At 43.7% G+C, this 72,089-nt stretch overlaps 1 protein-coding gene and 1 pseudogene across 2 annotated transcripts; both read right to left on the bottom strand.

The window, feature by feature from the left end:
• Positions 1-14,730: 14,730 nt before the first annotated feature.
• On the bottom strand, positions 14,731-34,569 carry socs5b (suppressor of cytokine signaling 5b; the record flags this gene model as incomplete). Its single annotated transcript, XM_080546980.1, has 2 exons — positions 34,447-34,569; positions 14,731-16,471 (listed from the first exon to the last, which is right to left on the bottom strand). The coding sequence occupies exon 2, from the start codon at positions 16,456-16,458 to the stop codon at positions 14,731-14,733; it is 1,728 nt and encodes a 575-aa protein (XP_080403106.1). The 5' UTR covers positions 16,459-16,471; positions 34,447-34,569.
• A 7,318-nt stretch (positions 34,570-41,887) lies between these two features.
• LOC308162604 (ubiquitin domain-containing protein 1-like) lies at positions 41,888-44,847 on the bottom strand (annotated as a pseudogene). Its single transcript has 4 exons — positions 44,727-44,847; positions 43,292-43,519; positions 42,428-42,613; positions 41,888-42,148 (listed from the first exon to the last, which is right to left on the bottom strand). The product of its transcript is annotated as a ubiquitin domain-containing protein 1-like (transcript).
• Positions 44,848-72,089: the final 27,242 nt, after the last annotated feature.

Genomic DNA, 72,089 nt, shown 5'->3' with positions numbered 1-72,089 from the left:
ACAGACATCTGAGTACCGTAGTCTTTCATTTCGGAGTGAATAGGTAGGTTTTATCCTCCCGCCATTTACGTGGGAATTGATTACAGCATTCATTCGATGGATTAAACGGAGAGGTGTTAAACGTAATGTAGCAGGCACATGGCTGGAACAATATCATTGTGGGGACCCGATTCAGAGTGACACTGTGTGTGAGTCGTGTAGCTACTACAATGCAACACCATATGACTGAAGGTATGCTGAGATGAGTTTTGCTGAAATGCCTTAACCTTCTAGTCAGACCAGGGTCTGTGAACCAGGGTGCTGATGCCAATGCCATCGGGGACTCGATGTTTCACGTTGTTATGCCACAGTGAACTAAGCTGTTTTTTCCCCCAGGGTCCTTCAGAGAAATTGCAATGACACAAATCAGATATGATGATAAGGGACATTCAAGCAGCAGTTGGATGCACATGGCCCAGGAACAGGACCAGTCTGGAGTATTCCTCCCACATCCCCCTTTTTACTGGGGACCAACAGTAGAAGGAGGAAGGGAGAGAGAGAGAGAGAGAGACAAAGAGAGAGAGAGAGAGAGAGAGAGAGAGAGAGAGACAGAGACAGAGACAGAGAGAGAGACAGAGAGAGAGAGACAGCGAGAGAGAGAGAGACAGAGAGAGACAAAGAGAGAGAGAGAGAGAGCGATAGAGAGAGAGACAGAGAGACAGAGACAGAGAGAGAGACAGAGTGAGAGAGAGAGAGACAGAGAGAGAGAGAGAGAGAGAGAGAGAGACAGAGACAGAGAGAGAGAGAGAGAGAGAGAGAGACAGAGACAGAGAGAGAGAGAGAGCACTGCCTGCTGTTGCTAGAGAGGGGTATCAGGGTGCTCTCTGGGAGTGACTCCTGGTTGGGAGAAAGAGGACACCGCCAGGGGAGTCTGGGCAGGGGAGGCATCCAGACAACAGCTCTGCAAATCCTCCAGCCTCATCCTGCCAACAGCTGTGCCTCGAAAACAGAGCTGCAGGCAGGCAGGCAGACAGACAGACAGACAGACAGACAGGCAGGCAGACAGGCAAGCAGGCAGACAGACAGGCAGACAGACAGGCAAGCAGGCAGACAGGCAAGCAGGCAGACAGACAGGCAGACAGACAGGCAGGCAAGCAGGCAGACAGACAGACAGGCAGGCAGACAGACAGGCAAGCAGGCAGACAGGCAGGCAGGCAGGCAGACAGACAGACAGGCAGGCAGGCAGACAGACAGACAGGCAAGCAGGCAGACAGGCAGACAGACAGGCAGACAGGCAGGCAGGCAAGCAGGCAGACAGACAGGCAGGCAGACAGACAGACAGACAAGCAGGCAGACAGACAGGCAGGCAGGCAGGCAGACAGACAGACAGGCAGGCAGGCAGACAGACATGCAAGTAGACAGGCACGCAAGCAGGCAGGCAGGCAGACAGACAGACAGGAAAGCAGACAGGCAGGCAAGCAGGCAGGCAGACAGACAGACAGACAGACAGACAGGCAGGCAGGCAGACAGGCAGGCCGCCACACGCCACTCTCTTTCCCCTTATTTGTCTCTCTCCCTTTTTTCTACAGACTTTTTTCTTCAGACTTTTTTTCCCCTCATTTCCTCTTTGTCTCCTTTCCTCACTCTCCCTCTTCATCTCGTTCTCATTGTGTGAAAAGGGAAGTCTGGCTTTCGGGAGGGAACACACAGCAAAGTGCACAGTCACACAGTATTTCCGAACAGAGCGGAGCACCAGTGTCCAAAACACAAGCGCACACACACACACTCTGTGGGTGGGTCCTTCTGGTGTCAGTCTCTCCTCTCGTGACTTCATGTTCATGTTCAATTGATTAATGAGCAAAACTTCACTGACTGCAGATTTGTGGGCATATTATGGGTATTCAGCGGGGCGATGTTATAAAAAGCCTCGCTGTATATGAAGGAACAATGGTGCCATTTATAGAATGAATGCAATACTCTGTTACAGTACGAGGACCCTGGACATATTAGCCATGTGACCCACATGAGCTCAGAGACGGCTCCCATGTCTAGCAGGCCTGTCATACACAGATGACAGTACACAGACTGTGACTACACTTCAGTGCAGCAGCATGGTGTTTGTCCTGTTACATTCTCACAACAGAATGAAACAGAATAGAAATAGAATAATACTTTATTGTCCATGCCGATGTGGGAAAAGTGCCTTTGGCTTCACATGGCATAAAACATAGAAGACAGAACAGAACAACAAATAATAATAAACATTACAAATATTTAAAAAAAATATATATATATATGGCTTTGTTTGGTACCTGTACTGTAGCAATGACAAATAAAGTCTATCTATCTATATATACTAATCTATATATACTAATTTCAGATCACTGTAGTTCTCGACAGACTGTTTGGACTGTTCTCAGAGTAGAGCTGTCTCTTAGAGCTGGCTGGCTGGCTAGTGTGTGTGTGTGTGTGTGTGTGTGTGTGTGTGTGTGTGTGTGTGTGTGTGTGTGTGTGTGTGGTGTGTGTGGTGTGTGTAGAGCTCTATTCCTGCATTCTATTTCGCCCCCCTGACTCCCAGGTGACCCCCGACCTGCAGGCGTGTATCCAGGCCGCCTAGGGCCTTAGCTCCACAGAGGCCATGATGTCACCCCCCTGAACGGAGGAGAATAGGCAGCGCTGGAAAAGAAACCTGAAAAAAAAGCCTGAAAAAAAAGCAGTCCAGTGGAATAATTATATGAGTGAGGGAGTGAATCAGGAAATAGCTTTTGGTTTTGGAAACGCAACGAGAGAGGGACCTCTGCCATATGTTAAATGAAAACAGGATTTGAAAAAAAAGCAAAAAGCAGAGAAAAGGGCCTTGTGGGAAAGAGTTTTTTTTCTTCTTCTTCTAAGAGTAGTGGCAGGGTAACCAATGGTCACTGAGAGAGTTAGCCCTCTATTCCCATCCTGTCTTTATCTCTTCACCCTTCATCAACCACCCCTCAGCTCCTCTCTCTCCTTCACTCATTCTGTCAGCAGTCAGCTGGCATGCTTACAACTCTTTCCTCACACTTTTTAATGGGTATCTTCCCAATCAGGTTTTTTATTGCAGGAAATTTCAGCACACCACATTGCGTGAGCCGGAGGAGCACGCCATTCTTAGCTCTGCGCTGTCGAGTGCCAGGGTGCGTTCGCTTGCCAGGGGGGGGAAGAAAGTTGGAGGAGGAGTGAGGGATGGGGGGAGGGGGGAGGGGGGTGCCAACATTACAGTTCTAGAAGTGTTTTTTTCTTCTTCTTCTTAAGAAGAACAAGTAAGGGAAAAGTTCCATTAAACAATAGAGAAAAGCACAACAAATACACCAGTCCCAATACAACCAACACATCCAGCATTGTCTCCTTCACACAATATGAGTGATACGCCTAGACTGGATTTCACTATACTACTCCCCACTCCCCACTCCCCACGCCCGAGCTCCCAAGACATCCAGTTCCTGTACAAGACAGCTCTCTACCTCACCTTCCTCTGACTTTTCCTTTCATTTACCTCCAAGACTCCCTGAGTTTTCTCTGAAATCAGCCTGCGTGGTCGTCCTGTGGTTTAATTGAAATAATATTTGCTGTACTTCCCAGCCTCCCCGGTCCTATTCTCCCTCAACAACAGGCATTATTTTTAGCTTCTACGCCGACTTCTGTCATTTCCTGTCGGAGGCTCAGCGCTGCACGCCGGGTTCAGCCCATGAGCACACACACAGCTTCTGTGCCTTGCTTTGGCACCAACGCCATTGCTAACATCATTGCCCCCCCCCCTACCTTACCCCTTACTCAAAGAATGCCCTCCTACACCACTGAAACACCATTCTTCACCGGGAGAAACAAAACTCTGGGCTCCACATTTCCATTGCATTTGCCATTATCCATCGTCTGTAGTTTTGTGTAGCTGTGTCTAACCTGCAGAAGTCAAGTATCTCTTCTTTCCTACTTCCTGGAATGAAAGAAAGCTGTCAGGATGCATGGTAGGTCTGGAGGGGCTGAGAGAGTCTGAGGGGGATTCCTCAACCTCAACCTCTGGCTCTTCTCCATCTACTTCAGCACGGTTGCATGTTAGGCACAACTCCCTGTGTGATGATTTAGAAACACTTCATGGTCCCAAACGACACAACAACAGAAGCAACAGGCTTTTCACACTGTGCTTTGCCTTGTGAGCATTTACTGTTCAAGCAACTGTTCCATCTTGCACATTCTACAGTGGGCTAGCACCGACTTTATCTAAGGGTTAGCACTGACTCTGCTTTAGAGCAGGGCTAGCACTGACTTTACCAACACATTTGAGAGTCTAATACTCCCATGAAATGTGTTTACTGATCAGTTCCTTGGTGTGAGTGTCACACATTGGGGGGGAGAGTAGGGGAGTTCATGCCTCACTGCTCTGGGAGGGAGGGGGGAGGGTAAAGAGACTCGGGCCACTCCGGTCTCCCTCTCTTGAGTGATTCATCCTTCTGGGAACCAGCAGTTGGAAAGGAAAATGCAGAGAGCCTCTTGTCTCTGTAGTTCTAGTCTCTCTCTAAGATCGTACCTGGAATCACAACAGTGGAAGCAGAGACTGTGTCCTGGAGTTTCTGGTTTGAGTTTTCCACAAGCCATTCTCCCACTGGTCACGGCATTTCTACCACAGGCCGATATAAAGTCGTTTCACCACACAACAATACACTGAAGCTTTTACTCAGGGCCCTCACTGCTGCTCCACCACACAGCGCATGGAGCTCCATGCCCAGGCCCGCACTGCTGCACCACAGGAAGGAGTTGGTGGGAACTCATAAACACATATATAGATATAAACACAAATATAGATATGAACACATATATAGATATAAACACATATATAGATATAAACACATATATAAATATAAACACATATATAAACACATATATAGATATAAACACATATATAGATATGAACACATATATAGATATAAACACATATATAGATATAAACACATATATAGATATGAACACATACCGGTATATAGATATAAACACATATATAGATATGAACACATATATAGATATAAACACATATATAGATATAAACACATATATAGATATAAACACATACAGTATATAGAGTGAGATCTGCAAATCACTTTGCGGAGCTGGGGGGTGAGAGTTAGCAGAATTCCTCGGCCCAGAGTTTACAGGAAAGGCAGCCAAGCAACAATCACACAGTCTGACTGGAGAGAGAGAGAGGGGGAGAGAGAGAGAGAGAGAGAGAGAGAGAGAGAGAGAGAGAGAGAGAGAGAGAGAGAGAGAGAGAGAGGGAGAGAGAGAAGGGGGGAGGGTCACAGAATTAACAGAGGGACATGCCCACGGGTTACATTTTCCAGTCTCTCTGCCAGAGGAAAAAAAAAAAGGTCAGTCCAGATGCTCAGTGCTATCATATTGGTCTGGTTGCTCTGGAGAGGGACGTGTTGGAGAGGGACATGTGGGTGGGGGGGTGGGGGGTCGATGAGGAAGATAGAGATGTGGGGAAGAGGTAAAGGAAGGCGCTGAGTTGATGATGATCCTTTTATTTAGGCAGGGTGAGCAGAGGAGAGGCGGGAAGACAGGTCCCAGATGTCTGACAGGTGGAAACTGTTTCTTCTTGAGGCCTGTGTGTGTGTGTGTGTGTCTGGGAGGGGGGGGGGGGTTCACAAGGCTAAGCAATTACAGTAACAGTAGCTGTATTTACTGAAACATACTGAAAAGCAGAATGAGCTGCAGTTTGATATTCATAGATGAATAAAATATATAAAGATTGATAAAAGAAACAAACAAAAAACATATATATACAGTATATATAATGATAAAAAAAAGAGTGTTGAATGTCTTAAACGGCTATCACTTTAGTATTAGTATTTAGTAATATTAGTATCCCCAAAATGGGATGTGGGATATTATGTAGCCTCACCTACAGATGACGGTATGATCGGCACACTGGCTGTGCACCCCCTGCCCCAACCTCACCACTGGGAGGTGATCTCTGGAGCTGGTGTAAAATACTGTCTGGGGATATATTTCTGGTATGAAATATAGATGTGTGCGTGTGTGTGTGTGCATCTGTGTGAGGTGAACGAGAGGTCACAGCTCACTTTGCCGCCACAGACTTGGCGGAAGTCCAATGCTGGAGAAGCTCTCTACCGCTCTCTCTCTCTCTCTCCTTCCTAATGTAGTTGCGTGCAGTTGACATGCAGAGCCATGTGGTGTGTATCTGTGTTGAGCGCTGGACTTAGCAGCGCTGTGTGGGGGGAGAAATGTGGGCTATGGGCATGATAAGTGAGGGCAGTGATAAATGTCAGTGGACCAGGAGAGTTCAGGTGTCAGACAGCAACAAGAGAGGCAGACGAGGCTTGTGTTTGACCATCAGGTTTATTGTTTAAAGGTACAGTGACTGTTAAGAATGAACAATTATTAGTACTGTTGATACTGAAATGTATGTATTAATTAACTGGATTATATAATTGAAGTATTATTGTTCTCACTTGAGAGTGAGGGATAGGGGTAGGACAGGATAAGCTTAGGCTTCATCCTACTCCCTTTCCAACATTGATAGGTCTGTACTCATATATTAGTTATTTGTTCTTTTATAATTGTATAATCATGTTCGAAATAAAAAAAGTTATTAACTCGTTCATTTATATGATGTATTTATTTTACCCCACAACCTGATTTTTTCCATTAGGAAATGTAGCCCTGTTACTTCTGGCAGGGGGGCCACCAGCGGCAAATTAGCCTATGGCTATAATTGGGTACATTTACACTGATGATATGTGCGCATTCCATTTAAGTGTTCATTAGTGTACTGTGTCCCCCTTGAACAAATAAATAACAAATCTAATCAAATCAAATCAGTAATAATAGTGTGTGATCATGTCACTACAGAGATGATCTTTCAGAATCAGCCTCACTATCTCTCAACCAAGTTGATCGTAAATGTTTCTTAATGTCGTTTAAGACCCCAAAATGAACACTCAAGCTGAAAAGAAAAAGAAAAAAATAATTGGATCATGTGTTGAATATAGATACAGTACTCAGACAATACTGTACATGCAATACAGTCAGACAGGTGACAAACATAGCTTTCAAAATGGAGGTGAGTGCCAAAGTGTGTATGTGGTCTGCAAAGACATTCTAGGATGTATTCTGGTTGCCATGCAGTACGATATACAAAAGCGTTGCTAAGCACATCCTGACCGACAGCCGTTCAGATGACTCTCCTTTTGGTTTGAGCTTGAATAAGCAATTATGGTTGGCAGCGCCATGTGCTCATGAGATAGATAGAGGTGAGTGTTTTATGGAGGGGAACAAGCAGGGGAAGCCCAGATCTGGTGGCTGTGGTCCAGAAGCTTCATCTCCTCCTCTTCCTCCTCCTCCCAGTGGTGGCAGGGATCCCAGAACACTCGATCATATCATAATTATAATTCTACGGCTGAAGCTTTGAAGTCAAGTGATCTCCATGTTTGTATTGTAGGACAGTTTCAGTGTGTCGGAGAGGTATCGTACCAGAGCTTTGTGGTCAGATACGGTTCTGGACATTCTGCCTTTTACGACAGGTTCCTGTTGGTTTTGAGTCACACACCCTGGAAGCCGACATACATAATGCTTCCTGTCTTGTGTGCCGGCTCACCCCGCGTCACCATCTCTCTGGGTGAGTTTCAATTATTTATAAGCCTTGGGTAGCTAACTTGAAACCGATAACCTACATGCTATTTATATCTCATTTCAAAGGAACAAATACTAAACTGTCAGGTTCCAGGCAGCTTGGCCATGCCTGTGCTGCAGCCAGCCTGCTGCCCTGGTGGAGAAGGGCTTCTGGGAGGGGGGAGGTCTGGAACTCACTTACCCACACTTATCAATTCGGTTGTTAAGTCTGACGTCAAACGTGACGTTTAGCAATTTCCGGGTCCAAACCAGAAATCCCCTGCACCAGAGTACCAGTGTACTACAGCGGTAGAATGACAGTTCAATAGTGTTTTAGACTGGGATCTATTCATACAACTAGGGACACAGCACTTTCCCGTTTCCCCCATATTGTCAGCATCTTTGAGCCTCGGAAAAGCGCTATATAAATATAATGAATTATTATTATTACTGAGGCATTTCGAAGAGAGTGCCTCAGCCAATGTTGGACCCGGAAACACGTCACGACTTAACAACCGAATAAAGAGCTACATTTTCAGCATGTCCATATAGTGGGGACCCATGCAGAGGGAATGAACATGTAGTAGAAACTGTCCTTCTCTCCTTTGTCTGCACTGCTCTGACCACCTCTGACAGGGGAACATGGGTATGGTCAGTATGAACATGGGTATGGTCAGTATGTTGGATCTACAGTGCGTATCCCCTTCTGGTTATTTACTTTCACTCAGTCTAGTTCTTCTTTCACAGTAGATGATGGGAAAAGGAGATCTGGAAAGGAAGTGCGGCTCAACTATTGAAATGCACGATCCAGATTGAGGGAGAGGGCACCGAATATCCTCTCTGATTCCTAGAATTTAGAATGATCCATTTAGCAGACACTTTTAATCCAAAACGATTTACAATTACAGATTAGAGGGACATTCCCCCTGGAGTAACTGAGGGCTAAGTGCCTTACTCAAGGGCACACAACTGAGAGGTGGTGTTTCAGGTGGGATTTGAACTCATGACCTTCCGATCACCAATCCAACTCACTATCCACTAGACTATTAGACCTTCACTAGACCTTCAGACTCAAACCTCCTTGCCTCTACGGTCACGTCTCTTACTGAAGGTGAAAACAAGGTAGAATGCGGCACACTGAGACAAAAGGCTTGAATCAAACACGGCCCAGTGTGGATTACACTTAACAGTTTTTATTTTGAATATTAAGGCAATGAAGCATAAGCCAAGCACCAAGAGTGACAGCTACAAGTGTCGCATCATACGGCTCTCAAAATGAACAGGTTATACTGGAAAGAAAAACTGTTTGAATGGTGAAGCAGATACACAGAACAACAAAGACACTGAAATGTGAACATGATTACGTCGTTTACACTCCAAATCCTTCCTGATGGCAGTAAAAAAAAAAAGAAGAAAAAAAAAAGAAAGAAAGGGGAGAAAATAAGAATGGAACAGCGATATTCGTCTGACAAGAGTTTGGTTTTCGCCCGCGGCAGTGGCTGCAGTCCCGGGTCTGAAGTGTTCTTGTGATTGGTCAGAACGAATAAGGCAGTCTGGGAACACAGCAGTGCTGCAGAATGACAACCATTAGTCCCCATCATTGTCAAGTCCTGTTGCCACGGCACCCGCATCCACACAGCAACCAATGTGCACATACAGCATTAAAGTGACAAGAGGATTGCAACCATTGTTACAGTACACTCCATTGCATATTAGGGAGAAGAATAATGAAAAATTATAATTATTTTAGTCACAAATATTTTTTCTTTATGTCTGTTGCATATAGCATTACCCAGTTTTCCCCCCAAAATATAGGAAAGATAAGAATAAAATGTTTTATTTCCTCTTGGAGCTGAAACCTGGATCAGTACTCGGGACAGAAGGGGGGGGGGGGGGGGGGTCATGCTCTGGTCAAAAGGGAGGGCTGGTGATATGACCTGCCATTCAACACCCAGTGGTTTTTCTCCACAAATGAGGTTTATAGTGCAGCTATAAGTGTATTTTTTCCTACTACTGATACATTTCAAAAATAGTTAGTTTCACGGCATCTTTTTTGGGAACATAGAATACACATGTAAACACCTTTCTTTTGTTCCCTTCACAGGGCCCCAGAGAGGTGGTGCTGGCAAACATGATCCTGGTTTAGACATCCCTGGTGTTGGGCAGGTGTTTAAATATGGGTTTGTGTGGTTGAAAAAGAGTGATAGTGTGTGTGTTTGTGTGTGTGTGTTCCAGACAGTTTATGCACCACAGATAAAAAAGTATTTTTCAAGACTATAAATGCATCCATAATCATACAATGGGGTTCATTCTACAGGTCATATGGCAAACATGCACTACGGTAATGGTCACAAATATTTCCCATGGGGAAAACTGGGTAAAGAGCTTCCTGTAACTAGCCGTACGGTGGGCCTACCTGAGAATAGGGGGACAGGAGGCATTGTTCATAGGGGTCCGCCAGTGGACATCCCTCACAGCAAACTCCACATCCCCTCCACCAGACCCCTCTATGTGGCTCTGTCCACGCACACACGCACACGCACACACACGCACCTGCAGCTCGACATCTGCAACTCCTCCAAGATTTGTTAGAATGCCTGAAAATAAGTGAAACTTCTCCAGGACCATAACCACTGCCAAACACACATATCCCCACCCTAAACAAATAATCACAAACTTGCACGCACGCACACACACACACTTAAAGTGCCATTACATCAACAAGTTCCTGTTCCTAGCTCCTGTCTGCACCCCGTCCCCACAGCAGGAAGCCGGAGCACTCAGTAAGATGTTGTGGAACTGAGATGCTCTGTAATGCTAACTCTGTAATGCTAACGTTAGCCTAGCTTCCAAACCTCAGCTGGGCAGCATGTGGAGGAGAGGCCTTACGTCCACCCCACTCCACATATCCCAGCATCAGCAGGGTGATGTTGAGGATGTGGTCAGAAAAGAGAGAGGGGGGGGGGGGGGGAGAGAGAGAGAGAAAAAAAAACTCCCTCACCAAGTCACACAGCACCCATTAGGAAACACACAGTGGCCCTTTTAGCGGCCAGTAAATTTAGATCTCAGAGGTAAATTTAGCCCATGATTAGCACCCGCGGGTGGGGTGGGGCGATGCCAGGAGTAGTTTACTAGCCGTAGGCAGTAGCATTACAGACAGGTGCCACAGAGGAAGCGCATGTGCGCGTGCGTGTGTATACGTTCTAACAGTGACTCCATACAAGATGTCAGGGTGAGAGACGTGAGTGGACATGGGTCATAAGACATACAAGATGTCAGGGTGAGAGACGTGAGAGTGGACATAGGTCATAAGACATACAAGATGTCAGGGTGAGAGACGTGAGTGGACATAGGTCATAAGACATACAAGATGTCAGGGTGAGAGACGTGAGAGTGGACATAGGTCATAAGACATACAAGATGTCAGGGTGAGAGACGTGAGAGTGGACATAGGTCATAAGACATACAAGATGTCAGGGTGAGAGACGTGAGAGTGGACATAGGTCATAAGACATACAAGCGCACATATTGAAGTGACTTGGATGTGTTTTTAAACAGTCCTCCAACACTGGGCAATTCACATGCAATATTCAAGCTTTCTGAAAACAAAGTGCATGGGAAATGTTTCTGACTCGCGAGGCCCTGACTAGGACCTGTCTGGGGGCGTAAGATAAAAAGAGCATTTTGTTGATTTAGCCTAACTATTACAACATCGACCCTTATTTTTAAAATCATGAAAATGAATATCGTTCCTACCCGCCCGCCTCCAAAACAAAACAAGCTTTGCTCATCTTTTATTAGTACTGTACACTTATGGTAGAAAAAGGGGCTTGGCCGAGGGTTCTTTTTCTCTCTAAAATTCTGTGAAGAGATTGTGTGTGTGTGTGTGTGTGTGTGTGTGTGTGTGGGAGGCTGTCTCTGTGTCTACTTGGTAACACAGTCTGGAGTCTCTTTTTAGCCAATTGGCATTAATAGGTTATTGTTCTGAAGCTGTGATTGGCTACTACTGAAATGCTTGTACAATGTTTTAAATACATCACAGAATTTGAAATATTATACCAGAAAGAGCCCGAGAGACATGTAGTAGCAAGCAGCTCCACTACTAAACACAGCTGACAGGTAGGGGATGACACTGACATTTTTTCGGAGGGGTGATTTTAAAATAGGTCATCGATTCATCAGAAAACCCCACGAGATTGTGGGTGGGATTTGTCTAATGTTATCCAACAGCAGCAGACTCTGAGCTGTCACTCACTCACTCACTGTCACTATCAAATCACTCTTGGTGAGAGGGTCACGCAAGAGATCTGTGTTCATCATTTTAAAAACAAGTGAAATGTGCAGTGGATTCAACAACTGTGGCCACCAATTAAATGATATCCAAAAGCTTTATAAGAGACTTTTCACGTTCAGTTCACGGCCACTTACAGTTGGGCATAATTAAGCTAATAATATGCATTGCACATGTTAACCTTCATCTCCGATAGGGCCAACGCTTGACTGGCTGACTGCACGCACGCACGCACACACACACACACACGCACACACACACACACACACACGCACACACACACACACACACACACACACACACACACACACACACACACCCAACCCACCTTGGTGCAGGGTAGTAAAAGCATCTTTCTGCAAATCAGACAGGATTTGTGGTATACCTTTCCAACCAGGATAAAATCATAACAGATATCACACCTATTAGTTAGAGCTATATTAACACACCTCTTGTATAGTATTTTGATATACAGGTTAGTTGTAGCTTCCTCCTTTCATATCTTTTTTTGTTACATAGAGTTTAAAGACGTGTCCCTGTGTGTCTGTGCTGTAGCTGTGCACTGTGAAGTTAGAGAGTCTCCAGTGGGGGGGGCGGGGGGGTCCTGTGTGTGTGCTGTAGCTATGCACTGTGAAGTTAGAGAGTCTCAGTGGGGGGGGGTCCTGCCCGCCCGCTGCTCATGCCTGGCCTCATCAGGACCTTACAGTGCCTCTTCACCAGCTCCCAACCCACACCTAAAGTCACCTGAGAAGCCAAACCATTTGTAAAACAGCAGCCTCACTAACATCAACAAGGTGTTGACATGAAACTGAAATGACCTGAGTGACCAAGTTAAGATAATGGGACTATGCAAAGTGTGAACCTAGGCTTAAATTCGCATCAGAATAGGCCAATGGATATCAGTGTCGCTCCCACGTGCACTTTTTGCCCTTAAACCCTCCCCTCTGTTCAACTGACGAGACTGAAGAATGTGGATATCACATTTTTTAAAATGAGGGCCGGAGCAAATTGAATCAACCTAGAATTGGCTCAAGCGGTCACTCTCGCATCTGTTCATTTGTAGGGAAAAGAGATGGATGCAAGTGAGCAAAGATTATTTGATCTTGCCAAATCCCTTATAGCACCAAATAGCACCACTACAAAAATCAGACATTATTTTGCCTTGAATCCAAATGTGCACCATGAACATTAGAGAGCTAGCTTAGAGCTCACACGACCAACCCCCCCCTGCTCTTCAGCCGCCATCCTCAGTCTCATTATTAAAGGGCTACAGAATGTGAAGAGCCGCACGGAGCATTTCATCCAGGGTCAGAGTAAAACCTAGATCGAGGACCAATGTCATGAAAAGCAATGGATCTGTCCTCGAGTCAAGCAGGAGGGCTCTAGAAAAGGCACATAGGTTTAGCTTTGTTGTATTTCTCTTCCTGCAAGCTCTCACGATATGCTCCTTTATGGCTATGGCTAGCAGTGACGATGTGTAGAGTCGCTCAGGAACTAGGAACCAGGAACTAGGAACGGGACGGTCCTAACTCCACATACACACAACCCGCCATGCAACGGGAAAAGTAGGGCTTTCCTTCACATGTCACTGAGCTCACTGGTTCACTTTGATGACCGTCACGAACCCTGAACCCTGACGAGCACGGAGGCTATCTGCAGGCCAGGAGGGACGTCTCAGACATCATAGCCACAGCCATAACAGAGAACGAAGAAACCACCAGGCAGTTAGACCATTACCAGGATTTTCAGATACTGAGTGTCTACTGTGTGTGTGTGTGTGTGTGTGTGTGGGGGGGGGGGGTGTATGGTTCCAAACTGCATGCAGTGTTAAAGTGCCCTTTGTCAGTTTCAGCCACTGACAAGACTGGTGTGAAAACAACGACGACGTCATATGAACAATATGCATTTTAGAAGCGTACTCCCGTGCCATACCAGAGGTGGTGGGAGACAGTGGGAATAACAGTTGGGATCAGCACCTTCATATGAGACAGTTAACGTGCGCCTCGCTTCCTACTGATGTACGGAAGTAAGAGTTAGCATTAGCGACACCTTTAGACACAACTGGGTTTCACACTGCCCTTGTGAGCAGGCAGCTACTTTAATCTACTCTCCCCCCCAACACAGCACCTTTAGGGTCATGCCCGATGGGTTATTCCAAAACATACTCAGTGTTGAGTGATGGCTACGGTGTATGTCTGCGTAACACTGTCCACCAAACAGGGTCTGTGTGACTGCAGTGCTGTTGAGTCTCGGCAAGGAGCCCTTTCCCAGCAGACACCATCGACCACACGCCTCACACCTTAGCAAGCAAGGTAAGCGCTCGTCTGGTCACTTGATCAAACATAGGAAAACATAATGACAAAGCACGAGTGAACTGGACAACACAGCTAATGCTAACCATGTGGGCCTAAGTAGAGACTGGGGGGGGGCATGCAGGCAGGTCTACAGGCAGGGGGATGCTGTGGGGTATTCAGGCAGACATTTAGCACAGAGAATGAAAGAGGAGAGGCGAAGCACAGAGACTCGTACTCTCCCTTTTGAAAAACCTGTTCAACACTAAAACATGTGCTTTGCCAGACAGCATTATACTGAATATAACCATACATATGTATTCCGTGTGATGTAAGTAATAACTAAAACAATAAGATATTAGAATGAATCTTGTATAGCTCATTTTTCACCTAAACTCCGCCCCCGCCTGACAGAGGGGTCATGTCAGTGTGGCCTCCCCTCCTTATTGGCTAACGGGACTTTTTTTTCTCTAAGTTTTGATTCCTATTTCGGAGGGCCCCCCCCGGCCCCCCCCCCTATTTGACTTTGAGTGGGGGCTCCCTCTCCAGCCAGCGCACGCGCACTTTCTGTTTGTAGTGATACTCCTTGAGGAAGTCCTGCAGGGCCGGGGGCAGGGGCAGTGCGCCGATGCCGTCGTACGTGGTCCGGCGGCAGATGGCGGCGCGCGCCAGGTGCTGCAAGCCGAAGGGGAAGGTCCGGTGGAGCGGCGCCGTGAGCAGCGGCTCGAAGAACATGCAGGCGCTGGGGTCCTTGTAGTGCTCCAGCAGGCCCGTGACCGTGGAGGAGTGGAACACGCAGGGGTCGTGGGCGTCAAAGCTGAAGTTGTGGTTCCACTGCTCGATGCGCGCGTGCAGGGAGCGGTTGTAGCGCCGGAAGCTGACGGAGAAGAGGTAGTCCTCCTGGGCCGAATCGCGCAACAGGAAGGTGCCCTCAGGCCGGCCGTCCAACAGCGCCTCCGCCTCGTAGCGGTCCATCACGCCCCAGTAGCAGGGCAGCGCCGTGATCTGCAGCAGGTCGGGCACCAAGCAGTGGATGTAGTCGATCTGGGTGTGCACCTTCCAGGGCCCCGGCTGGCCCCGGCCCGGGTGTCCGTCCCCGGAGGCGTGCCGCTGCTTGGGCCGCCGGGCCTGCAGGCAGAGGGTGGTGGAGTCCTCCTCCGAGTCGCAGTCGGCCGGCTGAGAGAAGGACGACGCCCCCCCGCCTCCGAGCACCTGCAACGACATCCCCGACATGGTGGCCGCCGCTCCCCCCGAGCAGCCCGCCCCTCCCGCGCCCCCCCGGCCCTCCCCAGAGGACTCTCCCAGGGGGCCGCAGGCGGGGGCCACTTTTGGTCCCAGTTTGTACAGAGAGGAGCCCTGCCCCGACGCCTCCAGCGTGTGGATCAGGGCGTTGGGCGGCGGGTCCACGCCCTCCTCGATGCTGAGCCGGCGGCGCTCGCGCAGGCGCTCCTCCTCGTCCTCCGGGGAGGGGTGGGCCGGGTCGAAGGCGTCCAGCAGGGCTGTGGAGGAATGCGGGCTGACGGGCGCCGTGTGCTGCTTGATCAGGTGCCACTTGTGGGCGAGGTCCGAGCCGGGCGGGAAGGGGCACGTCTCCAGCATCAGCTCCGTCAGGTGGATCTTCCGCTTGGAGGCGACGGGCGTTTTGGAGGAGCAGGAGCGGCGGCGGGGGGGCAGGGGGAGGCAGAGGCCTACAGTGTCACTCAGCCGCTGGCGCAGGGAGCGGGCGCTCAGGCTGCGGCCTCCTCCTCCTCCGGAGTCGCCCATCTCCTGGATGGAGCTAACCCCGTAACGCCTCTCCCTCCTGCCCGTCGCCCCGCGAGAGCGACCCGAACGCCTGTCCGTCTCCAGGGAGCTCTGTGTCTTAGTGGAACACGAATGTTTTTTCTTACCCCCCCAAGGTGCGTGGCGTGAGTACGAGTCTCTCCGGGCCAAGGGAAGCCCCCCAGAACCTCCCCGCATGTCCTCACTGTCTTTGTCCAAGGTGATCTCCACTATCTGGGGGATGTCTGACACACAGTTGTGACGTCGGCCCCCAGTAATCAGGGGTGTTGGTAGGGTGCTTCTTGATGGGCTTGAGGCCTGAGAGGCCTGGGCCTCGCCTGTGCTGCCTCCCTGTCCAAGGTCCACTTCGCAGTGGACACCATCCACCTCCCTGGTGCTCTCACTAAGTCCCACGCCATCGCTGTGGAAGAGGGTTTGGCATCTGCTCCTCAGGTTGCTCCACATCCTTCCCACTTTCTCCATCGGCGGCCAAAACCTGTCAGAGAGAGAAGGCAGAGGTCAGCTTAGGGCTAGTTATAGCTACAGGGATCTCTCTAAACCTCTGACATAGGCCTACATTATTGAACAACTGGAAAAAGGAATGTAAAAATCACACATTACTACAATCACATTGTAGTTATGCGCAATGTCATAACAGTAATGACGGCAATTTGTCCGAAAATCCCGGAATTTCGGTCAAGATTGGGGAACATTGGTACACTTCCATAGCAAGTTGGTCAAAGTAGTCTTAAGTCATGCATTAGCCATACACATTTTTCTGTAACAGTATTTTCATGCCTGTATGAATGTCATGCCTGATATTGCCTATTTGTGTGATCTTCACCAATCAACTGCATCACACTTAAAAGTTACTTCAACATCAACTAGCGGATCGTAAGAGTTTAGCGACGGTGCACAATGAATTGTTCAAATATGTTCTTAGCGACACCCAAAATAACATAGCAGACTAATGATGAAACAACATTTGTGTCAGGGTTAGGAGAACGGTGAGGATAGATGATGGGTATTTTGCTGGGTGTCAACGGTAAGAGCCTGCAGCTTTCCCCAAAGAGAGAGGAATTGTCTTATGTAGGGATGCACCGATACCACTTTTTTTTCCGAGTACAAGTACTTACATTTGGGTACTTGCCGATACAAAGTACCGATACGAGTACTTAATACCATTACAGTTCTTTGACTTTGAAAACATGTTTTATTTTCATCAGCTGTTCCTCACTTTCTGACTGTAACAAATTAAATATACAACATGACGCTGCTGACATTTTAACATCCAACTTTGTGTTTTCCTGAACAAACACGGCACTGCCACACATCTACCACACAACATAAAACTGTAGCAGAACAACTGAAATGATATGTTATCTTATGTTAAAGTGAAAGTGCCCCACGTCCGAAGCATATCATCAAACCTGCTATGGCTTGGCCAGTGTGCGAACGCCGAAACTGCTTTGCTTGTAGAAGGACTCTCTGGGGAGTCAAATCCTTGTCAATCCACTGCACAGTTAAACTGACACTGCCTGTCCAAATATCAGTGGTGAAGCTGAAGGCCTAAATGTCCTGCAACAGGCTGTTGATGTGCTTTTACACAAAGTCACGCAGCTCTGGTAATACGGTTCCCGTGACGTGGTGATGGCTGGGAATCTCATACTCGGGCTCCAGCACACCGAGAATACGACCAAATCCCCCATCACCCAACAAAGTGGGTAAGAGCTTCCGTTATTTTTACTGCTGTGGGCTGTCTCTGGACATGTTCTCTCGCTTCTCCGGTGTTCGCTGCAAAGTTGGTTGTTGCCGTTTCTCGCTGCTAGTGCTAGCGTTCGCAAACTCCTTGAACTCGGCGTTGCGTTTGGTCTTCAGATGTTTTTTCAAATTGCTTTTGTTAAAGGAGCTATTTTTCACCCCTCCTCCTGACAATGTAGCAGAGCATAGTTTGCAGTCTACTCTACTTTTGTCGACATCATCGTGTATCCTAAAATATCTCCTAACTGCTGACATTGCTCCTCTGCCTACCTGCTAGGAGACATTCCATTGGTATCAGGAGTGGATGTATCGTTGCCATGGTATCAGGAGTGGATGTATCGGAGTAGTTTTACCAGTACGAGTACAAGGGATGTGCATAACTGAAATATTTCATGGCCGAATAATCGGTGGGTGGTATGAAAGAATAATTGATTTTACGATGTGTGTTGACATTCACAAAGACAGCCATGGATCATCGGCAAGAAATCACTTAATATCTTAAACACAAAAAAAAACTAACTTCAACAAAGAAAAAACCTAGTTTATTCTGGTATTAATCCTCAGGAATTTCTTCTTCTGAATACTTAAATTAGGCTAACACCGCCGCATGCATCAGAGCGGCGCGTGCACTTTGTATAGCCAATTAAAATAATAAAAAAAACAAAAAGAAGCTGTCCAGCCATTTCCAATTACAATGTTTACCAATAGTCTAGCTATACCCGATATCAAAACCGCAAAACACATAAAAAAATGTAATACCATGGATTAAGAGGGTCAGTTTTGGCTAAAGATTTGCGAACGGATTGAGCATTCAGCAAGCATCTTTTCGAGACGCGAGGTGATTGTGAGGTGATCACTGGTAATTAACCTAATGATAAAGGTAGGGGGGGTTTTGAGGGGGGGGGGGGTCATAGAGTGTGTGTGTGAGAGAGAGGGGTAGGAGAGTGTGTGTGAGAGAGAGAGAGGGGTAGGAGAGTGTGTGAAAGAGAGAGAGGGGTAGGAGAGAGTGTGAGAGAGAGAGGGGTAGGAGAGAGTGTGAGAGAGAGAGAGGGGTAGGAGAGTGTGTGTGAGAGAGAGAGGGGGGTAGGAGTGTGTGAGAGAGAGAGGTAGGAGAGAGTGTGAGAGAGAGGTAGGAGAGAGTGTGAGAGAGAGAGGTAGGAGAGAGTGTGAGAGAGAGAGGTAGGAGAGAGTGTGAGAGAGAGGGGTAGGAGAGAGTGTGTGTGAGAGAAAGAGAGGGGTAGGAGAGTGAGAGAGAGAGAGAGGGGTAGGAGAGTGTGTGAAAGAGAGAGGGGTAGGAGAGTGTGTGTGAGAGAGAGAGGGGTAGGAGAAAGTGTGAGAGAGAGAGGTAGGAGAGTGTGAGAGAGAGGGGAGAGAGTGTGTGAGAGAGAGAGAGGGGGGTAGGAGTGTGTGTGTGTGAGAGAGAGAGGGGTAGGAGAGAGAGAGAGGGGTAGGAGAGTGTGTGTGAGAGAGAGAGGTAGGAGAGTGTGTGTGTGAGAGAGAGGGGGGGTAGGAGTGTGTGTGTGTGAGAGAGAGGTAGGAGAGTGTGTGAGAGAGAGAGAGAGGGGTAGGAGTGTGTGTGTGTGTGTGAAGGATAGGAGAGCGTGTGAGAGAGAGAGAGGTAGGAGGGTGTGTGTGTGTGTGTGAGAGAGGGGTAGGAGAGTGTGTGAGAGAGAGAGAGAGAGGGGTAAGAGAGTGTGTGAAAGAGAGAGAGGGGTAGGAGAGTGTGTGTGAGAGAGAGGGGTAGGAGAGTGTGTGAGAGAGAGAGAGGGGTAGGAGAGTGTGTGTGAGTGAGAGAGGGGTAGGAGAGTGTGTGAGAGAGAGAGAGAGGTAGGAGAGTGTGTGAGAGAGAAAGAGAGAGAGGGGTAGGAGAGTGTGTGTGAGAGAGAGAGAGAGAGAGAGAGAGAGAGAGAGAGAGAGAGAGAGAGAGAGAGAGAGAGAGAGAGAGAGAGAGGGGTAGGAGAGTGTGTGAGAGAGAGAGGTAGCTGGAGCAGCAGGATGGAGAGTAGTTGCCAGGCAGACATGCAGGGACACAAGGCCACGGCTATAAATGAACCCAGGGATGTACTGGATTACAGAGCCAGTCTGGACCTGACCAAGAACTTTCCCTGTCTCTCTCTCTCTCTCTCTCTCTCTTTCTTTTGGGTACGGTACAGTACCTTTTTAGGGCTATAAGCTTGCTGGGTTCGGTACCCAAAATGTGTGGTGAGCAATGTGCAGAGACAACTCATGGACTGTAGCTAGTGTGTAAATGTGAAATCAAGTTTAGCTTTGTTATAAAGGAGGTTAAAACAACACCTTGCTTCCTCCTCAGACTGCAGCTGCAAATAGCCACGCTGGAGTGACCTCACCCTCTCATTCACTGCAGTCCTGGAGGAGTGTGCGCTGTGTTTGGTTGGAGGTGTTCCCTCTATTCTCTCAAGGGGTGGTACCATTTCCCTTCTTCACAGGAAGACTTTACACACACCCTCCCTTCCTGGGACCTAAGACCCAGAGAGGCCCTGAAATATACCCTCAAATCACTGCACTTATCATTTGAACAAGAAGTATCATTGCCTTCCTTAAAATGTCTCTAAACCCCACGATAAGAGGATGTTGCCAATGATGGCATTATAAAAAGATACATTACATTATTTATTTTTTCGCACATTTTAGAAAATCCAACTGGACATAAAAGGCGAATTCAAAATCACCTCATCAAGTTTTGTGAAATAACAGCAACAAGCAATAACAGGAATTATTCCACAGAGGAATGGGCGGGGGGGGGGGGGGGTCCTGTCCGATAGCTGCCTTTATAACCAAGGGCACATCAAATAGTAGAACACGTGCATGGGACCATTACTCTCTGCTTACTACTACTTCTACACTATGCTCTATGAGTGGTCGCATGCGTAGTTCTACTCCAGTCACATAAGACTCTACACAGTCCAGCAGAGCAAGGTGGTATAGAGGCCTCATGAGAAAAACATGGGAACTCAAAATGTTGATCATTTTCATTAGTGCACACCCTGTCTCCTTTGTCTTTCCCTCCAGACAGCCTGGGTAATGTGAAGCAGTATCACAACCATGTTAAAAGGCTGGTTTTCCATGTGGGTTGGCGTGTTTTATCCTTATGCTTGCTAATCATGTCCACAAAAACGAACAAAGAAATGCTTCAGTTTACAACACAAGAGTCATAGGAGGGTTGGCCTTTAAACCTCTATGAATTGTTCCAAAGAATACTAAAACATTTGGTTGAAGTTTTACACAGAAATAATAAAAGTAAGAAAAATAATAAAATACTAATAATAGTACATGTATGCATCATCTCACATACTGTATCGTCAGCAGGGTTTTTCCTGGCTCAAAATTAGGCGGAGGTGGTACCAGAGGCGTTTGACATCAGGGGGGGGACCCATGAAGCAGGGCTGTCTGGGGGTCCTCAAATTAGCATCAAACACTTCATTTCTTGCATTCCGGTGAATTTATATGCACCATGCCTTTGTGCCTTTTCTGCATCAATTTATGGTAGAAATGTCATTATTTATTTAAAGGAAAACACAATATTCAGGCACCACATGACCATTTAAAATCTAATGCAATATAAGGCTCTCAGGTGTTCTGTACTTTCAAATAACAAAGCATCAGTTCGCTCTGCTAAACTTTCGTGACGTATGACGTTTTGTCATCACCGCACGCGAAGGTGTTTGTGATATCGGAATCTGGGAACATGTTTTTTAAAAAGCTCACCTATGCTATGGTTGCTGTTGGTGATTAGCTGCAGTGCTAACCCTGACCCACAGAACCTCTAGCTCCGCTAGCTCAAGCATGTCTGCTACCTGGGTGTTCTCCGGGGGCTGCAAGGCTAGTGTTTATTGGTTCCAGACCTTTTCCCATACCATTGTTGGGGGCAGCGGGGGGAACTGATAGGCTAATTACCACACTGCTTACGCTGTCGACCGGACATTTCCCTTTAACACATTTAAAAGCGATACAGAGAAGTTATCGCAATTTCCGAATTCTAATACATTTTTAAGACCAGCCAACTTATATTTAAGATTCTGATGATAGAATGTAACTTTTTAAGACCCCTCGGGAACCCTGTTACAGTATATGCTACATGGAGTGAGTAGTGGTGTAATAATGATGATGATGATTCTGTAGTGGGAGCATTATTTGATGGATATTGGTCTATCAAAATACACTACCTGTGAAATCTTAAATAAAGATAATACTCTATTATAGAGTATCAAAATATGCTCCCCATATTTTTACGATACACAACCCTGTTTGTAATATGTATACAAAATATGAATAAAGATGCCATAATAGAGTGAGAGTATTATAGGATGTACACAACTGGAAATGGATACAGATAAGGTAGCATTCTTTTGACAGGTAGTGCGAATCGATAGACTCTGTTATTGATTTGCACTACGGTATCATTTTTTGGACACGGCAGCATAAATTGGCAGAACAATCGTCTGTGTGTTGAAGATGCTATGAAAGTGATGACAGAACCTTTTGTAAACAATGTACGTTGTCAAATAAATGTGCGACACTGCGGATGCGGACGTCCGCGCCTTAGAAAATTCGAGCTTCCCCTGCAGACGTCCGCCCCGCGTACGTTCCGCCCGACTCTGTGAGAGCCTTAAGGCACGGACGTCCGCGTCCCCGGTGTCACACAAAAGGCTGCTCGGTGTGTTGGTTGACATCGACCTGCATTAAATGTGACACAGAATTAATTACTAGGCTAGTAGGCTATCTAACCCACATATGAATTGTTACTTGCTAATCTCTCATAATATTTTCTAGATCATTGGAAGATATTTAGTATATTGTTGTGCTTGCTGGATGGATGTACCCGGCTAATTTGAATTCATAAATGAATGGATGGAAATAACTAGATCGCGATGATTTATTGAAACGTGAATAAAACAAACAATGAAATTAACAGAATTGAAATAAACGGAAGTAACTAAAATGTTTTTCTTCATCAACACTTCGCTTGTCCCTCACCAACATGATGAACTCCCCTTCCTCGTCCCTTGTTTGGCCTTACATACTCTGGTTTCCCCCCCGCAAAGCCATAAGACAGAGCATCTCTTCCTCATCATCGGTGGACGGCGGCATGACAGAAATTGTAGACAGCGCACAAGGATTATGGGAAATGTAGTAAACTGGCATGAGAAATGTAGGAAATTGGTACGTGGTGGTACACTCGACGTACGCTCGACTATGAAACCTCAAACGTCTGCGGACATGCCGCGCGGCGTCCGATCCGCTCACAGTACGCCCGACTCTGTGAGAGCCTCCTACTGCAGCTCTGCATGACAGACATTTCTCAACCATAGCTTTGAGGAAATTGAGTAAAAGTTATAGGCTACATTACAGAGGTCGCATCAGGTAAGAGAAATTACATTCCTTAATGTTTTAATCCTCTGTATAGCATCTTTAAAACACTGCGTTGAAATAGAACTAGGCCACTACCCCTGCTCTTCAACAGCCTAACACACCCATTCTCTGGGGATCCTAGTGATCTAAGAAGGTCGGAGAGCGGACAAGATTAAGGGAGGAAGCCTTCCCTCTGCCCAGACCAGAGTAAATTAGATATCTGTGGTGTCTTGCTTCTAGAAAGATGTGTGGGGTTGGCAAGGAGCCATGGAGGGTATGTTTGACAGTCACAGAATACTTTCCCATCATATCCAGTGTTTCCCCTACCATTGCCTTGGGGGGGGCGGGCCGCCCCCCCAACGGAACCACCCGCCCCCCCAAGAAAGAGGAATTATTACGGACATAAACACCAAACATCTGACAAGCTAAAATATCCGCGTTTTTTAAACGCACCCAAACCGAATCTGGCAAGTAGCAAGCCCCTAGGCTCGTTGGTAACATTAGTCCGCCAGTATTCTCGCCTAGCCAGACCTCTCTCTCCACACTTCGGTTCGCGCTGTGCCGCGCTGGAGAATAATACAACATTGTGCGCGCGACGCGAGAGTTTTCAGATAGAAAGTAAGCAAGTTGAAACGTTAGCAAATATAATTGCTGAGTGTTCTGACAGAGAAAGTTGGTTAAAATTGGTTGTTATTATTGTGACTAGAAAGTGTCTGACTGACACTTGACAATGACTATAATTCCATTGTGTAAATAGTGTCAAAGAACTAGCAAGCTAGCTAGCTAGCTCAGGTGATTAGATGAGCTAGTCTGCTTGCACACTTGCCAGCTAAAGAGCTAACTGGATGCACTTTATTATTTTACTTAAATTAGATATACAATCTTTCTTATTCTGCTAGAATTGGGCTTCATGGTAATACCATAATGGCATATTTACAGAACATGGACACTTTGGACAGTGGATTGAAGCATTTGAAATGTCTGTTTTTTTATAGTTGGACATGTTTTTTTTTCCAGGTGAGAGAGTAATGTCAAAATTACATTATCTGACTGCATTGCCCACAGCAATCCAAAATGCAATTATAATTATGTTATAAATTGATATGGATCAATTTATACCTCTTATTAGATTATAAATACTCTGGTTGTTATGTTTGCCTTTTGGTTGACAGCAAAATAGGGAGAGAGGAGGATAGGGAGGGAGAGAAGGAGAGAGAGCAGGATGGTGTCGGCACACCAGAGAGAGAGACAGCAAGAACCAGGTGAGAAAGTGGACAGGTAGTCAAGACCACATAAGTAAGTAGCCTTGAGAACCGATGGTTCTCGAGCCTAATGGCCCATAGGGAAGGAGCCTATCTCCTGTTCCCGTAGCGTGAGGCGGCTTAATGTACAAGTTAGTACACCCCCTGGACATGACGCTGGTATGTCGCAGGGTCTTACCCCCTGAGGGGGGGGGGGGGGGGGTCCATGCCACGGTCCATGCCACCCCCCCAAGGCAGCAAACCTAGGGGAAACACTGATATATATCTGGCCAAAACAATGGACTTGAGGGACTTTGATAATAAGCTACTTTACTTGTTCCCCAGAGATAGGGGGAAGGCTTTATATGAGGTGTATAGGCATCAATAGTGAGTTATCGTCCTATGGTGGTAGTACAACTAGGCTCAATCAAAATCCAGTCACACATGATTCAATAATATAAGATGAATACAATAGCTTAACATATAATATATATATACAGTATATATTGATATAGGCTATTATATGGCAGAAAGGATCAACATCACCATTTGAGGTCTACCTAGACGGGGGTCATTCACTGCTTAAAGGGGAATTCCATCAATACAAAAACTAATCTCCAAATTATTTCATACATATTTTAAAGCCAAATATATAATACTGCCTGATATTAATACTAGGGCTGGGTATCGCCACTGATTTCCCAAAACGATTCGATTCCGATTCACAGCTCCCGATTCGATTCGATTCACGATTCGATTCGATTTAAATACAATATACATTTTTTTTGCTTGAATATGAAAGAGATTCTCCGAACTAATGCTATAAATGGTTCAAGGAACCCTATAACATGTAGCATTGTTAAACATATCAATGAATTGACTCCAAAGCAGTTACATGAATGTACTTTTTATTTACATATGACTTTGCTTTTGTCCAGCTCATCTCTATCGTCACATTTTTAAAATCCAAAATGCACCCAGACATCTGACTTTAAGCCTGGTGGTGACTTGAGTGTCCCTGCCATCGCCATGTTTTTAGATTTTAGTGTTGAGACCTCACGTTGCGTGAGATATGATAAATTCTTGTAGCGCGAGATCTGGCCACGAGATCTCGTTGCGGGTTGAAGCTGCAAGCAAAAAAATAAAAAATAAAAATCGATCTCGGGATTTATGAATCGATAATCGCTCATTTAATGAAGATCGATTCAGAATCGGGAAATCGATTTTTTTGAACCCAGCCCTAATTAATACGTCTGTTCCAAATTCTTGAAAACCGCTGACATCACTGAATTGCATTTTGCAGCAAACATTAACACCCAAGGGCATAAGACATGCGACATGCCTTCATGTTTGATATTGTCAGGAGAGCGTTGATACTGGTAAGGACATCACCTCAGGATATTCTAAGAAGCTAGCGAGCTGCCTGGTTATCATAATCATTTGTATTAAAGTCTAATAAACATTTTTTTTTTTATTTAACAAAAACTATCTCCTCTCCTTCTCTCCTCTTGCTGAATAGGCCCAATTTGTGTAAAAAGTGATATTTGTATGAATCTCTCTACAGAATCTTAAAAAACTACACGTACAGTCAGTGAACTAGCTCGCCTATGATTTGGCTGAGGTTGCCAAATTTGGTCTGAGGACCATTGGAAGCTCCACACTTTACAGTGAAAAAGATGGGAGCCCCGATGTGACTCAAAATTCTGTTTCCTCCACGCCCCACTCAACCTGCAGTCACCATGACAACCACTCAACCTGCAGTCACCATGTACAATCACTCAACCTGCAGTCACCATGTACAACCACTTGTTTTTGAGCCGATTTTGTGTGTGTGTGTGAGCTAGGGGTGTAATGGTTTGGTTTCAGTACGTACCACGGTTTTTAAGTCACGGTTCGGTACGTTTCCGGTACAGCAGAGTAAAAAATATCACAAAACATATTTTATATTATTAAACAGTGGCTTACTAAACAGACAGTGGGTCTTTCTTAAATATAAAGAAAAGTCTAAATAATAAAACTACATTTGTGATGTAGCGCGCAGTTACTGTTAAATAACTTGATGTCCACCCATTAGTTGTGGGAGCGATAGCAGATGCCTTGGATAAGTCGTGGACAGCTGTAGTTTGTTCTTGTTTATAAAGGGCTGGTATGGTTTGCTGGCTGAAATGCGGACGAGAGGGAACTACGTAACAGGGCTCGATTACTTTCAACATGTGTTTAAAACCTGGGTTCTCCACAACAGAGTATGGTCGCATATCTACTGCTATTAAAATACCTATGGCGTTTGTTATTGCTTCGGCCCGATGTTGTGCCGTTTTCCTACTCCAGCTCAGATTCCTACTATAGCTTTGGTCTGATCCACCTGTGTTTGTCCATCATCATTGTACTTAACAGAGAAACCATCATTTTCCCAAACAGGAGTCTTACGGGTGGAGGAACATCAAGCTCTAGTTTATCTGTGTTTGCCGTAATAATAGATATAGAAACGTACAGTACCAGTCAAAGGTTTGGACACACCTTCTCATTCAGTGGTTTTCTTTATTCTTTTCTACATTGTAGATTAATACTGAAGACATCAAAAGTATGAAAGAACACATATGGAATTATGTAGTAAACAAAAAAAAGTGTTAAACAAACCAGAATATGTTTTATATTTAAAAAAATATAGCCACCTTTAGCTTTGATGACAGCTTTGCTCACTCTTGGCATTCTCTCAATCAGCTTGGTGTGTGTGTGTGTGTCAGTGGAAAAAGAAACTGTGAACACCACCCAGCATTCTCTTATGGGAGAAAATCATTAAAAACGCAAAAGGTGGCTACTTTCAAGAATCTAAAGCATGATATATATTCTGGTTTGTTTAACACTTTTTTGTTTACTACATAATTCCATATGTGTTCTGACATAGTTTTGATGTCTTCAGATGTGGGTTCGATTCCCACTGCAGTGTTTCCTCTACATGCATTTCATCGTGGCGGTCCGCCACGATGGAATTTCCTCCGCCACCATTCAGATTTCTCAACCCAAAAAAAAAAAAAAGATTTAGGCCGCTTTTCAGACCTTCACAGCGCTAGACACACCCACAAGCGCTGAAACTGGACCAGTCCGTGTGTGTCGCGAGTATTGAACTTGAGGCTGCGTTCGTAAATTCGCTCTGAGAGCCCCGGAGCGCACACTGGGTTCAACGTCATAAAGGGACCAAGTCATTTGATTGGACAAGAGGCATTCCGTGAGCAGGGATTAAAGCAAAAAAAATTCTCCTGACTGAAAAAAAAATTCAGGCCAAATCGGGGCCGGTGGCTTTCCGTGCGCAAAGCACGCGTGCGATTTTCCGTTCTACTTCTAATGCTTTGACTTTTCTTTCGAAAAATGTGAATACATTTCCGCGTTGTCGAAAATCAACGACACATCGCTAGTCAACTAACACGGCTTGTTTTGTGAGCCTGCTAACAATGTAAAGTAGTCTTCTAGTTAACTAGGTAACAATGTAAAGTAGTGTTCTAGTTAACTAGGTAGCAGTCCAATCCATTTCGCTGCAGTATTTTGGCTTGACTAGCAAGTTTGTGTTGTGATTCTCAACAACGTTGAAACGTAGTTTCACCCTTTTCCATAGTTTTGAATAATAAATGTGTGGACTGACGATGTAGCGCAGCCTAACGTATTCAAATAATTATTTAACAAAGTTTTATTCTGATAATTATTCCCCCTCCTCCCAGACTTACAAGGTCACACTATTATTGGATTGGTTGTTTGCGTGCCGGGTGAAGTTAGCTAAACATTTAACCTTCTAGCTAGCAAGAGAAACATAATGTCACTCTCCAAAGGTCTAAAGAGGAAAGTTGACGGTGAAAACAGGGCATTTAAAGAGGAATGGACAGCGAACTATGCGTTCATCCTACCTGGTTTCGTCAATGCAAAGCCGTTGTGAGACTCACATTTTACGTGCTCACAATGTTCCCTTTCTATACATGCGAGTCGTCCTTTTCGTCAATGAATGTGATAAAGACGCACTAGAGGAATCGATTGGTGCATAAAAACCTTGAGAACTGCCGGATTAAAGTGACGTCCATAATAATAATAAATCATAATACATTAGATTTATAGCGCTTTTCTAGACATTCAAAGACGTCCATATCACCAGATAGCCAACAAATAGTGACCGATGGGAGATGCCAGTTTTCTCGTTAAGTGAGATTTAAATAGCCTAATATAATTTTTTCTATTGGCTCATTGTAATTATTAGTAATTATTATCCCTAGTAATGTAGCGTGTTTGCTCTGTCGTTTCAGGAGCATAGGCTAAGCGGATTCAGCTTTTTTTTTTTTGCGCCGATTTTGTTGTCAATGTTTTTCATAAAATTAAACTGCATTTGCTTTGTTACTGTTCACATGTGTGGTGCAGTCACATTCACATAGCCTATACGTAAACATTAAGTTTGAATGATTTACTGAGATGGCGTTGCTTTTTTCAAACCACACACCGCATGTCGGCTATTTCAGCACCACGCGCCATGTCCACCTACTTATCACTATGAGGGGTTCAGCGTCAGTGCACCCCGCTCTGTTACTGTCGCATAGTTGTAGCCAATAAAGGCCTATATGTAGGCTATATAGGCTATTATATATCAGTTATATACCTAATACCTAGGGGTGTAAATCACCAGCTTCATCACGATACGATATTATATCGATTTGTTTGTATGACGATACAATGTTTGACGATTTCACAATGTCAGTCACGATACGATTTCGATTCGATTCGATTCAAGATCGATATGACGCAATATCATATGCCAATCTAACACAATTATCAATTGTAATAAGTGGTAATTAACATACAGCTCATTAACATACACACACACACACACAGGTTCAGAGAGACATCCAGTCACACACGCACACACACACACACACACACACACACACACACACACGTGTCACACACGTGTCACACACGTCCAGCAGGTCTGACTGGATTCGCCTCGAAGAGTAGATGTTAAAAAATATCTTTGGTGTCCAAAACGGTCAATGTATTCGCCCATTAGACTCCCGTTAGACGCACTCACACAAGCCGAACATTTCCGAAGATCACCGGAGATTGCCGAACGCGAGAGGAGGAGCCGAGAAGTGGAGCCGAGCCAGTAGACAGACAGTCACACACGGTGAATGCGAGTATGTTAACACATTGCGAACGCGAGTATGTTAACGTCCCTGGTTCAGAGAGATGTTCCAAAATATATATTAAAAGGGATAGACTTACTGTCTCTCATCAAAAATGAAAAACATTCGTATCTTTTTCAAGTCTCTCTCTCTCTGCGCGCATAAGATGACGATATAGATCGATATTTTTACATTGCGTCGATGTAATCAGATCGTTAGTCAATGAATCGATGTATCGTTACACCCCTACTAATACCAACATCAAAATAGATTGTATGCCTCTACAAATCATATTACACCAGGTAAAATCCGTCACAACTTGGAATAAATCCGTCGCAACTTGGAATAAATTGACGGAAATCCGTCGTAGCGACGGAGAACTTTAATCCCTGCGTGAGTGCTGATCAGATTTCCAGAGCGTATTTACGAACGCGCCCTGGCTGTCACCCGAACACCGCGAGCTAGCGTAGTGTAGTGTAGTATAGGATGCGTAGTGTAGTGTAGTGTAGGATGGAGAGAGAGAGGAGAAGCCTCTCTATGTGTTACCTATGTCCAGTGTACTAGAACCACTCTAACAGGAGTGTTTGTCCGTGAATAACACCGGCTATGCCCGGGGTAGAAACACAAGACTATAGCTGGATAAGGTCTACAGGGTCATTTTAAGCCGTCGACCAGCCCTCTACGACCACGGGAAGTCATGTTAAAAGTGAAGATACTTCTGTTAAACTAAGCTAAGCTAAACATCGCTAATCGCTAACTCCCTCCTGGGCTTAAAGTGACAAGTAATAACGTTGTGAAAAAAACCGTCAGATCAGTGTTTTTGTTTTTATTGACAACGGAATTACATGCTGGAAAAACATGCAGACACAGACAATAAGAGACACACGGGAGAAGTACAGGAAAACATTTTATTTTTTTGGGCCATTCTCGAGTTTTGGCTGAAATTACGTCGTTGTTTTGAGCGCCATGCGCGTGCACGCGAAAAAATCGCGAGCGCGCGCTGCGCGCGGTCAGCACTACCCGCCACCATTGTAAAAATTCCTGGAGGAAACACTGCACTGGGACCAGATATACTGAAAAATGCATGCACTCACTGCAATGTAAGTCGCTTTGGATAAAAGCGTCAGCTAAATTGCATTTATATATATATATATATATATATATATATAATTTATATTACTTCATAATAAATCCATTTGTAACGCTCAGGCACCTTCCTAATCACATTGTCAACCCTCTATATATTTAGCTGTGGTTGTCTACATTCATAGAACGCAGGCTATACAGATATGCTACAACTGAATGAAGGGGCCCAGGGTTCTCCCCAAAGAATGATAGAGTGGTTGACATGGTTGTCCATTATGTTAACCTGTGAGAGTGAAAACATTTCTTGATATACAACTAACTATCTTCCAATGTCAACGACATCGTTGTTAAAAACTAAAGTGTCATCATGTTCCTCGTTTAATTCAGTGCATTTCAGCAGCAGATGTCTCAACATATAGCAGGGTTCTCCCCAGGATTTTCGAAGGTCGCGCTAGACTGAATCAACAAAAACAACTTGTATTGTTCATTCATGTCAAAATGCACAGAAAATACATCGAGAACACTGAATCAATCGATGAACATAATAACTGTTACGCTTTCAACAATGTCATTGATAACCAAAGAAAGTTTCATTGGGTTTGAAATGTCTACATAGTGGCGGAGCGAAGTCAACAAGGTGGCGCAGCTGCCCTCTCACACTCTCTGAGAACCCTGTAGAGCGTTGCTCCAAGCGCTGTCAAATCATTCTAACTGCAGTCAAAAACCTCAAATGACCTAAGTCATCACATGTTCTCTACCATATGGGCAGAAATACACGACAGCACAGAGAAGCCAAGGAAATATTTCTAGCATTTGATTTTTACATTAATAAACGCAAGTCAGTTTTGATAACGCAGTCAACCCTTGGGGGAACCCTGAGGGCTCTTTCTCTGGTACTGAGTCATCTATCATGATTCCGTGGGTGTCAGTAAACCCATGAGACCATCACTGTAAATGATCCAGCCAAATAGTCGGTCAATATTCAGTACTTTCAGTAGCCTTCTCAATAAATGGTACAATGAATCTCCAAGTGCTTGTGTGGTGAACATTCATCTCTTGCATGCATAAAACGTTAGGCCTATATTTGTGACACAGTCTGGTCAATTCGGTTGTTAAGTCTGACGTCAAACGTGACGTTTAGCAATTTCCGGGTCCAAACCAGAAATTCCCTGCACCAGAGTACCAGTGTACTACAGCGGTAGAATGACAGTTCGATCGTTTTTTAGACTCGGATCTATTCATACAACAAGGGACACAGCACTTTCCCGTTTTTCCCATATTTGTCAGTGTCTTTGAGCCTCGGAAAAGCGCTATATAAATATAATGAATTATTATTATTACTGAGGCATTTCGAAGAGAGCGCCTCAGCCAATGTTGGACCCGGAAACACGTCACGACTTAACAACCGAATTGGTCCGCAAGTCGGCATCCGATTTAATGTTCAGATTAGATACATTTCAGCCTTGTTGAAAATCAATGACACACTCGCTAGTCAACTAACACAGCTTGTTTTGTGAGCCTGCTAACAATGTAAAGTAGTGTTAGCCTATAGTTAACTAGGTAGCAGTGGGGAGTACTCACTGAATCCATTCCATTGCAGTATTATGGTTTGAAAAGCGAGTATGTGTTGTAATTTTCAACAACGTTGAAATGTATTTCCGTGTTGCAAAATAAAAGTCTGAACATTTTGATTGGTTGCCGACTTGCGGCCCAAATGACCAGACCGTGTCACATTTGATCCATACAGTTGCTTGGTACAAAATGTGCACAAGTTTGGTTCATAATTCTAACTTGGCCTACTTTCACATCGTAACTAAAGCAAGTAGCTATCTAACGAAACGTATCCAATACAATAGACACACTGAAAGTCAGTAATTTCATTAGTATGTTAACATTAATTTCACTAGCTGAATGACATGTGCAAGGTTTCAAACAGGTCGCTTCTCACAACACAATGATACTACTATACCATCATGAATAATGTGGACTACATTATGATACAGGATATTACACAATTCACACAATTTGTATTCTACATTTTGGGAGTACCTTTACTACAACTGTTTAAGAATGGGATCATTTAGAATAATCAATATTGCTAGAGAGATCAATAAAGCCCTGATGATAGTCAACCCTACTGGGAAACATGACACCATAAGTTCCTTCCCTGGAGAAACCATTCTCAACTGAAGATGGCATTACCTGGCCTGTATTCATATTCAGGGGGACAGATGCACACCATTCCAAAGCCAAAAATAACAATTTCACTGAATTGTGAGACCGAAATGTGTCTACAGGATTTAAAACAACATCGGAATGTCTTTTCTGAATGGAAACACATTTTTATTCAATGGACCAATTAAGTACAAGGAGGAAACCAAACTCAGTAGACAATGGCCAAATTGAGTTGGACTGGAGCTTGTCATTCTGTTCTATAGTCAGACTGTGTGTCTGCCACGGCCTATGCCAGACAGATAATAAGTGTTCAACTTTATGCAATAACGGATGACAATGCTGGGTGACTACCAACCGGGTGAGGGAAGTTCTCACAGGCTGGTCCTGGAAAAGATGGACTACCAACCATGACTGTTTAACGTGCTATTCTGAAGAAGAAAGACACCCACAGAGGAGAAATCAGGAGCAAGCTAAAGAAATGTCTGGCAATGTAATCAATGGTAGCAGTAGTGGACACACACACATGGTCTTTCTGGGCTGGCAGTGGCAAAAGATGGGCCATCCACCAACCTGTCATGCCAAGTTACCACCTGAGCCCGCTGGTCCCACTGCCTAGCAGTGCCTAGACTACTGTTAGTGTATTTCAGGAACACTGCATGACTTTCCTAGGCCTAAATGTTCAAAGCACAATACTAATGATGAGTAATGACAATCACTCGTCATAGTAAAAGCGTCAAACTTCATGTTAGCCACAATTAGACTATGGCATATTGCATGCACAGTACTAACTAATGCAATCACAAAATTGGACACCCAACTGTAAATGGTTGATTGCATACATAGGACAATCCAAAATATGTGTTGGGAGATTATTATTGCTTGATATTCAGTCTAATTGTTGTGCATCGTTTAAATTACATTGAGGCAAAAACAGATGGTAGGCCAGGGCCATTTAAACGGGTGCAGAACAGGCCTCGGCTCGTAACTCTCCTGGCCCAGACTGTACTCACGCAGTAAGCTAGCTACCAACCAACCACTGTAGTCTGGACATTGTCCAGCTAACACTAGCTAGCTAGCATTACATCATGAGGACCTATCTAGAGCAATGTGTATGAGACCTGATGTTGCCGTTTCAAGTTAGCATAACAATATGGTTGGCATGGCTAGTTGGAGAGTATGCGAATGACCCGTATAGCTACCCTAACGTTGGTTAATGATCACCCTCTAGCTAGCTAACTAGCGGTAGCTACGGGGACTCTGACTAGTCCCTGAAACGAAAGCGTCCCACGAAACCTTATTACATCGTTTCAAGTATGTATTGTACATGTGTCTTTCATCAGTTTCCAAGCTGATCAGGAGCTCCCAATATCATTGGGAAATTTGATTTACAAAACGAGATGCTTTGTTCATTTGACAACATTCCACCACTGGAACGTTCCATTCCATACCTGGAACGTTCCATTCCGTTCCAGCAATTAGACAGATCCCTGCGGGAGTTAGCGAGCTAACGGCGATTAGCATCATCGAGTTGGTCTGCCTAGCATGCGAAGTGGCTAAGCTAACTTGAAACATCTGACTCGAAATTATGCAGAGGTACTTCTACATAGCAGTCAACGATCGATACCCACTAGCGCAATGATGCATTATATGACTAATCGATGGCTTAAATATTCACAACTTACCCTTTTGTCTTGTGGAACCACTACCTACTGAACAGCTCTCTTTGTCTGCAAAAAATGGCTATCAAGAGAGGTCAGGCACATAGCTCTCCCCCTGGCGCTCCACGGTGTCGACAGAAACACAAAAATGGATATGGGTGGTTTTGAATTTCATTCCGAATGTTTTTTCTAGCACTTAATGTAAAATATACATTTGAAAAGTAACTGTTAAAATCGCTGTTTAAAGGTCAGAAAAGCCCATTATTTCTCTTAGCCGACACCTCTCTTCGCCCGTGGCCGTTCCTGGTCCTGACAGCCAGTGTGACGGTCGCCAAGCACAGCCGAGAGGAGAACTGAAGAGGCGTTCGGTGCTTCGGCGGACAGCAGGCGGTAAAGAATTGGCAACATGGAACTCCAATTGGGAAAGTAGGATGGCGGCGAGCTTCCGATGTTAGACGGATAGGGAAAGCCCAGAGACTAGTGGCACTGAATGATAGACACTGCCTGTCTCCAATGGCAACAGGGTAGAAAATCAAGTGGCTTGTTGGCAACTTACTGCATCCATGGATGATTATCTCTCATGGATCATCCATTTAATTTCTCCCTCCACCCCCCCCTAATACAACATTTATACAAAAGATTGTCCAATTCCATGTGTGTGTGGGCTGTCGTTAAAGCTGAAACAGGTTAGCCTAATTTTTTCCGATTCTGAAAATCATAGATTTTTTTTTACTTTAGGGCCAATTCCTATACCCCTAAAGTTACATTATGGATTTTGCCACTGGGGGTGCTGCCAAAAGAGATCCCCAGCTAAATAGTCCGAAATAACGTCCAGAAATGACCTCATTTGACAGAAAGGGGCACTCCTCCCGATGTCATACACAAGTCTACACCGCGAAATGCAGTCGTGAAAAAAGCAGACGGTGACTCCTGAAGTTGACTCCACTTAGTAGACGTGTGTGTGTGTGTGTGTGTGTGTGTGTGTGTGTGTGTGTGTGTGTGTGTGTGTGTGTACGACAGTCGGAGTTGATTACTGGTTCATGTGCAGTATCTTATTTCAAGATTGTGCAGTACTCAACCAGGGGGCCGTTCCACTAAAGTGGATTAGTATATCGGCGATTGAAATAAATCAGGCAACTCGGGATTGGAATTCAAGCCTCAGGTGATTCCTCGAACGAGGATCAGGCTTGTGTCATGAGTGTTCACAGAACACCGGCTTACATATCTTCAATATGGGCGCGTGCACGCAGACATAAAGAGCCCCGAAGAGTCGATCTGTCGAAATGAAGATACTCCACTCTGCAGGGGTTCTACATTTGCGCAGCATTCCGAATTATTGATCTTTATGAAGACGGAAAAATAAGATGTAAAATAGTGCAATACTGCCGCAATTAACAAGGCGAGGGAAATGGTTTGGCAAGAAATTGCTGACCGATTAAATGCGTAGGTCATACTAGCCCCAGTTATTGTTATATGTTCATATTTTAATAAATGAATATTACTACTGTGGTGATATCAGCAGCAGGCTACAAACCATCATATCGCCACAATGGCCTAGTGGTATCGACTGCTGCTATAGTATTTGTGGTTCAAATCCCTCTTCGGACACACTTTTTACTGCATTTCGTTGTCTGAATCTAATCAAATCAAATCAAATCAAATTGTATTTTGTATAGCGCATTTCTTACAAGATGCAACTCAATGCGCTTCACACAATGAAAATGTTCAGTCAATCAGTCAATCAATCAATCAATACTGACAGAGCCGCAAGCAGGCAAAAGTAAAAAACCTGTATACTATGTAGCCAGGAAAAATTCCCTTGCAGCCCTCTACCAATAGAGCGACTACTAGCCAGTTTGCTTACCAGTACCCAGCGGTCCCCCAGGGGAGGCCAAGGACCACCGGCACAAAGCAAGCAAGCAAGGGCAAAAACCTGTACACCATGTATCCAGGAAAAATTCCTTGCATATTATCGGCGTACACACTGTCCATAAATCTAGTGTTGTATTTGCATCGTTCTGCATCCAGTATGGTCACAGGTCCTGCCAAAAGAGAAACTTAAGCACAGTTATGATGCAACAACACAATAGAGACAATAAAGATGACAGCAATACAACCTGATGACAGCAATACAACCTCCTCAAGGACCCCAATTGAAATAAGCCAGTTGGCTTTCTTGGGTTTTTATCCTGTTAGTTGACCTTGTATATAATATGTACTTTCATGTACCTACTTCTGCAAATCTTCTAATAAAGTTTTCAATCAATCAATCAATCAATGGTGGTCCTGGTACACCCTTGTACCGGTTCCAGTATTGCTCTAGGTGCTATTTGGAGCTGACAGTGCCTCATCAGCACCCGGGTCCATTTTCCTGTCAACACAAATCTCAAAACACGAGTATGGTGTAATGGCCTAGTGATCCTAGTTCTATAATGTCCAATGTCTCCCTTAGTATCAAAAGGCGACATTGAATAAGTAGTCTAAAATCTAATCTAAAAAAGTATGTAGGCTATAAAATTATGGTGCAGGCTAATTTACAAGAACTGACACGATTACAATGGTGTTTGAAGCCTTTGCATGAAATCTTCGGTTAAATGTAAAAAAATAAAAATAATCACTTAGTCAAGTCTCGAACACGCAACCTTTGGAACTCTAGCTGGCTGCCTTAACCACTGCGCCAGCCAGACCGCTGTGATGACAGCAATGCAAGTTGAAATAATTACTTTTTTTTTTTACACTCTTTTATTTATTGATCTATCGATCTATCTATCACACTTTCAAAATATCAAGTTATCTATCGCACAATCAAACTATCTATAGATCGATCACACTTTCAAAATATCAAATTATCTATCTATCACACAGTCAACCAATCTATCTATCTTAGGGCTGGGCAAACGATCAACATTTTTTTTCCGATAATCGTAACGAATTAACGATCAATTATTGATTAATCAATAACTTTTTTTACTTTTTTTTAATAAATAAAAAAATCGGGGGAAAAAAATAGGGCAGAAATAACAAGCATGTTTTCCTTGGGGAAAAAACTTTATTTGTGTTGCTATTGCACACATTCATTCATTCACATCCAAACTAGACACTACAGTCAGATAACAATCCTCTTAAACAAGGCAGTGAGTAGCCTAAATTGTTTAACTTAAAAACACATTTTACGTTATAAATAAAAATATAGAAAATAAGTAACTCACCATAGGAGCAGTAAAAAAACAGTTACTCACAAATAGGAGGATGACTGAAAACGTTAGTGTCCTTAAGAGCGTCCAGCTTAACTTAAATTTAAACTCCAGCGAGAGACTGTAGGCGGCAGGCCTACTGGTTCTTGTTCAGAAAGATGATCATGTTAACATGTTCAGGGGTGAGAGACGAACGCAATCTGGTGACACGTGGACAAACTAATTTCCATTATTATTATTCAAAAAAAAAAAAAATATATATATATATATATTTTAAAAACATGATTATCGATCAAAATATTTTGTGATCGACCAAGACCTTATCGATCAATTAATCGATCATCGATCATTGATGCCCACCCCTAATCTATCTATCTATCTATCTATCTTGTGTGAAGTGGGAACTAATATTTCCTAAAAGACACTTGAGGAACTGTCGTTCGGGATGTAGTTTCCGCCTGTGAGCCTTTTTTGACGCACGCATTACTTTAGCCAGCCTGTAAGTCTGCTCGGGACCAGGCTAATTATATCTGACTCAGAAGGATATGTTACATAGCAACCAAACAGCGAATTATTTGAGCCACATTGATGGCACCGAACGCAAGCTAACATTATCGCCAATTAGAACTTTATCGAGGCTTAGAAGATAATCTCGCCTAGTGGAACGGGCCCCAGGACCAAGTAATAATAATAATAATAATAATAACAATAACATATGCCATTAATCTAATCTCACTGCATTGCAGTGAGTGCTGTTCTCGTACATAAAGCAGCATCGTTGTGTACTACATAAAGCATAATAATGGGAGTGACTACTGTTAATGTTATATTATTGATACTATTAATATACTGTTAATAACTTAATAACCGAACCTTGGTAGTACGTGGCCTATGAGGATCAACCTTTGGCCTAACTACCGGTTTAATGAGTCAATACATTGATTGCTATAGGTGTATAATAACTAGTCAGCACACAATTGTAAAATAAATACATAATAAAAATAACTTCCATAGTCAGTGATGTAATGGATGGTAAATGCAGACAGTTGCAACCTGCATCCAACAGTTATGTATATGATTTTTTTTGTATCCAAACAGTACCACCTTGGTCTGATGAACAATAGATTTTTAATAGACATTGCTTTGTTGTTTTACCTTTATGGTTGAAGCATAGGCCATTTTTGTCTCCATTTTGCAAACATTTGCGAGGCTTAGTATTTTCTTTAATTTCAGCTTCTCTTTGAACTTGTTGGCAAAGATGTTTGCCCTTATTAAATTAGTATCTAGATGTGCATCAAGTGCTTTCAATAAAGTAGTGGTACTCCTTATTGAATTGGAAAGGCCACTAACCGAAGACTGGAATTATGTTAGTGCCTGTGCTGAAACTCCCCTGCATAAACCCAGAACAAGACCCACGTGTAGGTCAGCGGAGGCAGGACACAACAGGCAGAAAACTAGTGTGAAGCAAGACAATTCACTCACCAGCCTTTTTGTCACATGGCTATCACATTGAATTGTCATGCTAGTGCCAATGAGCTTGTGTACTGACTACTGACACAATCATGAATGAGTGAAACATTATCGTTGGGTGGTTAAAACAACACTGAAGTCATTCCAGTTCTTGTGGTTACCCCATATCACTGAGTCTGCTGAATTACCCCATATCACTGAGATCATCAAAGACATGAGTCTTTCTGTGATCGAGAAACAATATTTGCTAGACTTTTACCCACGAAACAAGTAGGCTAGGAAAAATCATGATATTGATCCACTCAATCTTGGTATATTCCTGAGGTAACATTAGAAAAGAATGGTGCGACTCTCACTCAATATTAAAGTTGCAATCTGTGATTTAAACAACAAAGCAAAAACCCAGCCACTTTTTGGGGGTAAATAGCTGAGGTATGTGACTGGAGGAATGTAACCACTTTAACATCCATTGATGGATGCAAGGACTGAGATCAAAATGTTTGACCATGTTTTGAAACTATGATTATTTTTCTTTTTTTCTTTACAGTTTACAGAATGGAGTAAAAATAGCTTATATTTTCAGTTCTGGTGGGACATTTATAAGAATTATTCAAGAATCAATGGATGTACTTAATTTGAGGAGGAGAGGTTGCCATCTGGTGGGATTAAGAAAAACTACAATAAGAAGAATATTTCCAGCATCATTGATAAAGTGAAAAAGGATCACATTAAGTAACTTTAAAAAATAAATAATAGGTTTAACATATGCAGCAATTTCTCAGAATGTATGTCAGGTTCTGATACTGGATGTTGGCATTTTTACTGAACCATGTTATGAACCATGTTGCATGATATGAAATGTCCTTGTTAAAGTGTAGATCTTTTCATTACTCCCTTTTTTGCATAAAGCGAAGCCATAATAAACTTAGGTTTGCCTAACCTAATTATTGAAATTCAAGAACATCAATTACCTAACTTGTTCTCAGAGTTGGTTAACTCTTGAGGTTTCTCAGATCTCTGCTTTTACTTTACCTTTTCTTTTTACTGTTTTTTCCTGCTTTTATATTCATTTTATGCTTGTATATGTTTTTATATTGCATATTGTATATGTTTTTATATTCACTTTATGTTTTTATTCCTGTTGTAAAGCACTTTGAGCTGCATTTCTTGTATGAAAGGTGCTATATAAATAAAGCTTTACTTACTTAGTTGTGGTACCTTGGTCTCAATGGGACTCTGTGTAAAAATAAAGGTTAAATAAAAAATGCATTAAAGCAATGAACCGTGTTTCAGTATCTCTCATCCAAGTTAGCCTGCTGATTCTGTCAGAAATGGCTCTTCACCGCCATTATCCCTTGTAGATAAGTTGTTTCCTTTAGCCACTGGATGGTGCACCAATGGTGCCCCAGACAGCACCAAGCACCAAGGTTCGGAGGTTCCAGAACAGGAACGGAACGGTTCCTTGGCGGTGTGAAAGCCCTAACAGTGTACTAGTGGTTATTGAGGGCACACATTTTTACATTGACTCTTATAATATGTGTTTCAGTCACATGTGCACGGTGACGAGCGGTGTGCAGAAGATGAACAGCAAGAGTGTGACGAGCGCTATGCTGGGTCTGTTCAAAGAGGTCCCAAGGCCCGTGACGAGTTTCTGGCCCTGACCAAGAATTGACTACCTTTTACTTCACCATATCTTTACTAGTGAAGACAGTAACTTATGTTTTTTTTTTCCAAAGTAATGCAGATTGTTATGATTTTCTTTTCCCACGGCACTGTCTATCCCAGTCTTTGTTTCTACTGATTATATGATCTGTTCTGAGTTCTTACCACCATCTGTGCAGCTAAAACCCACAAAACAGGGACCTTTTGTCAGTCTGCTTTTTTAACTAGCCAGTAGCCACACTTATAGATTAAATGAGATGAATCTAGATTTCGTTAGATGTTCTCTGTTTCTAATCTGGTTTTGATGAGTCTGTCAGTGTTCCACAGTCAAACTCCTCTAAACCAGATGAGATGAGTAGATTTCCACAAATAGTCTTATTTCTAAACATGGCTTGGGGTGTGACTTGGGATTGTGAATGAGACAATTTCACAGGTGCTTTGGAAACCCAAACCACCAGTTTAGACACTTCAAGATATATCACAGAATGTATTTTGTGCTTTATTGTTCCCAGCAGTGGATAAACATTCCTGATGTTAGGGCTAGTCAAGTAAGGGGAGAGAATGGTGGAACATAGGGTGCAAGGGGAGACGTGGAATTCGGTTGTTAAGTCTGACGTCAAACGCGACGTTTAGCAATTTCCGGGTCCAAACCAGAAATTCCCCGCACCAGAGTACTACAGCGGTAGAATGACAGTTCAATCGTTTTTTAGACTCAGATCTATTCATACAACAAGGGACACAGCACTTTCCCGTTTTCCCCATGTTGTCAGGGTCTTTGAGCCTCGGAATTGCGCTATATAAATAAAATGAATTATTATTATTACTGAGGCATTTCGAAGAGAGCGCCTCAGCCAACTTTGGACCCGGAAACACGTCACGTCTTAACAACCGAATAGCTTATATTTTCATGGCATTTCTCAGCTAATCCAAGTACATACCTCAAGCCAGAGTTTGCCAATAAGCAAACTGACAATTCATACTCAGTACTGGTCTCCCACATTTAAACCCAAAATGGCCCAGTAACTAAAGGAACATACTGCCTGAGGTTGCCTATACTGCAAACAAAGTAAAAAGATGAGACAGAAAGTTGTCTGCACATTGTTAACTTGTAGGAAAGTGTTATCAATTGTATTTCTTTAAACGTCAAATAAATATCATCAGAGCAGAGGCTATAACGCACTACAAAAGCCACATTAACACACGCAAAGTAGGCTAGGCTAATAATGGAGCTACATGAATATACAGCATCTTGATGTCCTGAAGCCGGGTCTTGTCGGTGAGGAGTTTTCCAGAGAAGAACCACCTCTGGTGGCCCACGTCAATGTTCTCCTGCCCGTGCAACAGTTTCTTCAGGTGGGAGATGGAGTCTGCCATGCTGGCCGTCAGACGTAGGTCCTTACCTGTCAAAAACATAGAGTCAAGTCAACTTGTTGCTGCCATTTGAACCATTGTGCACTGAGAATCATTCATCCCCTATCAACCCCTTGCCCCTACCTCCTAGGTGCTTGTGTAGATGTGAGGAATGTACAGGTATATACACAATGTGGCAGAACCATCAAGGGACCATTACCATACTGATCATACATATCCAATTCTCTCATGTAGCCCTAAGGTGCTTGGGGGGGGGGGGGGTAGGGGATACGGACTAGGAGTAGTTTTGGTATTCGACGTCAGTATACCTGATGACAGGCGGACGCGCAGCAGGAACTCCTGTTTGGGAGGAGGGGGTGGAGCTTCTTGCTCAGGGTGTTCAGAGGCTTTGCTCTCGTTGGTGCGCTCAGTGATGATGTTGATGGGAGGGGCTAGAGTGTAGGCGGGGAGCTGGTAGCGGTTTCCCAGCTCGTCGTAACACTCTGTCAGAGTACCTAGAAGGGAGGGGAGAGAAACAGGAACATCAGACACTCAAAGACCCTCGGTCACCATCTCAGCCGAAAAAGAAAAAAAAACTCCACTCCTAACCACTAATACTAAGCTCCATACCTCTAGAACCTTCCCTAACCACCACCGCATCTCCACTAACCCCATTGGTTAAAAAGAGAAAGAAAACAACAACAACAAAATAGAGCAGCCATCAATATTTTTCTTAATCTTAGATCAGCAAAAGGGTAAATGCTAAGGGTTGTAGATGGTTCAGTCTAGCAGGCTAAGGGTTGTAGATGGTTCAGTCTAGCAGGCTAAGGGTTGTAGTTGGTTCAGTCTAGCAGGCAGTCAGCTGGGAGAAAATGTAAGGATACTGGGTGGTAGAACGCACATATCTAGGAAAAATCATGAAAGGTGGGTCCTGAGATTTGATGGAGTGCAAAGGTAGAATTTCTTTTGTATTCACAGGGGTCAAATGACACCTCATGGCTGAGCCAGTGTTAATATCGGGAGTAAACATGTGCTGACAACCCAGACACACGCTAAAAAAGTGTGTGTCCATCCTGTCTATCAAGGTATCCACTCTTGTTACGCTGCCCTGTGAGCATTATGTAACCATCACAGTAATCTCAGAGCAACAGACAGGGTTCTGCGTGCATGAGTGAGTGTGTGTCTTAACTCACCATGTGGCAGGGTAATGCAAGCTCCGTCCACTATAGCCTGTGCCAGTTCCAGGTCGTCGCGCTCTACAGCCAGGGCTGCTGCTCTGAGCGCATCCCATATCTCTTTCCTCCCGTCAAAGGCTGGGGCTGTGTCCCAGAACTCATCTCTCTTACTGCAGAGCTGGCCCTCGGTCATGGGGTACTCACTCTTCCACTTGAGCCGCTCCTTCTTTAAAGGTTAATTCCGTCCTGAGGAGGAGAGGTACATCAGTCAGGGTTGAGGGCAGCATGGCCATAGATGGAAGTCTAGGCCAGTGCAGCTAAAAAGCATTACAATGCTGTGGAATGCATTTAACTACAGACATGTAGGCCTCCGGACCAACCACTAATCATGCTCTGATATAAGTAAGTAAAAAGCAGAGCAGTAACACTCATGGTAAATAATGTTTTCAGAATTCACTGTAGCTGCCAATTCTGAAGCTCTGCGTAACCTGGTTCAGTCTCCACTAGTAAGGTTGCCAGATTGGCACTGTACACATGCACAGAACTGAGACCAACACACACACACACACACACACACACACACACACACACACACAAAGGGAACCCGGAGATCAACAGTCCACCAGAACATGAGCTCGCCATATTTTATGCCTCTCTACAGTAGTATGATCAGCATCATCATACCTGGGGCGTGTTACTACCAGGGTGTGTAGGAGGGTTACTACCAGGGTGTGTGTAGGAGGGTTACTAGTACCAGGGTGTGTGTGTAGGAGGGTTACTACCAGGGTGTGTGTGTGTAGGAGGGTTACTACCAGGGTGTGTGTAGCAGGGTTACTACCAGGGTGTGCGTGTAGCAGGGTTACTACCAGGGTGTGTGTGTAGGAGGGTTACTACCAGGGTGTGTGTGTAGGAGGGTTACTACCAGGGTGTGTATGTAGCAGGGTTACTACCAGGGTGTGTGTGTGTAGGAGGGTTACTACCAGGGTGTGTGTAGCAGGGTTACTACCAGGGTGTGTAGGAGGGTTACTACCAGGGTGTGTGTGTGTGTAGGAGGGTTACTACCAGGGTGTGTGTGTGTAGGAGGGTTACTACCAGGGTGTGTGTGTAGCAGGGTTACTACCAGGGTGTGTGTGTAGCAGGGTTACTACCAGGATGTGTGTGTGTAGGAGGGTTACTACCAGGATGTGTGTGTGTAGGAGGGTTACTACCAGGGTGTCTGTAGGAGGGTTACTACCAGGGTGTCTGTAGGAGGGTTACTACCAGGGTGTGTGTGTGTGTAGGAGGGTTACTACCAGGGTGTGTGTGTAGGAGGGTTACTACCAGGGTGTGTGTGTAGGAGGGTTACTACCAGGGTGTGCGTGTGACGTGGAAAGTACAGTAGCCCCTCGCCCCTCTCCTTCCGCCCCCTCCTCTCCCTCTCCTCTCTCCCTCTCCTCCCCCTCCGCCCACTCACGTGACTGGGAGACGAAGGCTGCCACCCTGGCTCCGCAGCCAGAGAACTGAGGGCATCCCTGGGTGAGCCTGGCCAGCTGCTCCCTGACGGCCTGGGATACCTGGGACCCCTGGTCGTCCATGGGGGCCTGGTGCTCTACAGCGCCACACGCAGGACAGGAGGGGGTCAGCAGCAGAACACACAACTAAAGGTCTTTGCCCACTGATGCAGTTTTTTTCGTATGCATATTTTTTAAATCCGTCATCCGAAAAAAAAGCGTTATGCACAGAGACAGACAGAGAGAGACAGACAGACAGACAGACAGTCAGGCAGAAACAGACAGACAGACAGTCAGGCAGAAACAGACAGGCAGACTGCGTTTTCACCAATGTGGAGATACCAGTGGCGCTGCTCCAAACGGCCCTGTCGGACGTCTTATCATCCAGAAATCACATCTCATTCCTACAAGCGAGCTGCCTCGACGGACTCACATGAGAAGTAGAATGAAAGTTGTTATCAACACGGTGTCGTCTTTTGATGACGTCATCGCGGGGTCCTTCCGGAGCTGTGTTCTGGAACTCCGCCCACTTAGCTCGGGTGTGTTCCTAAATAAAAGCGCCCACGTTAAACTTGTTTAAGCATTTAGAAATACTACTACATATGGATGAAGTCACCCAAATGATATGCTACTACATCTGGAAATAAACATGTCAATAAAGATGTAATCTTACTCTATGACTGTATTATTTGTGCTTTGAAGGGTTTATAATTCTTCTAGTATCCTAATGACCATGATGAAAGACTGCTGCACTGCATAGGGGACATATAATGGATTGTAAACCTATAATCTTCCAAGGCTAAACATGGTTGTAGTAATTATGTGTTAGAATACTTCGTATGACACCCCTCAAGTTTGAAAATCACTTGACTCATATTCTAGAAGTGTTTCTGAGTACTGAGTAATATGAATCAAGTGTTTATGAATAAAGTGTTTATGAATCAAGTCAATATGAATCAAGTGGATATGAATCAAGTCAATATGAATCAAGTGTTTATGAATAAAGTGTTTATGAATCAAGTCAATATGAATCAAGTGGATATGAATCAAGTCAATATGAATCAAGTGGATATAAATCAAGTCAATATGAATCAAGTCAATATGAATCAAGTGGATATGAATCAAGTCAATATGAATCAAGTCAATATGAATCAAGTGGATATGAATCAAGTTGATATGAATCAAGTCAATATGAATCAAGTCGATATGAATCAAGTGGATATGAATCAAGTGGATATGAATCAAGTCAATATGAATCAAGTGGATATGAATCAAGTGGATATGAATCAAGTCAATATGAATCAAGTCAATATGAATCAAGTGGATATGAATCAAGTCAATATGAATCAAGTGGATATGAATCAAGTCAATATGAATCAAGTGGATATGATTGAATCAAGTGGATATGAATCAATTGAATAAGAATCAAGTGGATATGAATCAAGTCAACATGAATCAAGTGGATATGAATCAAGTGGATATGAATCAAGTGGACATGAATCAAGTGAGTTTCAACCTTGAGGGGTGTGATACAAAGTATTCTTGGTCCTTTCCTGCGTCCCAACAGTTAAAAATGCCACCTCTAGATTGCTTAGGGAACCCATAATGGACTGTACACCAACATATTTCCAAGGCTATAAACATGATTACTACCACTGTCCTCAGCAACACTTGTAGAATATGGATCAAGTGAGTTTCAGCCATGAGGGGTGACACACAGCTGTGTCTTGTCATGTCAATTCTACTAATTAACCACTAATAAAGACACACGTGAGTTGCTAGGCTCACAAGAATTGACCCCTAAGGACACACGATGTGATGAAGCTAAGTCTCCTCAGGTTATTAACACTAGAACAGCCATGAGGGGTCATGACCCCTGTGAGGAAAGAAAAATGTGATATCTTTGCACTTTGATCACATTTCAGGACCCTCCTTTCATGACTTGTCCGAGATATGTGCGTTCTACCACCCAGTATCCTTACATTTTCAAAATCACATCAGGATAAGCTAGTATAAAGCTATTTTGCAGTTTTTCTGTGTAGGAGGCAGGCTAGTTTACAAGCGGCCAACTAGTGGTGGTTGTGTGAAAGTAGCAGGTTAGCATTGTAAAGAGGGGGTCATTTAGGAGGTAAAAAGGCACGGCTGTTCTAGAAGCTGGTAGAGGAGCAAGAGAAGCGAGACCCAAAGCAAAGCTCTGGCTCAGTTCTGAGGGGGGCTGAGGGGTCACTTCCCCAGCAGACAGCATCTGGTACTAATAACACAACAAGGAAGACAACAGGTTAGCACTTCTGGACATTTGGGATTTGATTTGATTTGTATTTGTCCCAAACACAATAAACATATCAAAACACAACAACATTTCTGTCTCAAAGCTATGTATCTGTGTATTTTTTCAGTTTTTTTGTGCCATCCCACCGTTTTGCTCCATGGATATGATTTTGTTTGTGGTTGCTCTTATCTTATTGACATAAAGCAGTGACAAGTGAATGCAGGAGTATAAAAGGTTCAAACAACATCACTTTATTAGCACACAACACACGTGTCAAATATGTCACCTAATGGCTAGATATCTGGGGAATTGTAGTCCTAGATTTAGTGGACTACAAAAACACATACACAGCTGAACTGAACAGAAATACAAACATAACACTGAGACAACAAACTATGAGTATAAGTAAGTGATGTTAAAACTATTGTTTGTTACATTGAGGCTCTTCAACCTTTAAACTTTCATAACATCAAAAATAAGAAAATCACATTTTAAAAAAAACATCATTAAACAATCTGTACACGCAGGCTAGAGGCCAATCTAACAAATGTGGGGGAGGAACAGTGTTGGAGTACGTCCAGGCGTATGTCCAGAAAATAAGCTGTTCTAATAGAAAACTGAGAAGTGATAGGATCAATATCTTAATATAATATGATGTACAACATCTCAGTCTTCCAGCTGAAACGTTAGGAGGATTTATTGCAAACATAACAACATACCAGTATTCAGTCACACTCGGCTTCTAAACACCAAGGCCACATCTGGGTGGAAGGGGCGGTGACCACATGACGCAGGAGGGGACAAGGACATCTCAACTCCTACGACCTCGATTCCTCCTTCACTCTCCAGGAGGGAGAGGAGGGGAGGAGAGGAAAAGGAGGAGGAGGAAGGAGGGAGAGGAAGGGAGGGTAGGAGGAGAGGACAGGAGGAATTGAGAGAAAATAATCTAGAAAAGGCTCATGTCATGACACAACCTTCTCCCTGATCCGATCAACAAGTAAATATCCATACAGTAGATGATGGTGCAGCCAGCAGACCCCCCCTTCTTCTTTAGGGCTCCTGTCTCCTTAAACCTTCTCTCCTGTGTGTATTCTCTGATGTCTCTTTAGGTGTCCTGCCTCACTGAAACTCTTCCCACACTGGGAGCAGGGATATGGCTTCTCTAGTGTGTATTCTCTGGTGTGTCTTTAGGTTTCCTGCCACACTGAAACTCTTCCCACACTGGGAGCAGGAATATGGCCTCTCTCCTGTGTGTATTCTCTGATGTCTCTTTAGGGATCCTGCCTGCCTGAAACTCTTCCCACACTGGGAGCAGCAGAACGGCTTCTCTCCTGTGTGTATTCTCTGGTGACTCTTTAGGTTTTCTGCCAGAATGAAACTCTTCCCACACTGGGAGCAGCAGAACGGCTTCTCTCCTGTGTGTATTCTCTGATGTCTCTTTAGGTGTCCTGCCTCACTGAAACTCTTCCCACACTGGGAGCAGGGATATGGCCTCTCTCCTGTGTGTATTCTCTGATGTCTCTTTAGGGATCCTGCCTCACTGAAACTCTTCCCACACTGGGAGCAGCAGAACGGCTTCTCTCCTGTGTGTATTCTCTGATGGCTCTTTAGGTTTTCTGCCTGACTGAAACTCTTCCCACACTGGGAGCAGCAGAATGGCTTCTCTCCTGTGTGTATTCTCTGGTGTTTCTTTAGGTTTCCTGCCACACTGAAACTCTTCCCACACTGGGAGCAGCAGAACGGCTTCTCTCTCTGGTGTCTCTTTAGATCGCTCATATGACCAAATCTCTTTCCACACTGAAGACCAGAGTGAATCTTCTGTCCTCCTTGAGTCTGTGGTTGTGATTTAAGGTGAGTTGGACAAATGAAACTCTCACTGCAATCTAAACAGTGGTGATTCTTCTGTCTTGAGCTCCTCCTCCTCCGTCTGTGTTGTTTATGGCTTCCTGATGCGGTGGAGCTGGGCTCCATGTCTGAGTCTGGGTTGGAGCTCTCTCCTGTAAGAATAGGAACATATACAGGATTAGAAACAACATGAGAACAAGTGCTGCTTCCATAGACTCAGCAGTGCCAGAAGTAACACCACATCTCTGGAGTCTGCACACGCTGTGGGAACATGTAGTGTTCAGAGAGTTACAGAGATATTACAACAAATGGATACCGTATCAATGTTTTATCATTAACAATTGATTTAAAGCATATTCTCTCAAACGGAGACAGAAGTTTAACGTTTCAATTTAAGAGTATTCACGTTGTACCTAGTTTAACTGTCACTCACTGTTTTGCTCAACAGTTGTAATTCCATGATCAGTCATAGAAGTTAGAGAAATTGTAACAACTTTAGTTTGAATGAATCAACAACTGCTATGGAGGAAATCGTGGGGAAAATAAAAATGAAAATAAATGTCTGATTGCATACACCGCTAAATATCTGCCAGCGCCCTTTGAACTATTCATTCATCTGGCCTGGCTTTCGCCAAATACAGAACATGAACTCACCATCCTCACCATCTGTGTCCACCAATCCATCTTCTCCTTGCTCTTCTTTCATCATGACATCTTCATCCTCCACTTCCTCTTCTTCTTCTCCTTCCTCTCCTTCCTCTCCTTTCACAACTTCATATTCGCTTCCCTCTTCTTTCACCATCACATCTTTAATCTCTTCCTCCTCTTCTTCTTCTTTCACCATCACATCTTTCTTTTCTTCCTCCTTTCCTCTAACCTTCTCCTCCTCTTTCACCATCACATCTACCATCTCTTCATCCTCTCCTCCTTCTTCCTCTACTTCTTCTTTCACCATCACATCTTTCTTTTCTTCCTCCTCTCCTCTAACCTCCTCCTCCTCTTTCACCATCACATCTACCATCTCTTCATCCTCTCCTCCTTCCTCCTCTACTTCTTCTTTCACCATCACATCTTTCACCTCCACTCCCTCCCCTCCTTCCTCCTCTTTCACGACCACGTTGACTTCCAGTGTTTGACTGCAGTATTCCAGCTTCACGGCCACCATCTTTGGACCCCACGTTGTGCTTTTCTGGACTGAAGAACCACAGCAGGAACTCTGTGGACTTGGGTTCAGAAACAGTAGCTGTGAGGTGGAGCTGTGTATAGAAAACAAATGAAGCACAAACAGTCACAGATACATTTCACATTTTGTTCAGTAATTTCACCAATATAGATACAAATATATAGATATACATTATACCTATATACAGTAAAACTAACAAACGTATATATTTATATATTTGTGCCCATTTACACTAATCAAGAAGCTGAAGAACAAATAAGAAAATAGAGCGTTTTCCATCGTGCACATACCTATTCAGATGGTAGTCTTAGGGCCAATCCCAATTCACCCTTACGGCTTCGTTTTCACCCCTATGGCTTGATTTGCGCGTTCACGTTTAGGGGGAGGGCTGTCCCAATTCATATTTCATCGAGCCATGGCTTCATTTCGAGGGCTAACTATGACTTCATTTCGAGCGATTTCAGGACCAGACTAGCTTCGAAGCCATAGGGGTACGCTACCCCTTGATTCCAGGATGCATTGCGAATCATCTACAGAAATGTTATGTCGCTCTATTCAATGCGGAAATGTCATTTTACTTTCTCTGTAATTATTAATAAAGATTTGAAAAATGATGATAACCATCTTATTATCTTAGTTTAATGTCATTACAATGCATTGGACCTTTTATTTATAACAAGCATAACAACAAAAAATCGCTTTTATGTCGGTGTCTAACGTTACAGTAACGGAACGCTGCATGACAGTCGAGCATTTCAGAGATGTACAATCATAAATCAATTATTACCTGTGGCGTTTGACAGCGGATGATGGTACACATATGTAAAGTTATCTATCAAACGTTAGTTTAATGTCATTACAATGCATTATAGACCTTTTCTTTATAACAAGCATAACAAAAAAAAAACGCTTTTATGTCGAGGTGCTGTGTCTAACGTTACGGGCTTTTTTATAGTTTTAACTTCTTTTATTTCTTTATTTTAAGTTTTTTATATAGCTTTTACTACATTCTTTTATATCCTCTTTTGCTTATTTTGCTTTCTCGCTCTCTACAATTTTCACGCACCTGGAGCACCGGCGTGTACAAGCAATAGCCTAATCAAGGAGTCACCAGTCCACAGTTTGTCTCTCGGACACCGGGCAGAATATCCTCTCGGCGCGGACATGTCGCCTTGCAGAGGCTGCAGCGGATATCTACAGAAGATTGCAGTACTTGAAACAAAGATATTTCAACTGAAGGACTCTGCGAACCGAGTGGCACCGAGTCAGATTGCTAACGTGAGTAGCACCCGGCCCACTGAAAACGATACTTTCCCTCTGAATGCCCGTCGGGGAAAGCCGGCGCCCTTGACTCTGCTTCCCGCAGACAGTGACTCAACCTGAGATTAGTACCGCGACCGGCTGGCCGTCACTGGCTACCCAACAGCTACTGTGTGAGCCTGGATTAAAGGGGCTGCAAGCTAATGATGCTACAGCACAAGCTAACAATGCTAGTTCAGGGCCCACCTTAAAACCAGGCTTAAGCAGCACCAAGGTAATTAGGGCTGCCACAAACGATTATTTTCATAGTCGACTAGTCACCGATTATTTTAACGATTAGTCTACTAATCGGATCATAAATTACAGCTTATCGCACAATTACTCAATCGCTCTTATTTAGCTATCATCTTCTAAATCAGCTTCTAAATTTAGCTTGAAGTTGTTAGTTGTTGTTGTTGTAGGCATGTGCTAACTAAAAATAAAGACAATTAAAATGATTGTTCACTCAAAAATAGATATTTTAATGAACTTTGCAGATTTATTTCTGGCATCACTTGCATGTAATGTAATGTAAAGTGTAGTAGAGGGTGCAAACTGCTGAGTAAAATGAGGTAGGCTAGGCACTAGGCAACCAAAAGAATACAAAAACAAAAATAAATACTTGTACAGAGTACAAAAGTTTTGCTTTGCTTCACGCATCTCATAGTAGAACGCGCCTTCTTAGAAGTATCGCTTTGATGACAACGTAAAATAATGTAAGAAGGCTTTTAACTATGGATGTCCCGATCCGATACTGATATCGGATATCGACCCGATATTGGTCCTGAATACTGGAACGGGGATCGCACCAGAAAAAAAAAGGCTCCGATCCGATCCTACTGTCATCCGCAGTCAAACTTATGTGTATAAGCGATGAGGGAATAAAAACAGTGAACAGAAACACGTGTCGCAGAAATGCTTCACGCGAGTCCTATATGCGCTTAAAATGCGCATAGCGCTTCACGCGAGTCCTATATGCGCTTAAAATGCGCATAGCGCTGCGCTGTGTGCTTCCGGTTTCATTACAAAGAGGTTAACCCTATATGTGCCTGACGTCTAACAACATTCAAATGACTCTAACTTCATATTTTTTCGGATTTCAATGTATGACACATCATTTGAAAGCTTATGATTCGTAGTTCCAATCCACAACACGTCGCATTTGTTGCTTTAATAAAGGCTGGCAGTCTTTAATTTAACTGTTGTTGGTGTGGACTATATACTGGGGAGGTATTTGTTATTATTCAGGGGTCAAAAAATGTATACAAATATCGGATCGGTATCGCCGATACCCGAAGCCCAGGTATCGGTATCGGTAGTGAAAAAGTGGGATCGGGACATCCCTACTTTTAACGTAACGATATCGTTAGCCAATAACAAGCTAACTAGCTTACCGAGACGAGCCATCGTCTTCCTCGTCATCTGCCACAACGTGCTTCCTTTTTAGACGTGCTGCCATGATAAGCGAGTTCAGCTTTGCAAATTTTACATTTTACATTCTTTTTTTCAACGTTGTGGTTGAAATGCTCCCACACTTTGGTACGAGGACAGGAAGACATTTCTCTGTTTGTTTTTCCGGGGAAGTCACGTGTGCCCCGGATGACCGACACTGCGCATGTACATCAAAGACACTGGGAGACGCTAGCCAGTGGCAGCTTCAGGGAAGAAAAACGAATGCTTATCGAATGAAATGAATGGTCTTTATTGTCATTGATATAGTACAGGTACCAAACAACGAAATTTGGGAGGGGGGGCTCCCCTGGTGCTAGGAAAAAAAAAACGCTTATTTCAGCTCCAAAAAACCATGCGACGACGTCGATTACCAAATATGTCGGCGACGATTTTGGTAATCGACGTCGTCGCGACTAGTCGACTAATCGTGGCAGCCCTAAAGGTAATGATGCGACAAGACCAATAGCAACTTTAATTATTGGTGACTCTGCTGTAAAGCATATCAATATTGGCAGTAAGAGGAACATAAAAGCATACTGCTTCCCTGATGAGATGGTTTATAACATAACAGAAAAAATCCCAGAAATCCTGTCTGCCCATGAAGATGTGAACAAGATTATTCTACATGTTGGAACCAATGACATAGCCAAACAGCAATCAGAAATACTGAAACGTGACTTTGTCAAACTCCTAAAGATGTTAAGATCCTTGAATGTTGAATCATACATCAGTGGTCCCCTGCCTTCAAATGGACGGAGAGTTAACGGACGGCTATCAACTAATTGTCACCTACATTAAGTAAACTATATTGACAATTTCAATCTATTTTGGGAATGCAGAGACCTCTTCAGCAAGAATCGACTCAACAGAGCCGGAGAGGCGCTGTTCACCTCTAACCTACTTTACTCCATCAACCACCCAACAGTAGATAAGAACAAGAACAGGCCACAATCAAATGACTCAGCCACAGATGCCGGTCTCCCCAGCCACAAGGACAGGTCAACAGCTGACGCACCACAAGACGAGGACGTCAAGGAGAAGGCCTCTCCCACCCTCACAACGCTGGACCCTGCCTCTGCTGTTCAACTAGCAGAGGTGTCAGTTCCAGCGACTCCCAACCCCCCACCCACCAACCCCCAGGCCTCTACCCCTCTTTGGGATACTCCACCTGACCCCTTCACAACCCTCCACGACACCTCGCCCCTACCCTAGCCCTCTCCGGGCACCACCCTTCCACTTCCCTCTCACTTCAAGCCCCGTGCTTTCATCCCCCTCAGAGGGGACGCATGCACAGGTCTCTGCATTCATCTCATCCTGTATCCTGAATCTAGCTACCCCCCCAATTCGCACACCCAAACCCCCCCATCCCGTCCCCCCTCCCCACCCCCATCAAAGAAAACCCAGAACACTCTCTCATCCAGCAAGGACACGGTCATCCAGCAAGAGATAAGCACCTCTGCTATTCCTACACGGATTACTGCTAGACAAAACAATTACAACTATCCCTTAGCACATCCCAGTGTTTCCTCTATATGCATTTATTGGTGGCGGGCCGCCACTAATGAATTTCCTCCGCCACCAATTGATTCAGTCCACCAAAAAAAAAAAAAAAAAAAAAAAATCCACCTCTGAACATTTTAGCTGATTAAAATATATCTGATCCTAGATCAGCGCTATAATGGATGTTGACTAAAAGTGCACCTAAATCCACGCCCATCTCTCTCTAACCGCTGATCCAAAATCAGATTAATGACATTAAACATTCAGTTGACGACGTGACACAAGGGCTACTGCTGATTGGTCTAAATGTGAACCGGCATGAGAACCGTGCAGACTCAACCATCCCTGCTCAGCAGTCTTACCTGCCGAAATGCTCGGGCGCCTGTGTTTTCTCCTCGCAAATAACGGGCTAAAAGTCACCGGTAGTACCATCTAAAAGATACAAAAAGCTGATCTAGCTAGCTAGGTGCACAAATAAGATATCACGTTAAATAACTTTGAAAAATTAAACGAAAACAGCGATAGATGGATTTTTCAAGAAAAAAGATGTCCCAGACACTTCAAACATTGCTGAAGCTAGCAGTGGCTATGAGCGATCCGAAACTGCATTCACACAACAGGTGCGTTGAAACCAACACCCAAGCATGCCAGGACGATGGCTAATTTGATAATTTTGACAGACATGATAGACATAATAGCCATCACATCTAGTTGAAAAACTGTCGCAAGTTGAAGAACTCGCGCAAGTTGGAAATACTCGGAAACTTTCGCCAAGTTGGACATACTTTTCCTGTTGTGTTTGAGACGGAGCCAAGACTGCTCGTTTGGAAGGACATTGGATCCGTGAGTAACGTAAACCTTCAGAGCTGATGGATGGAAACCGGTATCACAAGTTTATATTCTGTATATATTTTTTTAAAAATTGCCATCCTCCCTCTAGTTTTGGTTGAAATTAGGTCGTTGTTTTGAGCGCGCGTTTCATGCGCGTGCACACGGAAAAAAATTGCGCGGGCTGACAGGGCTCTCCGCCACTAATGTAAAAATTCCTGGAGGAAACACTGCATCCTATACGTAAATCAAGGCTAATAACTGTTACCCGTGAGACAACTGTGTATTCAAACTGTGATGCAAAGTTCATGCAGCTGAAATTAGCTCTTTTTAATGTCAGAGCTTTGAAAAAGAAATCATTCTTGATTAATGACCTGATAACCAAGAATAAGCTAGATTGTATATTTTTAGTCGAGACATGGTTAACCAATACCGAAGGTTTAGGGACCATAATAGAAACCTGCCCCCCAAACTATAATTATCAGAAGTCAATTAGACAAAACAAGAAAGGAGGAGGCATTGCAGCTATTTATTCAGCTAAACTTGTTTTCAAGGACATTGACCTGGGTGAAGTCACATCATTCGAATATTATGCTCTTGAGCTCAAAGCAGAAATATCAGTCCTTATCATCATTACAGTATATCGACCACCAAGATGCTCATTATCAGTATTCCTGCAAGAATTTTCAGAACTGATCTCAACTGTCGTCACTAGATTTGATAGATTAATCTTGAATGGAGATTTGAACATTCACATTAATAAGAAGGATGACCCCAAAAGTATAGAGCTCTTGAACCTACTGGACAGTTTTGGACTTACACAGCACATACATCAAGCTACGCATCAACATGGCAACACCCTGGACTTGGTAATAACAAGAGGGCTGAACATTGATAACGTATCAGTACATGAATGAATGAATGGTCTTTATTGTCATTGATATAGTACAGGTACCAAACAACGAAATTTGGGAGGGGGGGCTCCCCTGGTGCTAGGAAAAAAAACTAAAAACAAGAAGGGAAAAGAGCTGGTTTACATAAATAAAGGCTATGTACACTATCCACTATACTATACTATACAAATAAAACACTGTGCTGTACTCTATGCTATGCTATACCTATTCTAACATTTCCTATCTCTGAACCTTATGTACCCGAGGGTTGTCATATTGCACATAGTGTTATTGCACATTCATTTAAAGTGTCGCACATTCACATGTCACACATTCATTTAAAGTTAGTTGAAGCTAAACGAGGACAAAACTGAAGTCCTACTGATCGGCCCTAAAGCAAAGAGGGATATGCTGCTTAATAATCTAGGGAAACTGACATCATGGATTAAACCTGAGGTTACAAGTCTAGGTGTTATTTTCGACTCAGACCTAAGCTTCAAGTCCCATATTAACAAGGTGACGAAAACATCATTCTTTCACCTTAGAAACATTGCTAAAGTAAGACCACTTATAAACCAAAAAGATGCTGAAAAACTGATTCATGCCTTTGTCTCAAGCCGGCTCGATTACTGTAACACACTTTTTACTGGCCTTCCTAAAAAAACGACTGCAAGACTTCAGCTCATTCAAAACTCTGCAGCTCGACTTCTAACTAGAACCAAGAGGAGAGAACACATTACTCCGGTCCTAGCTACTCTGCACTGGCTGCCAGTAACATGTAGGGTTGATTGCTAATTACATTGCTAATTCCCTTGCCAATTATGTACCCTCAAGAACACTAAGATCATCTATCGCAGGTTTATTAGAGGTTCCCAGCAACAGTCAGAAGAAGATCGGGAGCGCAGCCTTTGCCAACTATGCCCCAAAGCTTTGGAACACATTACCTTTAGAGATCAGGGAAGCCAGCTCACTAAATATTTTTAAATGAAAGCTAAAAACGCACTTCTTCAATATAGCCTTCAACTAGCTTATCTGCACCTGCCCACTGCTCATTTGCCAGCTATTGCACTTTAAATATTTTACTGTCCTGGATACTAGATTTCAGGGGTAACCAGGCCCGCCGAGATCCAAGTTAGGCTTAAGGAAGGGACAGTAGGTCCTGGATACTCGATTTCAGAGGTAACCAGGCCCGCCGAGATCCAAGTTAGGCTTATGGAAGGGACAGTAGGTCCTGGATACTAGATTTCAGGGGTAACCAGGACGCCGAGATCCAAGTTAAGCTTAAGGAAGGGACAGTAGGTCCTGGATACTAGATTTCAGGGGTAACCAGGCCCGCCGAGATCCAAGTTAGGCTTAGGGAAGGGACAGTAGGTCCTGGATACTAGATTTCAGGGGTAACCAGGCCCGCCGAGATCCAAGTTAGGCTTAAGGAAGGGACAGTAGGTCCTGGATATTAAGGGGTAACCAGGCCCCGGTTGAAATACCCTGCAACCAAGTGAGAGGGCAGTACATTGCGGGTGGGGTAGCGTGTACCACAGGTGCAGGTCCCATACTAGCGTGACTACACTCACTGAGGGTGTAGTACATTGCGGGTGGGGTAGCGTGTACCACAGGTGCAGGTCCCATACTAGCGTGACTACACTCACTGAGGGGGCTAAAATAATATATAGTAGTGTATGAATGTATGACATGTATCACATAGTGTGTAAGAAATGTAAATCTTTACCTTTTCTTTTGACTGTTTTCCCCTGCTTTTATATTCATTCTATGCTTGTATATAGGGATGCACGATATTATCGGCACCGATATTTATCGGCCCGATAATGGGAAATTAATGTTATTAAATATTTATCGGTTTTATTAAATTTTAGCCGATATTGAGCCGATAATATGAAGCCGGAAATATTTCTGGTTCCGGTTCTCACACTCATGCTGCTGCGCCTGCGTACAGGCTTCCCCGGTGTGGACATTCTTCAAAGTTTCTGAGGCAGATAGTGCGTTTGCAATTTGCAATACATGTTCGACAAAAGTTCGGAGAGGAGGGCAAAGGTCTACGAGTTACAACACAACGAATCTCATAAGTCACCTTAAGATTCACCATTGCAAGCACGCTGTATGGAAGGAATATCAAGCACTAGTAGCAGAAGGTAGCCTAGCCGCGAAAAAAAAAGCTGCGGTGAGAATGTGAATGTAGGCTATACAAGACAAGTTGTTTACAAGGAAAACATGCACGTTTTGTTTTCCCATGTCAGTGCAATTTATTTTGAATTCTGGTGCCAAACGTTTGATGGGCTTTATCACAACCTACCTCATCCTCGTGCACTAAAAGTAGCATAGCCCAGCCCTTTTCAGTTGCTTTATTAAGCATACTAGTGTAGCCTACTATGTGCCTTGTGTCATTCTGTTTATCTGCAGACTAAGCAGCCATTTGGCACTAGTTTCTGTAAAAGTTCTATAAAACTTTTGGTTCTTTAAAAGTCTTTATTTTTGTATTGACTGATGCACTTTATTTATTTATTTTTTGATATTTTATTTATGCATTTTCAATTTACAGGGATAGACAAGATGCACTTTATTTTTGACACTTTTTTGATCTAATTACTCTTAGGTGAGCCTTTTTTGTTTTCATAAAAGGAGGCCAGATCTTGGCTAAAAAAAGCATTGTGCAGTGTCTATAACATATTCTGTTTGTTAGAGGAAATAATAAATTAACATTTGAAGAGTCAGAAGTGTTCTCTTTGTTGTGTTAACAATAGTGAGATTTGGTGAGATCACTATGGAATATTAAATCATCAATCTTTGCTCACTACATAGCCTTTCTTACCTTCAGGTGTGCATGAACTACAGGTTATCAACTGTGAAATTATATCTGTTCTCATATCGGTTATCGGCAGTGTTGCCACAGTTACTTTGAAAAAGTATTCTGATGACTGATTACTGATTACTCCTTTAAAAAGTAATCTACCGTATTTTCCGGACTATAAGTCGCACCCGAGTATAAGTCGCAGCAGACCAAAAATGGGTCATGAAGAGGAAAAAACCACATATAAGTCGCACTGGACTATAAGTCGCATGGTTCAAGGGAACGGGCTTGGCGGAATCAGCGGGGAAAGAAGACCCTGTTGAGCTTGACTCTAGTCTGGCACTGTGAAGAGACATGAGAGGATTTGTAAGCCCAGGAAGGACATAATTCACGTTAAAACTTCTTCTGAAAGGTTAGAAATACTTAAATTATCGAGTGTAAAGCCAGGGCTAGCTAGCGCGTTGCTAACGAAGGTTAGCAAAATGGCGTCGCGGGAGCAAGCAAACAGGATGGAACAGCCTCTGAAAGGTAATAAATGACTTTAATATCGTGTATAACGTTCATAATAGCGTGTATAACGTTCATAATATAGTGCTTAATGTCCACATTGTCGAGTGTAACGACTATTTATCGTGTATAAGGCCATGACAAAGATAGCTTGGTGAAAAACGGAAGTAGTTAGGATGAAGGGCGGCCTACAAACAATGCAACATTGAACAGCCTCTGAAAGGTAATAAATGACTTTAATATCGTGTATAACGTTCATAATATCGTGTATAAGGTCCATAATATCATGTTTAATGTCCACATTGTCGTGTGTAATGTCCACATTGTCGAGTATAATGGCTATTCTATCGCGTATGTGGCGCTAGCGGAAGTAGCAAAATAGCCTCGCGGGGGTAACTTAGCAACATAGAACAGTCTCTGGAAGGAATAAATGACTTTAATATCGTTTATAACGTCCATAACATTGTGTATAAGGTCCATAACATCATGTTTAATGTCCACATTGTCGTGTTTAATGTCCACATTGTCAAGTATAATGGCTATTCTATCGTGTATGAGGCGCTAGCGGAAGTTTCTCCTTGGTTCATGTCAGTCAGAGATTACCGTATGTCAGTTCATGTCAGTCAGAGATTATGAATTATTGATATATAAGTCGCACCTGACTATAAGTCGCAGGACCAGCCAAAGTATGAAAAAAACCGCGACTTATAGTCCGGAAAATACGGTAGTTACTTTACTGATTACTTGATTTTAAAAGTAACTAAGTTAGATTACTAGTTACTTTTTTAGTTACTATTGGCAGCTGCCTAGGCACCCGACCCCCCCCCCCCCCCGCAACATAAAAATGAAAACTGGTTTTGCCAAAACTCACTTTATTTTAACAGTAACTTAAATTACATAATTACACTTTAAACAATAACTTAAAACAACAAAATAAAGAGTCTTTCTTTGCCTCATCCAACATAAATACTTGTTTTTAAACAATAAAATAAATATAATCTTTATTTAACAGTAACTAGCAAGGAGTGGTTTCACAAAACCTAAAACCTACCCTGACCATTCAGATATGATCCTAATATAATCCTAATCCTAAACTGAGTGAGTCTGAGTTTATCAATGATCAACATTTATGATCTTGTCATCCTTTGCTGACACAAACTCAAAATAATCCTTATATTTCCAGCTATTTAACGCATATCTCTGTTCTCGCTCCATTGTGTAGGCTACGCTTCTGTTTACACTGTGCAATCAGCGTGGTGATACACGTGAGCGATTCTGCTGCAATCTCGCGATAGTCGAGAGCCGTTTTTTGCGGGCATGGCCTTCCATAGTAACCTCGTGTTGAAAACGTGAGCACTGACGTCACTCCCCAAGACGCGAGAAAAGCGAACAAATGTTTGTTTACTATCGAACATTACAAAGAAATACTGCATTTAGCCTAAGTTATGAGGTAGTAACGCAATAGTAACGCACAGTCACTTGAATAAGTAACTTTAATCCGATTACTGATTTGGAAATAGTATCGCGTTAGAATACTAGTTACTGAAAAAAGTATTCCGATTAGAGTAACGCGTTACTTAGTAACGCGTTACCGGCATCACTGGTTATCGGCCACGAGAAGCGGGTAAACATCGGTAGGAAAAAAATGCATATCGTGCATCCCTACTTGTATATGTTTTTATATTCATGTATGAAAGGTGCTATATAAATAAAGCTTTCAGTGTTTCCTCTACATGCATTTATTGGTGGCGGGCCGCTTTACTTACTTACTTACTTACTTACTTACTTCCATTAGACTACTAAAGCAAGACACCAGAGCACTCATATCTGCGCGTTTGTCACAGGCTGACAGTCACCCTGTTCCTCTGCCCCGGCAACTGACCCATAGAAATGTGCGCGATTAACATTTCAGAGATGTACAATCATGTTTATTTAGAAATAAATTGTGGTGTTTGACAGCGGATGATGGTAGACATATTTAATGTAAAGTTATCTATCTAAAGTTTTCTATCCACAGGCTGATATGTGCATGATAGGCGCGAATTCCACCCCCCCCCCCCCCCCCCTTGGTGGTATAAATTGTATTGCGGCATACCAAAACAACTCGCAATCTAATCCGAACAGTTGTTATTATGTAATATTATCGATGGATGTGACATTTTTGATGGAGGGCAGTGAGCGGGAGACTCATCAAGGACATGTAGTTAATTAATGCAGTGGACAGCGGCTGTTTCTCCAGCGTTCCTGTCACTTCGGATTTCAGAACGTCAATAAATATGTAAGTCATGCATTTTTCCATGTTTCCCATTGATGGTATATGATGCCGTAAATTTAACTAAAGTTCAGCCGCGAAGTTGTTGCACTGTTGTCCTAAATCAGTGCAGACTGGCAGGGTAGGAGCACAGGTTTCATACAGGTTAGAGCGCCGTTATTCTGTCACGGTCTGATAATGAAGCATTGTTCTTTTTTATTTGATGACTTGTTTGATCGATTGATAGCATAAAAGTGAAGTTGTGAATGAGTCGCGAGCGTCAATGCTTTTCTACGATACTACTGATGACGTATCAGTCTTGAAGGGTTGTCCCATTTCATAGGGGTAGATTTCAACCCCGACGGCTTGTGGCTCTGTTCGAAGGCCTTGGCTCGAAATCGAGTCACACTCGAAAACGAGCCATAGGGGTAGAAAAGGGAATCGGGATTGGGCCCTATTCTAACGCTGCCTACCACTGGGTATGGCAACACCACAAGGACAAAATAACACGAAGACCTGCAGTACACCCAAACTCCAAGGGGGGCGCAACAACAACCAGGGCTGCTCAAGCACAGCGAAACTCATCCACATTCACCACAACTAAGGCTGTCACGATTAGTCGACTAGTCACGACGACGTCGACTACCAAAATCGTCGCCGACATATTTGGTAATCGCCGTAGTCGCATGTTTTTTTGGAGCTGAAATAAGTTTTTTTTTCTTTTTTTTTCTTCCCTAGCACCAGGGGAGCCCCCCCTCCCAAATTTCGTTGTTTGGTACCTGTACTATATCAATGACAATAAAGACCATTCATTTCATTCGATAAGCATTCGATTTTCTTCCCTGAAGCTGCCACTGGCTAGCGTCTCCCAGGGTATTTGATGTACATGCGCAGTGTCGGTCATCCGGGGCACACGTGACTTCCCCGGAAAAACAAACAGAGAAATGTCTTCCTGTCCTCGTACCTCTAAAGTGTGGGAGCATTTCAACCACAACGTTGAAAAAAAGAATGTAAAATGTAAAATGTGCAAAGCTGAACTCGCTTATCATGGCAGCACGTCTATGATGCGCGAGCATCTAAAAAGGAAGCACGTTGTGGCAGATGACGAGGAAGACGATGGCTCGTCTCGGTAAGCTAGTTAGCTTGTTATTGGCTAACGATATCGTTACGTTAAAAGCCTTCTTACATTATTTTACGTTGTCATCAAAGCGATACTTATCAAATAGCTAAAAATGTTGTCTTAACGTTACAGTGCTAAGAAGGCGCGTTCTACTATGAGATGAGTGAAGCAAAGCAAAACTTTTGTACTCTGTACAAGTATTTATTTTTGTTTTTGTATTCTTTTGGTTGCCTAGTGCCTAGCCTACCTCATTTTACTCAGCAGTTTGCACCCTCAACTACTCTTTACATTACATTACATGCAAGTGATGCCAGAAATAAATCTGCAAAGTTTATCTATTTTTGAGTGAACAATCATTGTCTTTATTTTTAGTTAGCACATGCCTACAACAACTAACAACTTCAAGCTAAATTTAGAAGCTGATTTAGAAGATGATAGCTAAATAAGAGCGATTGAGTAATTGTGCGATAAGCTGTAATTTATGATCCGATTAGTCGACTAATCGTTAAAATAATCGGTGACTAGTCGACTATGAAAATAATCGTTTGTGGCAGCCCTAACCACAACTCAACATCCATTCCCAACTCTGTTACATTCATTCCATTCCATGTTCACACAAATGTAGCTGTGTTGTACCATTAGATCGTCATTCTATCTATTTCAAAACAACCGCTTCCTGCCTACTTGTCCCAGAATGCATTGCATCGTGCTTGCTGCTTACGTCAGAGGCGCAAGCTATGGAGGCTCCATGAGAACTTCACATCCTTTGAAAAACATGGCGGGATGGAAGGTGTGATATCCTGGTTAGACTACCTGTAGTACCACCCCACGCCAGTAGGGGACCTCCAGATGTGTTGGGCTGCAGTTACCTGTTGAATAGCTGGGGTCCCAGATTAAGCTAGCAAGTGACCAGAGTACCACGTTGTTACTTACCGTTCTACAATAAATGGTTAACTTGAATCCTGGATGGCATTCCCATTATTCATAAGTTAGGTTACCACTAGGGGTGTAACGGATCACGGATAATCCGTGATCCGTTCGGATCGCCCTCCACGGTTCGGAACGCATGTGTACCGCGGATCAATAGCAAAATCGTGTTTTTTTTTTCTTTTTTTTTTTTTCTTTTCTTTCCTAACACCAACAATCCGACAATAAAGACCATTCATTCATTCAAATGTAACCGGTAGAAAAACAATCATGTGCGCTTTATTCTCACTCTCTGCATGTGTACTGAGTTGACAACAACATTCATTCACTCATCTCTGTCCCAATTATATCACGTCATATCACCCGCTAAGCAGCCTGGGTGATTGTGTAAACACACAAAAAAAGTACTCTGTTACTTTGCAGCAGTGATGTTATATATATGTTGTTATATATATGTTGTTATATATAGATGTTATATATATATGTGATATATATATCAGTTTTGACATCTTGAATGTTGTTTTTTTGTTTCACACATTAAAAGTGGTGTTTTTACAGAATTCAAGGAAAATGTTGTTTTTATAAAAATAAAAAAATGTTTTGTGTTGATCCGAAAAATGATCCGATCCGTGACTCAAAATCCGTGACACGATCCTATCCGTGAGTTAGTTGATCCGTTACACCCCTAGTTACCACAGAAGGATCTTGTAACTTCGGCAGCAAACAATGGCAGCATTGAAATAGTTTAGTTTATGTTCAACTGGAGAAGGTAGTGAGCTCAGATTTTCGTGTTCTGACTTTGCAATCCACGGCCTCTCACGAGTTGCACAAAGGACAGACGAAAGCGTGTTTGTTGTTGGGCTTTCTTGCGGAATGTTGATATGAAATCAAAATAATCAGCAGAACATGTGTTTGTTCCGTGGTGTATTCCGGTAAAAAACGGATCAAACAGATACATCTCTTCTGTAGTGATGTGTTCTTCCGTGCCGACGCTTCGTAGCGTGTGTCGAGTAACCGAGGCAGATTTTTGTGGTGCGCATATCGAAGCATGTGTTGATTGATGACGTATGGTAAGAGGCATGTGTTGATGACGTATGGTAAGAGGCATGTGTTGATGACGTATGGTAAGAGGCATGTGTTGATGACGTATGGTAAGAGCGAAGCTTCGCCTGCCGGCCGTACCACGTGACCGATTCGGGAAGTGTATATATGTATATCCTAATTTGTATAAACTTGTCGTTGTTTTTCTATGTACCCCAGCTTCATCTGTGCCCTGTGAAACGATCTTTTCAAAAGCAGGTGAAATCGTCTAAAAAAAAAAGAAACCGCCTGAAGCCCAGCACTGTGGAGATGTTGTTATTTTTAAATAAAAATGAATAAATGAATAAAATGTTGTTGTTCCTAGTAACACAAGCACATTTATTCAATTCAAAGCTTCACACACCAACGCCACGGTGTCATTATCACTCTGCCTGCTATACATGTATTGTCCACTTGATAGCGCAGTAGAGCAAATAAAGCAACACGAAGCTTCGGCCCATGTGTGACGCAATTGGATGGAAAGCTTCAACAGTTCATGAAGCTTGAATGAATGAATGGACTTTATTGTCATTGCTACAGTACAGGTACCAAACAACGACATTTAGGAGGGGTGGCTCCCCTGGTGTTAGGAAAGGAAAAAAAAAAAAACTTTAAAAAAAATTCGCAATAAGGGAAGGAGCTGGTTTACATAAATAAAGGCTATGTACACAATCCACTGTACTATACTGTACAGATAGACGACTAGGGTTGTCATATTGCACAATAGTATTGTTTCACGTTATTTAAAGTGTCACAGTTTGCAGGCTTGAAATGTACATGTTTGTGCCTCAGCACTACACCTGATTTTTTCTTCATCTCGCCATCACTAGTTTTACTTACATGTCTGCGTTTTCACCAATGTGGAGATACCAGTGGCGCTGCTCCAAACGGCCCTGTCGGACGTCTTATCATCCAGAAATCACATCTCATTCCTACAAGCGTGCTGCCTCGACGGACTCACATGAGAAGTAGAATGAAAGTTGTTATCAACACGGTGTCGTCTTTTGATGACGTCATCGCGGGGTCCTTCCGGAGCTGTGTTCTGGAACTCCGCCCACTTAGCTCGGGTGTGTTCCTAAATAAAAGCGCCCACGTTAAACTTGTTTAAGTATTTATAGGTGGTGGGCCGAATGCGTTTATCGCGAAGTTTATCTTTTTCCATCTACAGAGTAAACGATCTCTTACATACGATATTAAGTAATTCTCTTAAGTCTATAACAATTTTGTTTGCAGCTGTATTATGTCGGAGATTTTCACAAACTTATTTTTTAATAGTCTGTCTGCTCAGGCACATCGCTGGTCGCTCTAGTTGATAAACCAATCAGAATTCGAGTACGGCTTCATTAGGACCCCGAAATGTAAACAATGGCTGTTACCCTAGCAACCGCGGGGAAATAACGAGATGTGATGAATTATGGAGTGTTGTATGCATTTAACAAACCGAACGGACAATATTACAGCATTTTCAGATGCAAGTTGGACCAAATTTGTACATTGTTCTCTACAGTGGGTGAATCTTCACACTGCAGAAAGCCAAATTGCAGAAAGGGCTGTAAAAAAAATATATATATATATATATATAACTATAGGTATTATATATATTTGGGAGGGGGGGCTCCCCTGGTGCTAGGAAAAAAAATACTAAAAACAAGAAGGGAAAAGAGCTGGTTTACATAAATAAAGGCTATATACACTATCCACTATACTATACTATACAAATAAAACACTGTGCTGTACTCTATGCTATGCTATACATATCCTAACATTTCCTATCTCTGAACCTTATGTACCCGAGGGTTGTCATATTGCACATAGTATTATTGCACATTCATTTAAAGTGTCGCAGTTTGCAGGTTTGAAATGTTCACAGTTGTGTTTCAGTATTGCACTTGATTACAATCTAGTAGCTGCCATCAAATTGTCTAGATTGTCCAGGGCCTAGAACCTAGGTATTTGCTGTGTTCAGGGCCTGAATGGCCCTAGGGTAGAAGCTGAGCTTCAGTCTATTTGTCCTTGCGGACATGGTCCTGAACCGCCTGCCCGAGGGCAGCCGAACAAAGTGTTCGTTCCCAGGGTGGGATGGGTCTCTGGAGATCTTGGAGGCCTTCCTGAGGCAGCGTGTGTTGTACAGCTCTTCCAGAGAGGGGAGGGGGGCGCCGATGATCTTCTGGGCCGATCTCACGACTCTCTGTAGCGCTTTCCTCTCTGCGGCTTTGCAGTTGGAGAACCACTATAACCACAATATTGGCTACCATAGACAATGCTATATGCAGTATGCCAACATACGAAACATTGAAAGAGCCCGCAAGAGAAGGGAAAAATCAGTACAGGAGGCTGCAGGTGTGTTTTATAGCAATATAAGTTATTTATAAGAACAATATGATATAAACAAGCTAAGATTAATATGACATGATATGACATGAACATTATTAACAATATGATATAAACAAGCTAAGATATGACATGAACAAGATATGAACAAGGCATTAATGGGTCAGGGTCAGCCCTGTCAGGTCAGGTCCAGAAGATGTGCAGTGCAGTCCAGGGCTGAGCATCTGGGGTTACCTGGGGAAACAGATTAGGAGAGTTGTAAATAAACTAGGCTATAACTTTGGAAGCATTACTATTACAATGCATAGAGTATCATATCTCTCTCTCTCTCTCCCTTCCCTCCCCCCCCCCCTCCCTTACAATGTAGTAGAAGCAGAAGGTCAAACTGAAAATGATACACCACCAAAGCCTAGACTTCTCCGCTCAAAGACTACCACTACGTTCAGCCTAAATAAAAAACCACATCTTCTTCCCGCCCAGTGCATAATATGCAGACGGGACAAATATTTCAGTTTTAGAGCTTGTATACTGCTCCTGCAAAAAAACAAAATGTGTGAAAGGGAGATGAAAATCTAACAACCTACCATGTACAGACATGTGTCTGTGTTTGCACTGCGAAAACACATTAGTGTTATAAATGTTCTCTAAACACTTGAATCTTTGTCTAGTCTCGTCAATTATAGGCAAGGCAAGTGAAGATACATTTAGTCTTGGGTTTTGTCTTACCAGCTCACCTCGTAAAAGTGAGATGATTGACAATATCAAAAACATGCTTGCACACACATATACTGTAACGTACTCACACACAAGTTAATGTTACTGGTCCCAATTTTGCACAATTATTACTGAAATGATTGAGAATAGACATAGTTGACATTGGTAACTTAGCTATTGTACCCTTTAAAGTTAGATAACTAGCTTGTTAATTCATTAGCTTCACAATCGCGGGTGACGTTTGGTTGGATTTTTCACTAAAATAGCATATTAGAACATGTTTGTATTGACACAACATGACATGGACTTGTTCATTAATATGTGATATGAATTAGTATGACGTGCAAATCTTACCTGAAACATTACTTGACAGTAAAGTTATCCGAAACAACTCAGTCTTCTCGTCTTTCCAGATAATACGTTGTTTACTTCCTAGTTCCGTATTTTGAAGGAATATCATTGGCAGACGTCAAGTCAGGTGACGCTTTAACGGGTTTTGATTGGTTAGCGGCATAGTAGCCCCAATCATTCTCCTTATTAACTTATGGATCGTAAGTTTACTTTTCATAAAACGTTGATCGACCAACGTCTACCAACTGACGGAAACATGTTCCAAAAAAAACAATTTAGCTTATATGAAAAAATCAACTAGTCTGTAGTTGTAGATCGATCATTTCACAAACGAAAGTAGATAGACAGCTTCGGCCCACCGCCTATTAGAAATACTACTACATATGGATGAAGTCACCCAAATGATATGCTACTACATCTGGAAATAAACATGTCAATAAAGATGTAATCCTACTCTATGACTGTATTTATTTATTTATTTTTTAATATTTTTTTAATTTATTTATTTATGCATTTTCAGTTTACAGGGATGGTGCGTTACTTCATCATGAAGAGCTGTAACCTGAGGAACATCGACATCTCCCAGCAGAAAGGCATCTGGTCCACCACTCCCTCCAACGAGCTCAAACTCAACAGAGCTTTCCAGGAGAGCAGCCTGGTGCTGCTAGTCTTCTCTGTCCAGGTCTCGGGACACTTCCAGGTACAGCATGTTCCTGAACATGAGGAGAGTGTCTGGTAGATTGTGTGACCTGGATGGAATTTGATCTGGAAGGCATTGAATTAAGCCCCTTTCACACATACGAGCCTTCCCAGTAGATTCCATGCAATTTCCTGTGGCGGTGTATGTCTGAATGCGTCTGACCAGGAAAATCCGCTCGGGCAATTACCCTGGTCGAGACCATGTATAATTCCATGGAAAGTACCGTGTCATGGTATGTCTGAACGGCAGGGGAGGCTGGTTCATTAGGGGCAATTGGACAATGCCCCACCAAAGGGAGAAGAGAGAGATTTTTTTCCTATGACTTCTAGACAGTGTTGCTTCTGAATATCATAGTCCAATCAGCTAGTGTTCTGTGGAGTATAGTCCAATCAGCTAGTGTTCTGTGGAGTATATCATAGTCCAATCAGCTAGTGTTCTGTGGAGTATGTTCCAATCAGCTTCAAGTCCCGCCCCTTTCAGGGCAACTTTCAATCTACTCGAAATTGCACTAGGCTGTTCTCGTAGACTTGCATGTAAAATCTATTTTGGTAACTTCAGGCCATTCGGTCATTTGTCTATGGGGTTTTGGGACATGCACAAAGAATCGTACGTGCTTACGTCATGTCATACGGCCGGCGTAGCTTTCAGATCACGTTCGTTCACCTGCTTCACCATGGCTATGGCGGCTAGTAATGTTTGCTTCGTGTTTTTATTTGTTTTGTTCGTTTTGTGTTTTGTGTAATATGTCTATTGGCAACATTCTACTGCTGGTCTTAATTATCAGCGACCGTCTCCGCTGCCGTGCGACCAACACGCAGGGGGAATATGGAACTATACAGCAAATCACACAGCAAACCACTACCGGACTTTGTAAACAAATTGAACAAATGGATTAGAAGGAGGCATCTTTTGTTCCCAACTTGATGATATTGCAACTGGACCTATTACCGAAGTCAAACTTGTGTAAGTAAGTGAATCATCTGTCCTTCAGTCATGATAGGAAAACCAAATCGATGCTGGGAGAAGGAATGGCAGACTGTATTCTGATTGTATCTTCTATGCTCTTTGTATGTTTCTATGCTCTTTGTATGTTTCTATGCTCTTTGTATGTGTCTTGGTGTAGGAGAAACGTAGGACCACGTTGGAAACAAGTGTTTCGGTACACGTTGACGTGTAGAAACTGTAGAGAGAAAATTGTAGAAATTGTAGAGAAAACTGGGGGGGGTAGAGGTGATGAAGAGGTCTGTACAGGGGGGGGTAGAGGGGATGGAGAGGTCTGTACAGGGGGGTAGAGGGGATGAAGAGGTCTGTACAGGGGGGTAGAGGGGATGGAGAGGTCTGTACAGAGGGCTAGAGGGGATGGAGAGGTCTGTACAGGGGGGTAGAGGGGATGAAGAGGTCTGTACAGGGGGGTAGAGGGGATGAAGAGGTCTGTACAGGGGGGGTAGAGGGGATGAAGAGGTCTGTACAGGGGGGTAGAGGGGATGAAGAGGTCTGTACAGGGGATGAAGAGGTCTGTACAGAGGGGTAGAGGGGATGAAGAGGTCTGTACAGAGGGGTAGAGGGGATGAAGAGGTCTGTACAGGGGTTAGAGGGGATGAAGAGGTCTGTACAGGGGGGTAGAGGGTATGAAGAGGTCTGTACAGGGGGGTAGAGGGGATGAAGAGGTCTGTACAGGGGGGTAGAGGGGATGAAGAGGTCTGTACAGGGGGGGTAGAGGGGATGAAGAGGTCTGTACAGGGGGGTAGAGGGGATGAAGAGGTCTGTACAGGGGATGAAGAGGTCTGTACAGAGGGGTAGAGGGGATGAAGAGGTCTGTACAGAGGGGTAGAGGGGATGAAGAGGTCTGTACAGGGGGTAGAGGGGATGAAGAGGTATGTACAGGGGGGTAGAGGGTATGAAGAGGTCTGTACAGGGGGGTAGAGGGTATGAAGAGGTCTGTACAGGGGGGTAGAGGGGATGAAGAGGTCTGTACAGGGGGGTAGAGGGGATGAAGAGGTCTGTAGAGGAGGGTAGAGGGGATGGAGAGGTCTGTAGAGGAGGGTAGAGGGGATGGAGAGGTCTGTACAGGGGGGGTAGAGGGGATGAATAGGTCTGTACAGGGGGGTAGAGGGGATGAAGAGGTCTGTAGAGGAGGGTAGAGGGGATAAAGAGGTCTGTAGAGGAGGGTAGAGGGGATGAAGAGGTCTGTACAGGGGGTAGAGGGGATGGAGAGGTCTGTACAGGGGGTAGAGGGGATGGAGAGGTCTGTACAGGGGGGTAGAGGGGATGGAGAGGTCTGTAGAGGTGGGTAGAGGGGATGGAGAGGTCTGTAGAGGTGGGTAGAGGGGATGAAGAGGTCTGTAGAGGTGGGTAGAGAGGATGAAAAGGTCTGTACAGGGGGGTAGAGGGGATGAAGAGGTCTGTACAGGGGGGTAGAGGGGATGGCGAGGTCTGTACAGGGGGGTAGGGCTATTCTCATGCTAAAATTGACTGTAAATCCAGATTTTAAAGTTGATATTCTTCCCCGTGGAGCATGCCCCCATAACCTGTGCCCCACCCAAACATTTTTGCACCAGCCGCCACTGCTGAACGGAAGCCTGAACATTGCCTGTCCTGCATCGCGCAACCAGCAGGCATAGTTAGCTAGATTACTTACTTAGCTAGCTTACTTGTACTTATCAAATGTACATCTTATGATATAGAAGCAGTGCACACACACCGTCTCCTCTCAGTTATCTTGCATCGCGCATAGCCCGCAGCGCAGAGCGCATATGTATAACTCGTATTATGCTTATCACCAAGTTCTCCCATACTGTGCTTATGGACTAGTATAGTATGTTTATATCAACAGTAATCAAGTGCTAGTTGGCGAGCGAACATGGTGATGGTAAGCGCTGGTAATACGAGTTGACGCGCTGGAACGAGACAGGCGCGCGAGACCGCCACACACCCTTATCTGCCACATATCATACCTCCGTCCCACATGTATTAACGCCCGGTCGACACAGCTTGGGATTCCATGGAAATTACAGGGACAGTGGTGCAAACTTGTCACCTTTAGGTGGGGGTCTACATCTCATCTCATCCAAGTCACATGATGCCCAAGCTAACATCTTCCTGTCTGCTAAACTCTGCTGCAGTTGAAATAAAACGTCTTAAAAAGGTCTTAAGATCGAAGTAGAAACATAAGTAATAAAATAAAATAACATAGAAGTTATTTCTATGTTGCGATAACTTCTCAACAGGATTTTACAGGGTTCGTTCAAACTATCGTAATTCTTGAACTATATG

The sequence above is a fragment of the Nansenia antarctica genome (genome assembly GCF_963989245.1).
Source record: "Nansenia antarctica genome assembly, chromosome: 1".
Classification (NCBI taxonomy): Eukaryota; Metazoa; Chordata; class Actinopteri; order Argentiniformes; family Microstomatidae; genus Nansenia; species Nansenia antarctica.
Note: the sequence above shows the minus strand (reverse complement) of the source record. Positions and strands in the feature narration are given on the sequence as shown.